General features: G+C 35.1%; 3 protein-coding genes across 3 annotated transcripts; 1 reads left to right on the top strand and 2 right to left on the bottom strand.

Annotated features, from left to right (window-relative positions):
• The first annotated feature begins 9,530 nt into the window (after positions 1–9,530).
• LOC138312912 (uncharacterized) lies at positions 9,531–10,363 on the top strand. The gene is made up of 2 exons (XM_069253626.1): positions 9,531–9,851; positions 9,989–10,363. The coding sequence occupies exons 1-2, from the start codon at positions 9,531–9,533 to the stop codon at positions 10,361–10,363; spliced, it is 696 nt and encodes a 231-aa protein (XP_069109727.1).
• A 138-nt stretch (positions 10,364–10,501) lies between these two features.
• Positions 10,502–15,643, bottom strand: LOC138312911 (uncharacterized). Its single transcript, XM_069253625.1, has 2 exons — positions 13,432–15,643; positions 10,502–10,696 (listed from the first exon to the last, which is right to left on the bottom strand). Exons 1-2 carry the CDS (start codon positions 15,526–15,528, stop codon positions 10,502–10,504), a joined length of 2,292 nt encoding a protein of 763 aa, XP_069109726.1. The 5' UTR covers positions 15,529–15,643.
• Positions 15,644–31,490: 15,847 nt separating this feature from the next.
• Positions 31,491–32,722, bottom strand: LOC138312910 (uncharacterized). Its single transcript, XM_069253624.1, has 2 exons — positions 32,551–32,722; positions 31,491–32,272 (listed from the first exon to the last, which is right to left on the bottom strand). Exons 1-2 carry the CDS (start codon positions 32,720–32,722, stop codon positions 31,491–31,493), a joined length of 954 nt encoding a protein of 317 aa, XP_069109725.1.
• Between the last annotated feature and the right edge of the window lie 20,131 nt (positions 32,723–52,853).

Here is a 52,853-nt window from a genome sequence, read left to right as displayed (position 1 = left end):
TCAACCAACACAGCCATCCATAGGACGACAACTTCCAATTCGTTGAATAAATTAACTGAGCATGAATTGTTTTTTTCACATTAATGGATAAAAAAATTGACGTTTTAAATTAAAGTATTCTAAAATGCTGTATACTTTATGATATATTGAGCATATAACAACATAAATGGTACCAGTATCAGACAGATGTAAAAATGTTAACATGGAATTTGACATTTTTCATATGTGCATATATAACGAATTAATGGAAGTGTTGCTTCTTGAAATAACAGGTATGTAGGTAGCATATATATATTGCTGGAGTTAATGAAGTGATTTCAAGCTATGCGTTATTCAAAATGGTGTCTTTTTTCAGAATTGTTTAATGTGGAAAGATGGTGAACAGGTGAAGGCAGGGTGTTCCGGTCTCGCCATACCTTTTCATTCTTCGTGCTGACATTCTAGCTATTATGGTGAGGAATAATAACAACATTAAATGGACGACTATTAAGGACAAAAACAGAGTTATCAAAGGTTGCTGATGATACAACTTTTCTTTTAGATAATTTGGATAGTTCCCTTAGGTCATCTCTTAATTTACTCGGACAATATGCTAAATATTCGGGTCTTAAACCAAATATTGAAAAAGCCAGTGGATTGCAAGTAAGATCAACTCCCCTGAAAGTGTTTTCTACTCTTACATTTGTATTGGGAAGCTCAACAGATAGAATTGTTAGAAAACTTATTAAACAAAATAAAGAGGAAGACGAAGGGTTTAGCATGATAAATGTAGTAAGAGTACTTCATAAAGTTTCATAAGCTTAGTTTGATTAAGAGGTTGACAAATAATATTTCAACTTTCTTACCTAGTGTAGTGGTTTATAGATGATGGATATTATAAAACAACTCTATTAATTCACCAAAGTAAAAAAAATTGGAAGGACAATTATTAATAATGTATGAATTTAAAACAGATGGTTACTCACCTGGGTGATTTTGAGTTGTGTGAACCATTATGGTATAATTATCTGTTGAATGTTAATAGGAAATGTGTCTTCTATAAAGAATGGTATAACCATAATATATTTTATTTATGGAGAGATTTGTTGTTAGAATGTCGAATTCAAGAAAACAAATCCTGTAATTTTTTTTTACAAAAATACACTCAACTAGCCTTTCTAAGGTGATTATTCACTGTATTTTAGCCATTTCAATAATCCTATCATGTACATGACAAGGTTAAGTTGCATTTTTTAAAACAGCTGATCGGTAGCACAATAAATAAACAATGTTATATGAATTTTGTTTTATTAATTCAACGTCCTATTAACAGCCAGGGTCATTTAAAGGCCCACTACCTTTCCGAAACAGCTTTTAATTTTTAAAATGGAAATGTAAAACGAGATCGATTATTTTATAGAGTCGCATAAGTTATCAACTTACCGGTAATGCTACACTTATCATCGTCTTCTGAACAATTTAATTTAGATAAATAAAATGTTAATTTTCATAACGCGGGTCGTCTTATGTTTCCCGCCGTCGTCCTAAATACCGCGCGGTAGTATGATTATCACTGCAGCAGAAGGCAAAATAGCGGGATGAAACCCAACTGTTATCATATATTACGCAGGATTACTTGCATATGCTTGGCATTGTAACATCATCTTCGGCCATCCCTATTTATTTTCTTATGTTATTTATGATTTTTAGAAACCTTTAAATTTTGCTCCGGAAAGGTAGTGGGCCTTTAAGGACGTGTCAGGTTTGTTGGTGGAGGAAAGCTCAGAGGAAGTTGTATAATTATGCTGTAAACTGATAAAAAAATCCATGAGAAAAAAGGTAAAACATATCTCCAAAAAATCAGAAAAAATCAGGCAAACAAATAAAAACGCAAAATTGACTTTCTATATTAAATCTAATGAGTTAAAATGCTTTAAAACTTATCGGACTAAACATTGATAGTTATGTTCTGAATAGCCGACTGTATTTATTTCAATAGAAATAAAAACATTGCACAAGCTTCCAGAACATGAAAGAAAATCGTTTAAAGATGTGTTTTTGGCAAATGTGACATTCAATGAAGTTCAAAGTCATTAATATACAAACTTGATCATCATGCTACAGACAGAACATACGGAAAATAATTAGTAGTCAACTTATAAGGCGATCTCTCCCATTTGACCTTGAATGAAAGTGGAGCATTTATATTAACACACTTCGCCATTCTGCATACTTTGTGAACATTTCTATTACGTTTTTGCACTTGTTTACATGTTAAGTATTCAAATCCTTTCATTTGTAGTCCTTACTTAACACTTTAGAGAAAGGTGTTACATTAGAAGTTTGTTCCATTTTTATTCTACTAAACATACAAAAAAAATATAAAAAAATTCGTCAACCTGTTTACGAAGTATTGCCACAAGGTTAAAACTGGAAGTGAAGTCATATCGGTCATATTGGAATTGTTTTCATTGGAGTATTTCTTACCAATTCTGAGTTCATTTGTATACAATTTCGGATGCATATTAATAATCAACTATCAAATTAATAGTATTCATAAAAATATAACATTTAAGATATTGTCGAAATTCGAAATGTTCTGAAATCAAACTGACTTGTTAATTTAAGCATTCCAGCCTGTTTTTCCATTGAAAAAAGATGATAATTAGTGGAGCTATTTGTATCTTATTCAAATATGTTCTGCGCGTGTCCCAAGTCAGAACCTGTAAATGCAAGTATGCATATAGCTTATTTTATGCAGCGACACATGCCATTATTATTGATAATTAAAGTTAGTACTTTTCTGTTTTAAGCCATATATACATATGTGCACCCTTTATGTGGCCTCTTATAGTTACCCTGTGTAGAGCCCCAATATAAGGCGCTCTCTCATTGGCTGTTATATTAATACTGATTGCTGATTGGTTGTTATATCAAGCTTCATCTCTGCAAAACATTTTCACAGGCGCCATCATTTTCACCTCATTTTACGATTAATTTTTACAATTTCGGAAAGTTTGAAAACAATATTCAATCTTTCCTGCTTACCCTTTTTGTGGGGCAGTGAATATGCTGACTCTTTTGCAAGTGCAAGATTGTCAGCATTTTCACTTTGTGGCGTAATTCTGACGAATCCCCACAATAGGGAAAATATTTTGTAATAATTTGTAAATTTTGATTTTTTATCTTTATTGTTCTCTATTTGAAAAGAGAACAGCTATGTTTATTGGAATGGTCATTTTTAGAGTCTCCAGTTACAATGTATGTGTTAATTGAATATGGAGTACTAATTATTATGATGTTATGACCATTCCATTATTTTGTATGTGTTAATTGATAACTTTCATGTGATTTTTACACATATAACATGGTTTAGTTTTAATAAACCGTCATCTTATATAAGATGTTATCATCTTTATAAGATGGCCATTTTCAATTCACACATTTGTGTCGAGTTTTATGTGGAGCATGCATAAAAACCACTGTAAAATATCAAGATAGAATCGTACAAAAATAGCACAGCGGTATCATTTCTATATACATACTTATCCAGCATTTATATTTAAAGAACCTCTTCTAAATATCATAATGATATTGAGTGCCAAAATCATTATTTGTTATCTTAATTTTTTCTATGCGTGCTAGTTTTGTTTTGGTTATTTTTTTCCAGATTACCGTTTCTAACTGTCGGTAATTGAATGATGAACTCCATTTATTGTGATTCATTGCACACATTATCCCTCAACAACATGTGATTGGGTCCATATACAAGTCAGAAGTGATATGGATATATGGATATTTATTGAAATTATCCATCACTTCGGGGGACCACACAATTGAAATATGTAAATTAATTCCATTTTCATGAACTAAAATGTCTCATTGTCTTTGGCTTTTAGGAGTAAATGCCTGGATGTTTTATTAATTAGAAGCTACTCACGATTTATAATATCATAGAAAGGCGTGTACTTGAGTTCATTTCCAATAATTTTGTTAATTTTTTTCCTGAAATAAATTGAATTAGTTCAAGGGAAACTCAATTGAATTAAACGGTTTTGTTAATTTCTATTTCTTCCATACAAAACACTCTATAATTCGCAGAAACATGTTTACATAGAGATTGAGATCTCCTTCATTGTCTTTGCTAATGACAGAAGTACCCGTGGTTTATAGTCTTGAGTAACTTCCGAATAATATGGTTTAATGATATTTGAAAAAAAAAACTAAAATAAAAAAAAAACTAAAATTTTCATTTATTAGCATAGATTTAGTTTATTACTTTTTCTTAACAAATTTGTACCCAAAATATCTGAGGAATACTGAAATTTTGTAACAGATAAAAAAACAAGGCACATACAGAAGTACATTTACATTTGTCGACTGCAAAATATTTTCCTTATTTTACCATGCTTCATACTCCGCTCAAGATTTGTGAGACCTAATAATATCATTATGAGTTGTCAAAGCAGGATGGATGGTGTAATTTGTAATCTTTACTTGTCCGATTATGTTCACAGCATGTGCAATATTGAATACATCCGTAAACACGTATCTGAACTTGGTTTTTCTGACATTTATTCTTTTTACAAAATAACAATTTGCTAAAGATAAAATAATCTGTTATTTGAATGAGAAACAACTTAAAATATTATATGATTATACTCTTTAATAAAGAAAGCAGAAAGGCACTATGAAAATGCTGAGTCCAATTGCAGGGTTATCTGACCCCTTTCCAAATTGTAATTATAAAATCAACTTCCCTACATTTGTGTGACATATTATACATGCATGTTTCTTTGCCTTATCTTTTTTCTGGACAAATATCAATAGTATCATATTAAACACCTATCATAGAGCATACTATTTGGCATATGTGTCAATTGAAGAATGGGTTACTTTGTATTAAAGGCAAAATATATTGTATAAAGAAGAAGATGTATAAGATTCAGGGGACCTTCATGTAATTGTAAGATCATTATATGATCTGTATTTTTTTCTTTTTCTTTTCTGTTCCTAACACTTGTTGTGTATTCATAAATATATTTGTGATTTAATGCTAGCTAAGGCAAATGTAAGCCTATTATTGAGATTCATGAGTATCGTCCGTTTTATAATGTTATAAACAAATTCAGCATTGCTTCAGTATACATACAATATCTAGGGGTCACCACCAACCATGACCTAAATTGGAACACACACATTTATACCATAACAAATAAGTCCAACAAAACTTCTTTGGACGCAATATGTTATCATGCATAGTAAAAGTAAAAGCAATGATAAAATATTTGTTTTCTCATATAGATACACGCCGTTTTATATTTGAACAAAGTGTAATGACCATCAAAAGGGTAAGCATTTCAAAAACGCTCTGATGATAGCGATGCAGATAATGGTCACTTGAGCGATTGATCATGTAATGTAAAAAAATGGAAATGCTGAACATCCAGTACATCCATGCGAATAGCTGATTTAACGGAAACTGCCATCATATATGGTAATTATCTGTACATATATATATGTTTATAATGTTTATATTTTTGTTAATGAGTCAAATGCTTATTTACACAAGCTCTATATTAACGCATCGTAATCATACCAATGCCTGCCCAGTCTCATTATTTCTACAGTACCCATTGTATTATAGCTGTATCATATGTCATTGCCACGCTATATACATCATTTTTTTGTATGTATGTATTTGATCTAGGTTAATAAGGCGGCGTGCCCGGCATGTGACAGGGCATGGAGGGTCACTAGGGGCAATATAAAGAACAACCAACACAATGTTTACACTACACATATATGAATAAAAGCATGCACTCTATGAACATGTACACCATGTATGGTGTAGTAGCATAAATTGATATCAAAATTATATTGTTCATTCTCTGTATATATGTTACATACATTCTTTTAACAAGGAGTAAAGATGTAAACCCAAACTCGGGCCCAATGTACAAACTTGAAATTTCACAACTTAATATAAGATTTAAAAAAAATAAAATTGATGTTGTGTAGACAGAATTAAGTGACAGTGATATTATTTGTCTTACTGAGACACATCTTAGTACTACAATTTCTGATTCTGAACTTAAAATATCTGGTTATTCCGAAAATATCTATAGACTGGACAGAAAAACTGGCCCTGGTGGTGGTGTCTTAATATACTACAAAGAGAATATTGTCACTTACAGACGACATGATTTAGAGCATGATGAAGCTGAGATGTTATGGAGAGAAGTTCACATAGAGTCACATACATTTCTTTTAACTTGTCTCTATAGACCTGAATCACCTATTAGATACTGGGACATATTGGATTCTGTCATTGAGAAAGCTATTGATAATAATATCGATATAATAATTACTGGTGACATAAATATTAACATGACCAATTTTCAACCACACTCCCATCTTGGTAGACTGATGTCTAAGTTTGATCCGTCTAACTTAATTAGTGAATATACTCGCATCACTCCAACATCAGCAACTTCATTTGATATTGATTTTACTAATAACAAGAACAATATAAAAAATCCTCCTATATGTAGTGAACATTCATTGATTAATTTCAATATTTCTTTCACAGTTTCTTAAATTCTTAATTATCCAGATGCTGATTTTGATAAAATGAATAGAACACTCTTGGAAAAAAATGGAAAAGCCTTATAAATAGACATGATACGAATGAGTTTAATAACATATTATGTGATACAAGAAAACCCCTAATAACTGAACGTATACCTACTAAATATGTTACAATTAGGCGAAATGATAAAAAAATGGATGAATAATGATATCAGATAACAGTATGACAAAGAAACATAGCACATAGGTAAGCAAAATCACCTAATTCTGCACTCCATTGAGAAAATCATAGAATCAAAACAAAGGAAACCTTAAGTAAGATACGTGAAGCAAAACAATCATATAATCAAAATCTACAAAAAATCCCTTTCTGATAAATCAATTCCCCCTAATAAATGGTGGAAAATTGCACGCTATGTCTTAAATATCAATAATAAAACCACTTCTAAGCCCCATCTTATTAATAGTAACTCAATCATTAAATATCGATTTGATAAAGCTGATTGTTTGAATAAGTATCTTTTATCCATATATTCTACCTCTGAAGATGTAGAACCACTACCTGAAATTACCCACCGATTTCCCCACTCCATTTCTAATATTACTATAACTCAGCAGGATGTTAAAGATCAGTTATTTTTACTGAATGGTAATAAACCTGCTGGACCCGATGACATAATTCCTAAAATAATAAAACAACTACAACCATCATTATTTTTCACTCTCCTTTATAACAAGACAATTGAAACAGGTATAAATTAAATGCAATTTACAAAGGTAAAGGGCAAATTAATGATGTTTCTAACTATTGGTCTATATCTGTCACGTCATGCTTAAGTAAAATGTTGGAAACAAATATTTTTAAATACCTATATAACTACCTCTAAACATATCAAATTTTAGTCAGGTTTTACTCCCAAAGACTCAACTGTAAATCAATTATTGTTCATTTACCATAATTTAGTTAATTGCCTAGATCAAAATAAAGAAATAAGATACATATTCTGTAACATCAGTAAGGTATTTGACCAAGTTTGGAATGATGGTCTGCTTTACAAATTGAAATCATGTGGATTTAAAAGTAATCTTTTAAATTGGTTCAATTTTATTTTATCATCAAGAAAGCAGAGTTACTACTGAAGGGTACTACTCAACTTTTAATCCGGTCCAAGCAGGAGTTCCTCAAGGTTCAGTCCTCGGACCACTACTATTCTTAATTGATATTAATGATATTGTCGATTGTGTCTCACACAAAACAAAACTATTTGCCGATGATACTTCCTTATATGGTATATGTTATAACAATCCGAAAGAATTAGCCCAAAATCTGTCATATGATCTCAATAATATCAAAACATGGACCACAAAATGGGACATCAAATGCTAAACCCTGCTAAAACAGAGTCTGTAATATTTTCTAGGAAAACTGTTTAAAATCATCCTGTTATACATTTTCATGATAATCAAATTACTGAAAACAAAACACATAAACACCTTGGTATTTCACTTAGTGATGATGCTAAATGGAATCTACATATTTCAAACGTATATGATAAAAGCTTTTAAAATACTAAATATGTTAAGAATGCTTAAGAAAATTGATAAGAAATTACTAAATACTATATATATATGTAATATTAGACCAGTAATTGAATGTACACGAGTTCAAAAATATCTAAGACTATTAGAATCAATACAATTAGAGGCTGTAAGATTAATAATAGGCCTACGTAAAGGCACATTTCATGATAAATTATACAAAGAACTAGGTGGGGAACATTAAAATACATAAGATATCAACATAAACTCATTTTAAGGTACCGAATAATGATAAATGAAACACTGGATTATCTAAGAGATATTATTGAACCTTTTATACATGATGAGACACTTTATAGGTTTCCCTTCGCACAAACAGATTATTTGATCCTCCTTTATGTCGCACAGTAAGATATTTTGATTTTTTTTTCAATTATGCTAAATGAAATGAATAAGATAGCTGATGAAATCCATAATATTGCATCATCCTCACAACTAAAGAAAATTCTAATTAAGAATAGCAAAATTTCAACTGACATAACCGATGTGTTAAAATACTTCGGTAATCGGAATGCAAATATTATTTTATGCGAATAAAGAAATAGTGCAAGTAATTTAAATTGCGACCGATTCATGGATCACGTTATAGAATCCCAAATGTTTGAATGTTAACGATCATTTTAAACTGCATATCACAATATCTTAATCTATATCAAAACCATCGTTTGCCGCTGGAACAACATCTGCATCATCATCATCTTAACCGTATGATTTACAGATTTTAACGATACTGAAAATATAACTATATTAACGCACTTGTCTAATGATATAGCTCAATCAGAAATATTTAAAATTTGATTCATTTGTGTAAATAAAACATTGATTATTCTGGTATATGTAGCCTTGTACATGTAGTTCATACTTATAAAATTCATACATTATTGTTTATACAATGTATGTACATGTATCTCTAATCCTTCATCCCTAGAGATCCACCTTGGTACAGGTAGCAACTCACAATGTATTTGTACTATGGGCAGCCTAATGATAATTATCCAACTTTATTTTTGAATTGTCTCAATGTTAATATAATTATCATTCTTCTTTTCGTTTGCTATTTCAAAATCATCAAATATTTAAGTGATGTAACTCCTAAGAAACTAATCATGGATAAACACTTGTAATTACAAAAAAAATAATTGTAACTCCACAAATCAAATATATGTATATTATGTGAGATTGGTTCTTGATTCCGATCAGTGGATGGCTAATCGGTTATACACAAGTGTATTTTATAGCATGTATCTGTTGTGGCGAATAGAACTAATATCGATATATACCGATGTATATATATTTAACTCCAACTCCCGCTCAAATCGTTAACGGAGGAGTTCAAGGTTACCAAAGTACGTCAGGTCATCATGTTGAGGGACAGTGCGGATGACAAGGTCAGAGAAGCGAGGGTCGTTACACAAACAGAAAAAAAGTGGGACGCTAAACAGGCTTTGAAGGAAGCAGAGGCAAGACTTCGGCATGGTGATATCGTAGGGTCCGTAACATCAAGGCGCCTTGGCCTGGGGACCATCACAAGGCCAAGGTGGGGAAGTGCAAACCATCGGACACGTAGAGACATGGCCCCGGCAGAGATTAGATCGATGGATGAGGAGGCTAGGCAGGTGAATGCAGTGAGTATGAGACAGCAGGGCAGCTGGACTCACTGGGAGGGAGTGAGGCAGAGGGAAGTATCCTGGAATGATATTTGGGAGATGGAAGGTCACATACTTAGCTTCCTGCTGAAGTCCACCTACGATTTACTGCCAGGCCCAACCAACCTATTCACCTGGGGAATCAAGGACAACGCTGAGTGTGTACTTTGCAGGAAACCAGCAACCTGGCACATGTCCTCACATCATGCCAGGTGGCACTTTCAGATGGAAGATACACATGGCGCCACGACCAGGTCCTCAAGGAGGTAGCAGCAAGTCTAGACCGTGCAAGGAGGAAAAAGCGGACGATATCGAAAGGGCCAAAGTCTGTCACATTTGTGAAATCTGGAACCCGGGCTACAGGAAGCGTAGATGCTAGTGGGATACTCGCAACAGCAAGAGACTGGGAAATGAGAGCAGACATCCAGCAGAAGATGGATTTCCCAGCAGAGGTGGCTTCAACACCATTTCGCTCCGATGTTGTGTTATGGTCCCGCAGCTCTAAGCAAGTAGTCTTGGTGGAACTAACAAGTACCATGGGAAGATAGGATGGAAGAGGCCAACGAACGGAAGCAGCAGAAATATCAGCAGCTGGTGGAAGAATGCCAACATCAAGGATGGAAGACATGGTGCTTACCGATAGAGGTCGGATGCAGGGGTTTCCCGGCCAATCATTATGGAGAGCCCTACGGATAGCAGCAGTTAGCAGGCAGGCAGAAGTTGCTTCCAGTTGGATCTGGAGGAAGAGGGAGAAGTGGATTGGTCACCAGCAACAGTGCTAGCCACAAGGTGACGAAAGGCAGAAGGACAGACATCGCTGCCCGTGGCGATGAACAGGCAGAAATAAGACAACTACTAGATGTAAAACAATCTCGAATATACTGGAAGAAATGTGTGTAAAGTATGTTTCATATATTCATGTCAGAAATTTTGGTTATTATATTAAAATGAAAATTAACTGTTAATTTATAGAGTTACAATAAATATGATCAAAAATTATATAGTTCCTCATCTAGGAGTTACAGTTCCAGTTTGTATTTGAAGAACAAATGAAGAACAAATGCATCACAGACATTTTGATGACTCAGATTATTTTTTTTATGATAAAAATATATGATTTGGATAATATATATCATTATAAAATATTCTGTCATTGATACTTGAAATGTTTATTTCCATTTCTTGTAATCAGTATATAAATTAAGATTATTATAAAATAAAGATAAGGTGTCTTAGTCAACATTTGAAGATGCTTACTTTTAAAACTCAGCGTCGTTTATATGATAATGAATTACCAGTATTGTGTATATTCATAGAAAAAAGGTCCTTGTGATTTGTGTTACGGTGTTACGGCATGTATCTAAATACATGTCCGTATATATATATTGTTGATCTCTACAGGTATTGATACAAAATTAATACTATTCCCGATTTTGTTACGGTAATATAGGCATGTTCTGTATTTTTGTGTCAAAATCAACTTGTCCAGCAAATTTACACGCTACATAAATGTGTCCCGTATACGTACAGTAGATTGCATGCACTTCAGTTCCTCAATGAAATGGCTATTTATACTACGTTTACTATATATAACCCAAGAAAATTACTTATATAATTTTCATTATCGTCGGAAGATGTATTAGCTGATTTAATTTAATTTTTGAATACAATCAAAGTCATCATAAAAAACGTCAATAGTTTTTAACCGATATATTGGGGGCCATCTTCAGTGTGGACGAGGAAAGTCGCCGATCGATTTCGCACATGTGCTTGTGAAACTGATCAACGTCAAGTTCGTGGGACTGAACGATGGGTGCATCTGTTGATTTATGAAGTCATAGTATTGTTAAAATGGTATGTTAAGAATGGTAAATCTGTGTATATTGGTCAGTATCTTCGTGACTTTTATTGATATATAAGTTTTGCCAGATTGGTGATAAAAATGGTTAAAACTGACCCGGTATCGCGTAAAACCACACATTAAAAGCACTTTTTTAGTTGAAATCTTTGTTTCTGAAAAAAATGTAGACATTGCAGGATAGCATTGGGATAATAGGTTATCAATATTTTGAAGTTCAAGCATTATTGTTCAGTACATTTTAATTAACAAGGGATTCCATACCCGGTCCGAGCACTGAAGGTTACGTCGACAGAAAGACGACGTCATCAATTTAAAATGATCAATGTTTCAGTCGGCATCTTTTTGTTAGGACACAAAATACATGTAGCATTTGATATGTCCAGTTTTAGCAGGTACAATCACTATCTCAATAGCTCCTGAAATAAGGGAGTTATGACGATTTGTTCAACACCGACACGTTATTGGCGTAGTTTGGCGTATTTGGTAGATAAGTAATTAACAGTACCATTGATTCTATTTTAAATGTGAATATTCAGAAGACTTCGAATTTTGAAAAATTCGTTATTCAGATAATATTTACAGATTATCAAGTCCATATAATCATTTTGATACTTGTGGGACATAATATTAAATCTAAGACATTGATGATGGGAATGTTATTGTCATATCATAGCCTGTAAAATCCTTCTTGGGCATATATTGTTGAATTTGTTAAGCACAGAAAAAATGCTTTTAAGTAAATTATTATGAACATACTATGATTTATAAGCTTACACTTGAATTATTACAATATGTCAATTAATACAGCGCAAAAAAGTTTTTAGATAAACCATTTTATTCATTTTTTTGTATTTATACACAAATGCTCTTCACGAATGAGACGATCTAGCTGATCTATTCACTGTCTAGCTAGTCTATATATTAGTGGTAAAAGGCGCAGGTACGTTTGGCTAGGCGATTGGGTGCCGTAGATCGTGAGTTTGAGGCCCGGATAGGGCACGAGTCAATAAATTGTCATGCTTTGTTAAATTGTCTTTCTTTAATATACACATATCCAGCATGGGTAGTGTAGTTATAGATAGCACAACATGTACAGTGACTGATCAGATGTGCGGCGATTAGTCATCCCACCGCTGCCACTAAAAATTGTAGTGTGGGAGAACGGTGATTATGATGCACAAACCAGGGAGACAATCAACTACAATATATACAATTTATTTACATAGACATTTTACATTGATGTACAAATCGATCCATCTTGCTCACACAGATTCATTCATTCTCACTCAATAAGCCTAAATAAATATATATATATACACAAGAACGGTTGCAAATGTTCAAATACTGTCTCTGCACACGATCACTATCCACTATGATGACTCATGCGCGCAGTAATGTGATGTCCATGACAACGACGACGTCACCCAGACGTAAACGACATAAACAGTTGTACAGTTGTTCCCGCGGTCTCGTTCAGGACCCGCGAACATTCTCTCTCTGGCTCTCATGTGTCACCCAGACACTTAACATAGGATGCTGTTCAAAGCCGCAGCTGAAGATATTAGCGTCCTAAAGGCGACTCCCGACCCCTACCAGCACAATTATGAGCATTCAATTTGTAGGCGGTCCAGCGAGTCTCATCAGTCCGTGGAACCAAAATATCATGTGTTGAATTGAATCTCTCCCACGAGACCATTACACATGGGATGGTACGGGGTGGTTGTTAGTTTGCCGGAAAGATAGCAGCCTGCTTACTTCCTTCATCACTGCTGACGTAAATTGCGTGCCCTGGTCTGTCAACATTTCCGATGGGATTCCGACTCTGCTGAATATATCCACCAGTGCTTCCGCTACTCTTTCAGCCTCTATCCCTGGTAGTGGTACAGCCTCTGGATACCTTGTTGCATAGTCCACAACTGTCAAGATATATCGGTTTTTCCTCTCTGTGGGTGGATCCAGTGGTCCAATCAGATCTACTGCAATCCTTTTGAATGGTGTGTCGATAAGTGGCATCGTCCCCAATGGTGCCTTCGGAACTCGCCCTTTTGGAAAGGTCCTCTGGCAGATGTCACAAGACCTGCAGAATCTCGTTACATCCGCCTGAACTCCAGGCCAAAAGAATTCTGTCATCACCCGCTGTATAGTCCGACGGATACCAAGATGTCCAGATAATATCGACTCGTGTGCCATACTGATCACCTTCGTCCTTAGCTTCTCTGGAACGACAACTTGTCTGAACTCCTTTCCACCAGATACCTTGTCACTCTTGAATTTCCTGTACACTACTCCATGCCGCTCATAGTACGACGATGTAATACCAGGTTTCTCAAACACATCCCCCGTTTCCACGAATGTTCTAATCTTCCTCAGTGATGGGTCTTCCTGTTGCAGCCTCTTCAGCTCATCTACGCTCATATCGTCGCTGAGAGGGGGTGGTACCTTCAACGGTCTGTACGGCCTCTCATTGGCTCGTCTCTGGGCCCTCGTCTCTACTGCCTGAATAGCTGGTCTATCAACTTTCCAGTCTGGGTCTGGATCACTTGGTTCTCTTGCACCCTCCACATTACCAATAATGAGATCATACAAAGGCGTTTCTAACGTCCATGCCTCACAGTGTCCAGTGTAGAATGGCGTGTCTATAAACACATACGCTATAGGTGCGTATACCGGAGTCTTATCCACCAAATAACATACTTGGGTCCTTCCCGTCATTTGGCTGGAGTCCACAAGGCTCCTCCTCACAACAATGCCATCACTACCACTGTCCCGTAGTGCTGTAACCAAATGTTCGCCCACATATCCTCTCGTCACCGGCCGCCGTTTCCGTGTCCCCTCACTATCATACGAATCGCTAAGACTCATAACAGTGCCATCACCCTTACCTCGACCTTTTCCTCTGCCCCTCTGTTTCTTCTGAGAGCTTACAGCTGCTATTTGCTTGCCACCACTCTTCTTGTTCTTGCAGTCGTAAGACATGTGACCCTGCTTCCCACAAGCATAACACGTCTTGCTGCTCCCTGTATTCCCAGGTTTGGTCTGACTGTTCTGACTTGTTGGTTGGATCCTGTCAGGTTTACTGCTTCCTGTCTTCCCAGTCATCAATCCTACTGTAGTATTTCTTGCCTCTGCAAATCGGTCTGCAAGCTTAGACATCTCTACAAGGCTTCGAGGAACCCTCTCTTTCAAAAATAATGCTAAGTCCTTGCCACAACAATGTATGAACTGGTCCCTGATCATCAGATCCTTCAACGAAGCAAACTCCTTCCTGGTCTCGGTCATGTTAATCCATCGCAAAAAGTAACTGTCCAGTCTCACAGCAAACTGCGCAAATGTCTCGCCTGTCTCTGGTCTTGCCGATCTGAACTTCTTCCTGAATCCTTCCTCGGTAAGCTCAAACCTCTTCAGTAGTGCTGTCTTTAGCAAATCAAAATCCAAAGCCTGGTCTACTGGCATTCTAGAATCCAAAGCCTGGTCTACTGGCATTCTAGAAAAGACATCTAATGCTCTACCTTTAAGCAACGCACTAAGGTTGGCTCCCCAGTTCTGCTTCTCCCACTTCTGTGCTAAAGCATACCTCTCAAATCTGCTAATATAAGCATCCATATTATCCTTTCCTTCCTCAAACGGTGGTAGTTTGGGACCCTTCATCGCTGTAGACGCTGTTACTGGCTGACTTGTAGTAAATGGTTTTTTCTCTTCAGCCTGTGCTAACTCTATCCTCCTCAAGTGTTCTTTATCAGCAGCCTGCTGCTCTAACATTAGCCTCTCCTTGAGTAATTCTTCCTGCTGAGTTGCCGTTTCCCTCTTCTCTTTCTCAACAGCTAACTCTGCCTGCAATTTGAACTCTTGCATCTTTAACTCATGATCCCTCTGCGCCTGGGCCTCTTGATCTGCTTTCTCCCTCTGCTGCTGCTCTCTTGCCTCCGCCCTATCAGCTCGCTGTAATGCCTGTTGTTCACTAACAAATTTCTGTAAAGCCTCACCTTCATAACTTAACTCCTTACCAAGTGCTACCAGCATGTGCTCCGTTCTTTTCAGTATGAAGAAAGAGTCAGGAAAGTCGTTAGGCAAGAAGTCGGGTCAAACATACTAATATCTATTTGGATATTCATATACTTAACCAAGTGACAATCGATAATCTACCCGTAAGTACAGCATCAACCAATTATCCCACCGCTGCCACCAAAAATTGTAGTGTGGGAGAACGGTGATGATGATGCACAAACCAGGGAGACAATCAACTACAATATATACAATTTATTTACATAGATATTTTACATTGATGTACAAATCGATCCATCTTGCTCACACAGATTCATTCATTCTCGCTCACTAAGCCTAAATAAATATATATATATACACAAGAACGGTTGCAAATGTTCAGATACTGTCTCTGCACACGATCACTATCCACTACGATGACTCATGCGCGCAGTAATGTGATGGCCATGACAACGACGACGTCACCCAGACGTAAACGACGTAAACAGTTGTACAGTTGTTCCCGCGGTCTCGTTCAGGACCCGCGAACACACTCTCTCTGGCTCTCATGTGTCACCCAGACACTTAACATAGGATGCTGTTCAAAGCCGCAGCTGAAGATGTTAGCGTCCTAAAGGCGACTCCGACCCCTACCAGCACAATTAGGGCATTTCATTTGTAGGCGGTCAGGCGAGTCTCATCAGTCCGTGGAACCAAATCTCATGTGTTGAATTGGCTGTCTTATCCACTCAGCAGCCGTATCGTATCCTCACATACGGGTATGTCAATCCCACGTATTGAGACTAGACATCTCCAAAATACAGATGCATATACAACTCTAGATGAAATACTCACGAACATCATACGTCATCCATAACTCTTTCATACTTTGTTAACAAATGAATAATTATATCAATTTACTGACAGTAACACTCATGTCGATATTTTATGTTACCGTAAATTCTGTACATCATAAGAAGCTAAAGACACTAAACCACCTCAAAACTAAGAATAATATACGAAGATTGATGATAACAGTGACATAACAAAATAACAAATACATAGCTTCTAACATTTAACTGATTCCTACTCACTATTTAATTACGTTATAGATACATGAAATTACCTACTATTATAATACACAAGTTAACTATATCCTATACATACTGTCATAATCATAAGAGTACTAATGTCCTTAACGTCACACATAATGAGTTATATTCGTGAACATCACAACAACTATTATATGTAACAATGTACTCATGAGATGTACACGTAAACAAGATACGCATGACTGACGCGCACCCGTACCTGACCTACTTAACCTTACTATATAATGCATGCACACAACTAACTAATATAAGAAATGCAAAACCCGAAAGAATATGGAAATATAAAGTTTAGAACATAAAGATAGAACACCATAGCAAAAACTCACCCCGTTTCTTGGGCTGTGAACGCACACCTGTCTGGTATTAACAACGGCTTGACACGTCTTACCGGTTCGCTGGTCTTAGACTGTGTGTCGCTACTTACCCGGTGCGTCCAATACCCGGAACGGGACGAAAAAAATATCCGGCGGAACGTATTTAAACTTACCGCGAAATATGAATCGTGACACGGTCACGTGACTGGTCAGTCTCTTCAGTAGTTTTCTACAGTATAGATAGACAAGAGTGGCGCCAAGTAATTCTTCATCTTTGTTTTTACGTTTTATGGACTTCTTTAACAACCCATAACATTTACAGTAAGTGTCAGAGCTTTATGTATATTCAGTGGATGTTTTTCAGTGTGTGCAACTATGTAAATTAAGTGTTAATATTGCCTAAATCTATAAGACTTTTGGGACTACGGTCGATCGTAAACAATGGCGGACAAACGGAAGCTATTGTGAACTACAACACAACACAGATTGAGGTGCGTACTTCCAGCCGTCAAACGGTCTACCATCCGATTCTCTCCATCCTATGATCATAATTTAAAGGGTAGGGACATTGATTTAGCGTCGTTGTTAGTCCCAGATTTTGACGTGGCTAAAGAATGCGTTATACACACTGAGGGGGTTCAGTTCAATGTCAAAGTCCCTACTGACCCATGTTTCAGTAGAACATTAACTATTAGTGAGTTTATAACGGCGTTCAACAAATATAAACGCGTGATGTGTGAAAGACACCCTAACAGAAGGGTGGAATTAGACAGATATGAAGAGACAATTATTGAGATTTACAACCTGTATGGCTCAAAGTTCTATGAATATCACAAGAACTTCTCGGCCAGGAGCGCATATGCATTACACCGTTAACTGGGCCCTGAAAGACAATCAGCTTTTAACTATGTTGATGGCAGGAACCAAAACGTCTGCTTGTGCATGTGGGTCAAGCACACACACAATCCCCTTTTGTCCGATCTCGCTCGGTGATTCTATACAAGCTAGATTTCCATCGCAGGGGAATCAGCAAAATCAACTGTCACGTAGTCATCAAGTGTTGACCGATCAACACACTACCACACTTCGAGATGGAGATATGGATCGATACGGCAGATCGAGAGTTGTGGCGGAGGGAATTGAACTATGCAATAATGTTAATAGTGCTACGTGCCGGTACGGCCATGCCTGTAAACTATGTAGGAATGTAGCCCATCCTGCATTGTCTTGCCTACAGAAGAAAAAAATAATACAGACCATGGACCCTCTTCAACCGTGCTAGCTACCACTTCAATCAATGTCCTTAAACTTTCTAATCAACCAGATATTGTTTTAATTACCTCTGCTCGGGTCTGGAATTGGGCTTTGATACTAAGATAAGATTGTGTTCAGTATTACAGACTAAAGAATGTATAAATTTGAAATAGGCTATTCAGGAAGCTTCTACCGTGACAGAAGTAATTCAAAAAGAAATAAGTAAAGGTTTTTTTGCGAGACCTTTCCAGCATCCACCGTTCAACAGATATCGAGTCAGTCCTATAGGACTAGAAACGGGTAATACTCTGGCACAAAACGGCTCTCAGTAGATGTGTCTGTTCTCTTTCTTATGTCAAGATTGAGGATGCTATTAATGTTATTAAAAACATAGGACCCGGGGCAGTGATGTGTAAAACTGATATTTCAGACGCGTTCAAACTGATTCCGATTCATCCGTCACAGTGGCATCTCTTTTGTGTGAAATGGGACAATCAGTATTATTATTACAAACGTCTTGTTTTAGGATGTAGGTCTAGCCCCAAATACAATTTGGGAAATATTTTGCATCTCTTGGATGACTTTATAACTATAAATTCACCAAGGGTCGACGGAGTGCATACCATGGAAGTTTTAAACATTTCGATAGCTCCTCATAAAACAGAAAGTCCTTGCTGTGTAGTAGAATACTTAGGCATTATATTGGACTCCATAAAATGGAAGCTAGATTGCCCACCAATAAGTTGGAGCGTTTAGTAGAGATGTTGAATGTATTCCAGGGACAAAAGACGCTTACAAAGTTAGAACTATTACAGTTATTCAAATTTCGCATCGCGTGTCATACCGGTTGGCAAGTCGTTCATCTCGTACCTTATTTCTCTGTATACAACAGCGAAATCCTTGACACAATGTAAAACTCAATTCTGAATGTCGACAAGATATTCAAATGTGGATTATTGCCTCGCACATTGGAATGGAATCTCTCTCTTCCGCGAATCTAGTATATCGCCAGCGAAAGATATGGAACTTTATACAGATGCCTCTGCAACTTTAGGACTCGGTGGATTCTTTATAGAAAAGTGGTTTTCTTCCGAGTGACCTGTCAAACAAAGAATCGTAGGTAAACAAAAACAAGCAAAAAATAATTCTGTGTCTATAACATTCTGAGAACTTTATCCTATAGTAGCAGCATGTATCCTGTGGAATCATTTCTGGGAGAGGAAACAGGTATTTTTCTGGTGTGACAATATAGCTACTGTTGAAATTATCGATAAAGGTAGATCTAAAGCCATGAACATGATGCCATTAATGCGGAGACTGACTTTATGAGCAGCTCAGAACAATTTTACCATCTTAGCTAAACATATACCTGGTGTTAAAAATGACATTGCTGTTACCTTGTCTCGGTTGCAAAGAGACTCGCCCCTGTTGCGGACAGGACACCACATACATTCCCACACTGGGAGGAAGTGTTTTGGAACTTGACAATGTAGCACATACATTTTGGGACAGCTTGGTGGTACAGAATACAAAAACTGCTTATGGAACCGGGTTCAGAACCTATCTCAGTTTCTTATTGCTGCAAGGTTTTGTGGCTTTCGTATTACCTCATCAAGTTCCGCCAGTCATTGATGAACTACTAGTGTCATTTGTAGCTTACTGTTATAAGAACTTGAAGTTAAGTCATGCCTCTATCAAACTGTACATATGCGGCATTAAGCATATGTGCTTACAGTTTAGTGTAGGTCCTCAGTGTTTATACAGTATTCTTACAGCAGTGCTTAACTTAAAAGAGTTCAAGCAACTAAAACATAACGGTGCATATACAGATTAACTGTTGGAAATTGTGTTTATTAAAGCATTTTTTGGATTCTTTCGTCGTTGGGAATTTACATGTACAAGAAAATTCGATGCTAAACTTAACTTATGTTTATGTGATATTGATGTTCATGAAGATTACATTAACTTGCACTTAAACTCTTCAAAACCTTATCCATTTCCGAAAGGTTTATATAGGTGTTTGTTTAAAACTAAGAATGGTGTAGCACTTCTCGATCACTCTTTATAGGTTACGTGAAAGAGTCCATATCAGCGATAGGGTTTGATTCAGAACTTTACAATGACCATTCGTTTCGCACTGGGGCAGCTACCTCAACAGCCTCCAACAATGTGCAGGATAAAGACTGTAGTACGTTGGTCAAGTGATACTTATTGTAGATATATACGCACACCCAGAGGAACTTTGGAAAAAAAAAATCAAATCTGCCATGGCTAAGACCATTGAATTGTTATTATGTTACACATCTCAATCTAGAAAAGTGTGCAATTATGGTTGACTAAAGTGTAAATAGCTATAGGTTATGTTTTGTTGCATGTGATCTACACCATTATAGTATTAAGCCTCGATCTCAGTCACAACCTGGTTGACAGTGTGTAATATTCAGTTACACGCAATTTTTATATATGTTTAGTGGTAACCGCAGTTGCCAGCTCTTTGTTACATTATCATTTAGTGATATTCGCAGTTCCAAAATGTTTTCCTAGTGTCTAGTGGTAACCACAATTGCCTACCATTTTTTAGTGTCTAGTGGTAACTGCGGTTGCCAACCCCTTTTCTAGTGTCTAATGGTAACCGCTGTTGCCAACCCTTTTTCTAGTGTCAAGTGGTAAACGCAGTTGCCAGCCATTTTCTATTATATATAGTGATAAGAGCAGTTGCCAATCCCTAGTGGTAACCGCAGGTGCTAACCCTTCCTAGTGTCTAGCGGTAACCGCAGGTACCAGCCTTTGTTAGTAACTCTAGTGGTAACCGCAGTTGGCAGCCTATGTTAGTATTCAGTGGTTATACTAAACCGGTTGGCAGCCCTTTAATAGTGCGTAATGGTGGACAGCAGCTGCCAGCTTTCCAAAATAGTGTCTAGTGGTAACCACAGTTGCCAGCATGTTGTTAGTATGTAGTGGTAACCGCAGTTACTAACCCTCTGATAGTGTCTAGTGGTGGACAGCGGCTGCCAGCCTTTCGATAGTGTCTAGTTGTAGTCACCGTTACCAGTCATTTCCTAGGATCTAAGCGGTAACCGCAGTTACCAGCCCCTGATAGTGTATACGTAACCGCAATAGTGGCTAGTGTCTAGTAGGAACCGCAGTTGCCAGTCCTTTGATGGTGTCTAGTGGTAACCGCAGTTGCCAGTCCTTTGATAGGATCTAGTGGTAACCGCAGTTGCCAGTCCTTCAATAATGTCTAGTGGTAACCGCAGTTGCCAGTCCTTTGATAGTGTCTAGTGGTAACCGTAGTTGCCAGTCCTTCAATAGCGTCTAGTGGTACCGCAGTTGCCAGCCCTTTTGAAAGTGTCTAGTGGTAACCGCAGTTGCCAGCCCTTTATAGTGTCTAGTGGTAACCGCAGTTCCAAGTCATTTGCTAGTGTCTAGTAGTAACCGCAATTGCCAGCCCTTAAATAATGTCTAGTGTTAACCGTAGTTGCCAGTCTTTTGATAGTGTCTAGTGGTAACCGCAGTTGCCAGCCTTCCCACAGTGTCTAGTGGTAACCGTATTTGCCATTCAAACCTTTCCTATTTTTTAGTGGTAACCGCAGTTGCCAGCCTTCAATAGTGTGTAGTGGTGATAATAACCGCAGTTGCCAAACGTATCATTAATTTTATTGCAGGAATGTACTGTAACTAATTCTTGTCATATACTTGTTCTATAAATATATTCTTGTCACATAATTTTGTTAAATATGTATCAGCATCATGCACCACCTGCTTTTGTCACTGTTGTAAAATAGGTCGTTTGTTTTTGTATGTAAATACGTTAAAGAAGGTTTTTTATGTAAAGAAATATCAAGTATGTTCGTACCAAACATATATATTTAACAGAGCTATTGAACTCATATATAAATTGTCTTTGGGCTATTTCAGCTTTGGAACATTTGTAATTCGTAAGTCCCCCAAGAATTTGTTTATCTTTTATAATCTTATGCAATTGACTCTCATCAGTACATGGCTGGGCTTACACATTTTCACACTAGCTTCAATCACATTACCATTAATTAAGAATAGAATAGATGAAGTCAAAGCATATCTGTAGGCCAGGTCATTTGTTGGAGAGTCAACACCATAGCTATTATATCCCCTCAGCCCAAATTTTAGTTTTGAATAAATGTTATGTGTTTTGTACGGTTTTCTGCTCATAAAGCATGATACATGATTATACAATAACTATGTTTTTACTCTTGTTTTACTAAATTGTCAATAAAAAGTAAAATAATGATTAGGATGTCTATGCAGAAAAATATAAACTGATTTCTTCTATAAATCAAAATATAGTGTTTTTTTATATTTCAGATAATGTAATATGAATATATTTAGTTATAACAAATCCACAAACGAAAAGAAGAATCAGTTATGTAAGGAAAAAGTCTTCAATGTGAAGAGGAGCGAAGATATCATGGACATAACGGGATAATTTAACGTAATCACATGTCACGTACGTTGTACTTGCAGCATTATATGTGAATAATATGTTTTTAATCACTTCATCTTGTCATATTTTGTTAATTTTCTTACTGTGAACTAGTAGAATTATTGCTCTTCTATTTCAGTAGACATTTTACTGTGAATTGGTAAAATCATTTACTTACATTTAGATAGACTTCTTACCGTGAACTGGTAAAATAATTACTTCTATTAAATTAAACTTCTTGTAGTGAAGAAGTAAAATTATTACTTACATTTAAATAGACTTCTTACCGTGAATTTGTACTATTATAAATTTCATTTACATAGCCTTCTTACTGTGAACTGGTAAATTTGAATTTATCACTTTTATTTAAGTAGACTTCTTATCGTGAACTTGTACAATTATACATTTTATTTACATAGACTTCTTACTGTGAATAGGTAGAATTAAAGACTTCTTACCGTGAACTTGTACAATTATACATTTTATTTACATAGACTTCTTACCATGAACTGGTAAATTGAAAATTATTGTTATTATCTAAGAAGACTTTTTACCGTGAACTGGTAAAATGATTACTGTTATTTCAGTAGACTTCTTGCTGTGAATTGGTAAAAGGATTACTTACATTTACATTTATTTTTTAATTTCTTATCATGAACTGTTGAAATTCTTACTTCTATTTATGTAGACTTCCTACCGTGAACTGGTACACGTATTACTTTTATCTAAATGTAAGTCTTGTTGTGAATATGTAGAATTGTTACTTACATTTAAAAGGACTTCTTATTGTGAATTGGTACAATTATCACTTTTATTTAAGTAGACTCCTTACCGTGAACTGGTACAATTATTGCTTTTATCTAAATAGAAATCTTGTTGTAAATAGGTAGAATTATTACTTATATTTGAAAATACTTCTTAGCATGTATTGGTACAATTTTCATTTGTATTTAAGTAGACTTTTTCCGCTAGCTGGTGAAATTATTACTTTTATTTAAGTAGACTTATTATCGTGAATTAGTTAATTCATTACTTATATTTAAGTAGAATCTTGTTTGTGAATTGTTGAAATTATTAATTTGATTGGGTTGACTTCTTATTGTGAACTGGTAAAATTATTACTTTTATTTCAGTAGACTTCTTGCTGTGAATTGGTAAATTGTTAATTACACTTACGTTGACTTCTTATCATGAACTGGCCAAATTATTACTTCTATTTAAGTAGACGTCTTGCTGTGAATAGGTAAAATTGTTACTTACGTTTAAATAGACTTTTCATCGTGAATTGGTAAAATTATCACTTTTATTTAGGTAGTCTTCCTTCCGCTAACTGGTTTGTTTACTTTTATTTAAGTAGACTTATTGCTGTGAGTTGGTAGAAATATTACTTTTATGTTTACTAAGTTGATTTCTTACCGTGAACTGTTCAAATTCTTACTTCTATTTTAGTAGACTTCTTACCGTTAACTGGTAAAAGTATTAATTACATTTAAATAGACTTCTTACAGTGAATTGGTAAAATTACTTCTTTTATTTCAAAAGACTTCTTACCGTGAACTGATACAGTTATGACTTTTATTTAAGAAGACTTCTTTCTGTAATGCTTCTAATTTGCATTTTGATATCTCAGTAAACTCCAGCCATTTGTGGCAAGATTTGTACCCCATCTTTACTGCTCCTCATTTATGATGTTGATTAGAAATGTAAAGCGAGTATAATTGTATGACAACCAATGTTTTGATACGACAACTACGTCATTAATAAATGACCATTTCAACAACATCAATTTGAGTATGTCGTCTTTGATAGCAGTAAATTAAAAACAGCAAACGAGCGGCAGATTCTGATCAGGGTCAGGCTAACAAAATATACGTTTTACCGTGAACTGGTAAAATTATTACTTATATTTAAGGAGACGTCTTATCTTGATCTAGATAAAATATTACATTTAAATAGAAGGAAGCATTTCGCTTCGAGCGAACCGAGTAAATAATTGATATCCGTTCTGAATGTCATCTATAAATAAATTGATGCATGATAAACAGAATACACGGTGAGTATCTTACAAACATATATTGTCTTGGTGCTCGACATGGAAAGCTGAGATGTCTCCGAAAAGCCTCGTTATCTCGGCTTGCACCATTATAAACCTTGTATTGTAAAATAATTTTAAACCATGAATTCTCTTTATCTCGTTTCTTAAATCTTTAATTTTGACACGAATCAATTTCAAATGAGAGGGCATTCTTTGTATGAAAACATAAAATGTATAAACTATTTAGATGACCTTTTGATATTTTACAAAATGTTCTGCGTCTGCCTTGTATAAGAACATGTAAAAAAAACACAGACTGACTGCAAAATGTCAAGATGAATATCGCACACAGATAGCCAAATTGTATCATTTATGTATGTATAAATTAATCACCATTTATATTTAAAAGAATTGCAATGACATTAAGTTTCAATAGTCATTAGTTTTTATTCATGTTTTCTGTGTGTACTATTTTTGTTATAACGGTTAAATTTACGGGATTACCGCTTCTAGTCGGTTATTGAATGATGAATTACACTTACTGTCCAATCATAATGAGTCATTGTACACCATTATACAGTTCGTTCAACAGCATAACATTCATGCATAAAGCAGGTGCTATACGGATGTATGCATATTTATTAACCCATCACGTATAGGGACCGCACAATCGGAATATGTAAATTAATTTCATTTTCATGAACATAAATCGCCTTCTTGACTTTGGCTTTCGTGAGTAACTGTCTGGATGTTTTATTGATTAGGATCTAGTCATAATTTTACATATAGAATGTCAGTGATGCGTGTACTTGGAGGCCTTAACTTTCACTTTAATTTTTGTTTGGATTTACATATGTTGATGATATTAAGTGGTATGTAAATTACTGATGCTATTATATAACAAACAAACAAAAAACAATAGAAAAAAATCCAAACTTCTCTATGACTTTTAAGGTTCTTTATGTGTTGTTATTAGAAGGAAAAAAAATGAAAATGAAATTGGACGATCTTTGTTATTGTGTGTTATATCACATCACTACTCCGCCTATAACATGCTAAAATATGGAAAGTTTCGAGTACATGTTTTTCTCTGTGCATTAGCACGTAAGAGAACTTCCGATATGTATATAAAAATATGTAAAATGTGGATAGGTGTCAAACAAATAAAGTAAGATATTAAATGTCAAAAGAACTTCCATGTGAATATTTAGTATTATATATAACAACAGCATAACCATGAACAAGTCATTATAAGAAAATTAATGTAACCTGCATTAGTTGTTTAAGAAATAAATGTAATCAAACTTTAAACAAAAAATGTACTATTAAACTTGGCAGAGTGTGGCAACCATAATTATAAAATACAGATTACCTGTCAATTACCCTTGGGCACAATTTCGCATATATCTATAGAGCGGAAGCAGATATATTTTAAGGCAGATAGCTAACAAATCATTACGAAATGTGTTTACTATCAGAATAACTAATTTTAAATAACTTAAGGTGATTCGATACTGTTAGGCCTAAAAATTTCCCCTCGTTTATTTTTTTTAAAAGGTTTTGGAAATATTGTACTCTCAATAACCCTACTTTACCGTCTGTTTTTCTCAAAATACAATTTTACACACATGTTTTCAAAGCTTGGTAATTGACTGAAATATTACAAACAACAACATTTTTTATCTTTAATATGTAAGTTTATATGGCTGTCAATGACCTCAATGTCGTTTCCACTCTTAAAAATACAACAATTGTGAATTTTTCACGCAAATGCGTGTAAATGAGGCCTAAAAAGGGCCAATTTTTGCATTTGAATTAAATACCGAATTTCAAAAATTGTGTCGTTTAATTTTCTTTCTTTTTTGTCCACATAATTAGACAGTTGTTTGTGTTACGATGAAAGAATATAAAAAAATGACCGCGGATTTTTTTTAGTAATTAGCCATTCTATACCCCTACCCCCTAAAAAATGAATTTTTTCAGTTATATTATTAGACCGAAATCGAGCGGTAATATTTTTATAAAGTACATCTTATATATTCAACATTATAAAGTGTAATAGTCTGATAATATAAATTGTTATAACTGTTAATTTTATGTGACGATGCCACCGATTTGATGCTATACAAAGCTAAGAAATGGCACAAATAAGCCATTATTTTGCCTGGATATAATATCTGAAAACGACTATGGAAAATTCCGTGTAAAGATTTCACTTCAATTACCCTTTAGACAATCCATGATTTTATATTGTTTCAGTGGAGAAATATTTTATCAAAATCTATCTTTCCATCGTCAAGATATCTTAGCTTCAATAGTCGTTTGAGGCACATATTCAACTTTAAATTTGAATTTGGAGCCAAAATTGTAGCCAATGAAAAGGGTCTACGTGACAACGATCGAAGTTGATAACTTCAACTCGATCATAAAAAATGTCGATACAATCTATGTCATCATACACATCTGTATGTCTTTGTATGTGTTTTTATTTGGAGATATCTGCATATATAATACATGTAGATATATATCTGTTATCAGAAGTAAACAAAAACAGAATTTTGGATCCTCCAGATTACCTGTACTGTAAGTGTACGCCTAAGAAAAAAATCTCTTATTCTGAATACTTGATCTACGTTCAGCTGATTACTGCAGATAGGGAAATAATTAGTCTATGCCTTCATATACATGTTTAGTTTCTATATCACAGATGTAATACTTTTGTTGACACTAGCTTAAATGTGTTTTTTCGTGAGATAGTATTTGATTAGCTGAATCAGAGTACTTCTATGCATTTTCTGAAAACAGGAAATACATGTATCATCTAAATACAGTAGTTATGTCTTATCGTACATGTTATACAGTAAATAAAGTCTTGTTTCCCGAACGTGTAAGTGCTTATTGAAGGTCATATTAGCTAAACATGATACATGTAGACATCTACAAACGCAATATTCAATAAAATAGACTTGTACAAATTGAACGAAAAGCAGGGGTGGGGCGATGGAGAGATGAAGCTAGTTCTGTACCTGTAGCTGGTTTTAGAGGATTACTCGGCAAAATTGAAAAATCTTGATTTAAATATGCGTCTACCTTAAAACACATAGTAAGTGTCAAATATTCACAGTTTAAGGGAGATGAACAGAAAATGTTTTAATTATTTGTTTGTTATGAAATCTCATTTTATTCAGTACAAGACCGTGTCGGCATCAGTCCGTTTGTATGAGTTATGTAATTTGTTTCGCAAAAGATACATGTAGCTTCATGTTATATTAGCCAAGCCAAATTCAAAGATCTGACAACAATACTTTTTCTAGTGTGTCGAAGCTAGGTCTACACCTACCGTACAAGCTTTAATTTTCACACGGTATATCAAGCTTTCGGCAAACCGAACAATATCGACAAATACGCCGTTTATCGACTGTACTATCCTGATTTTAACGTTAAAAAGGTAAGATATCGTTAGGCGGATAACATATAGATCGCTATTCTTCATAATCCTAGTCACTGAAGTGTTTTCATGTACAGTTCCGAATGCACTTATTGACCCTAGGAGGTCCGAACGAACGGCGCATTCGATCACTGTTCGGAAACGTCCTTAAATGAATATAGTAACTGTTAAAACTGAAATGTTTTGATTTTTGTAAATTATATGATGATAACAGTTCGTAAGCATAAAAATTCAATTATATATACTTATAAATTATATAAGGAGAAAAAAAGAAATGTTTAACCTGAACTAATAATACACAATAATTGTGCTGTATACAAATGACGTTAATGGAGGAAAAGTTTGAATTTGACGTTAAATCGTCTAAAAAACAAACAGATTAAATATCGCCTTCCAATTAAAGCTGATATTAACTGAAAAGCGTATGATATTTAGATGAAAACAAATTAAAGAATAGATGTATAATCTTATTAGCTTAGAAACCAATTAAAACACTATTACATTACCGGAAAGTAAATTTCAATATATCAAAACACATTTATAAATGTCCAAAATTTAGAAAAAATAATCACAGTTCGTATTTTTGTCTTCTGTTTTCGTACAGCTTGGTCTATGTTGGTCGTGGTCAGTAGGGTGTTTGAATTGGCGGTCATTGTGCAGTTGTTCCTCTTGTGTTCTTTGTGTGGCATGTGATCTTGTGTTCGAGTGGCTGTGTCCTTATGATGTGGCTTTGGGTTGTTGTGTTTTTGTGGCACTATAGTGGAGTAGCTCCGTTGATGATTTCCACGGTACGGTCTGTAAAATGGTTTTCCGCAACAATCCAGGTTCAATCATACGTCAACGGCGCTAGTAAAATATAATATTATGTTCTCGTTGGTGTATGGCTGGATGTGCCTTTGTTGTTTCATGACTCGTGAAATTAATGTCGATGTTGTGTTGAAATGAAGAAGGACTCCAATATTATGTCGACGTTTATTTTCTTAGTATCTTACATATGTACATATGCATATAATGTAGATTATATGTCGTGCCAGATATTGTTGGCCAAAAAGGGCCACATACATGTGTGTCCATGTGTATGTCTGACGCCTTCTGTATATTTGTATATCACTGGCCAGCACTTATTTATACTGGTTAGATATTGCATACGTGTACAAGTGACAGGCACATCTATTTTAGACTAACCGGTCTGACAAGTACTAGACTGTTACATTTTTTGGCGGCCTGAAAAACATATACACGACTTTTTACCATTTACATTTCTGAAATATGATTATTCACACTGGTCAATCATATCATCAAATTATGCATTATATATAGCTTACTTTATATTAAATCTTGAAATATTTTTTTTCATATCAAGGCATCGTTATACTACAATAATCGCAATACCGACTTGGGAGTGACCTCACAATAGAAACATCAAGTCAATATGCTTTCTATAAATGACAACATCAAGTCGATATGATAAATATCGCCCTCCACGTGACAGTATACAGTGTATCAGCCAATAAGAGTGGCGGAAAATCAGGGCATATCTTATATATATTTATATATGTATATGCATGTAAAGTACACATTCTGTCCGTAAACTACGATTTACTAACCACTGAAATGTACCGGGCGATATTACCTATGTTGTATAATGAACATACATTTCTTTTTTTTACCCATCCTCATTGCATGTAGCGGTAAAATGAAATATTGATATTTTGCTTGTATGCAAGATAATACAAAATATGGCGATCTCAGATATTATCTTTGGCCATAATCATCTTATTGTTTGTAGCGACCTTTACGTCGATTTAATCCCACTGTTGATTATATAAAAAAAATATTTACATTCACTTGTTATTTCTGCTATATAAACTCACCAAGAGAAATTGAAATCTATAGGGGTATGATTGACACCAAAACGTGATAATTATGACGTCACTAATGTTAATAAACATGTAGATTTTTTTGGCAACAGCTGAATGAGCTGGTAAGTCAAACATGGTGTCTGTTTTAGCATTCCCTGACACCAGATCAGCTTGGAACACATTGTCTGTCGTGGTATCAACTTTGCTGGAAGAAAATTAATTCTAACAGAATTTCTGCATCGTCCAAACGAAAAGGTCATTTTCATCTGATGTAGCAAGGACGGCAAACTATTCATTGCCAGATAGATGGCTCTGATTTGGCTGTTAAAATTGGCTAACGGGGATAGGATAGGATATTATATCTATTTCGAACTTTAGATAGGGTTACTCTTCTGTTTTAGAAGGTCTTCACTTAGTAAGATCATATTCGATTTTCTGAGATATGTCTGGTGTTTTTAGTATTCAAAACACAAAATTCATTCAAATTACAGATGATAAATGACCATTGCGCAAAGTTGATGGTATTTATGTATTAATCTTATAAAATATACCGTGTTCTGATTATACTCATGTTAAAATGTTAACAAAATCATCAAAAACATAACATGTTACACATCAACAACTACTATTTTTATTTTACTTGATTCATTGTAGATAAAACGGTTATGTTCTTTTAAACGGTTATGTTCAAAGAACATAACCACATTGTGTGATAACCCGCTTGATGTTTGGGATTCTGCTGTAATAGAGCTATTCCTATTGGAGATAGAAGTGGAACCTTAAATTTGATTATGATAAAGAGAAATGGGAAAACATTTAAAATCTATCCTTCACCGTGACAAAAAATTGGAAACTACAGTGGTTGCAAGTGAGAATTATACATGATATTCTATTGACTAATACTTTTCTTTATAAGATTAATAATTTCCACTCTAGTTTCCATAAAACGCTTAATATGAATACACTTATAAATGTTATAAAATATCACTACAGACGTTAGGCACAATGTTCAGTCACTTTTATGTAACGTCATTGAATGTAACCTTTGTAGTATCGATGCTCCTTACCACCATCATTTTCCCTCCTGACGTTTCTGCCAGCAATCTAGATCTGTGGTAGATCACCTTCACTGCATCACCTAAAGACAATACTCCACTGCTGTAAGCCGCGGCCACCTCACCGACAGACTGGCCAACGATGGCATGAAGACTTATACCCAAGTGTTTCCATACGTCCGACAGTCCAAGTTGGCAGGCACATATTCCTATATGACTGAGAAAGGGGTCATCCATATCAGCACCGTCTCTGATTTTGTCAGTTATCGACCATCCAGTCAGTGGTACCAACTATGTACCAATGCTTCTTAGTGTTTCGGCGAAAAGCGGGAACTTTTCTACAAGATCCATTCCCATTTTTGTCCAAGCCGTTCCAACCCCACAGAAGATGTATATGATTCTATAGGTGTTCCCTGGGGACATTGTACTATTTGATAGTGTATCTATAGTATCTTCAAAAGTTTTAATCAGGTCAGGTATGCTCGTCTCCATGAACATTTTTCGATATCTATAGTGATCCCGCTTGCATGAAGAGGTGTAAGCCCATCGGATCATATCGCATGTCTCGTCAGTTAGACTTGTGGCGATGTGTTTTATCGATTTGATCAAACTTCTGTGAGTTTTAGCGGAAACAGGAATGCAAAATTTCAAATGACCGTCATTGTTGTTTCGTGGACACACATCGGTTGTATCCCCAACCCATTGTCTTATAAAAGCATGGCTATTAGTTCCACCAAATCCAAAGCAGTTGATGCATGCAGCTCTGGTCCGATTTGGTAGAGCAGACCAAGGGCAAACTGATACAGGCACGTCAAGTTTTATAGCTTCCAAAATCGATTTTTTTCGTTTCGCGGAAGAGAATGAAGGGATGGTACTATTTGTCCGTGCCTCATCATGAGAAGGGTCTTGATAAGACTTGCAGCTCCAGCTCCGGATTCCAGATGACCGATGTTGGTTATTTACAGAGCCAATAAATCGTTGTTGTTTCACGTCATTATTCTGTATTGGAAAGTCTTTAAAGAATGTACCGAGACTGTTGACCTCGACGGGGTCACCTATGGGAGTTCCGGTTCCTGTACAAAGGATACATTTTACAGATTACTCACAAATATTTGTTATCTAGTCAATAAGTACAAATTAATTGTTTAGTATTTTTCCTTAATTGAACTTTGTATATAAAATAACAATGGATATATCTCGGACGAGTTTGAAAATAGGCCTTATCTGATTGTAACTAACGGAGTTATTGTCCTTTGCAATAATAATTATGGAACCTTGTGAACACGATAAGTTATTACGATACATCATATCGGTATTAAGAATCAATGGAACTATTGACAAAAATGCTTACCGTGTGCCTCAGTGTACTGTACATCACTGGGGTTGATTTGGTAGCTATGGAGATAGATGTCTCGGAGGAGCTGGCGCTGTTGGACCTCGGACGGCGCGGTTATTGGTTTTGTGGTTCGGCCATCTTGGTTACAGTCTGTTCGGATCGTCGCCCATATACGTCTGCCATTCATTATTGCCTGTATAATGATGTTTCGTAATGATTTTAATACGATTGGTCTTCTGATAATGTGTGTTTAATAATTTATTGCTACAGTTTTTGAACCAAGCAAATTAATTTCGACATATATACGTCAATTATTGAAAGACTGTAAGTCAGTCATTTGCTATCTGCCTTGGTTTTCTATTATTCTTTTAGATGAATATTTGTAATAATGGACATTGTCGTAAAGTTTTAAAGTCATTGAGTCAGTCTGCTAAATAAATATATATAGTATCACCCAATAATTTAAAATAGATAGACAAACAGGTCAAGTTAATTTTAAAGGATATCATGTCCATGGAAAAGGGTAACAATTCCACAATGGTAGGTGATTATAAGTTATGGAGATAAGCCGAAAACTGTACAGTATGTGGGAGAGAGAACTTATCGAGGCCCGTCAAGGCCGATATCTGTTCTCTCTCCCACATTTTGTACAGTTTGAGGATTATCTTTAATTTAAACCATAGCAAGTCTGTGTGTTAATAAAGTACACTTTCATTTCTAATATACATTTTTTTTTAATTTGAACAAACTTGGTAGCCCTTCATCAAAGTATGCTGCAGGCCCAATATGAGTATCCTGGGACTTTCAGTTCTTGAGAAGAAGTTGTTTAAATATTTTAGCCTATTTGACCCCTGTGACCTTGAATGAAGGTCGAAGTGATTCATTTGAACAAACTTGGTAGCCCTTCATTTCAGCATGCTGCAGGCCCAATATGAGTATACTGGGCCTTTCCGTTCTTAAGAAGACGTTGTTTAGAGATTTTAGCCTATTTGACCCCTGTGACCTTGAATGAAGGTCAAAGTCATTCATTTGAACAAACTTGGTAGCCCTTCATCCCAGCATGTTGCAGGCCCAATATGAGAACCCTGAGCGTTTCGGTTCTTGAAAAGAAGTCGTGTAAAGTTTTTAGCCTATTTGACCCCTGTAACCTTGAATGAAAGTCAAGGTCATTTATTTGAACAAACTTGGTAGCCCTTTATCCCACACTGTGTTCTAGTGCAACAAGTAACGATATTCAGTATGAAAACAGTTGTTATTATGATACTAGTAAAGGTATGAAGGTTAAGTGGAATGATGAATATACAAAAAGTGTTCGTCGGGTATTGGAATGTAATCGTACGGAATTATTAAATACATGTACATATTATGACACTGGTCAAGAAGGCATTGATCAATGTGTTGATAAATTTACCTAAACAATGAATGAATTACTATTGCCGTTTACAGCCGTCACGTATACATGTGCCCCCAGATTAGATAAGAAGAGCAAAACGGAACATAAGCCATGGTTTAATGAAAATTGTAAAAAGTTATATAATGAATACAAGCAATGTTTGTCCTTTTTTAACTCTGATAAATCTAGAGAAAACCGTAATAAACTTGTACAAAAAACGCATATACAAGACGTTAGAATGTAAATTCAAACGTGAATATAAAGCACAGCAAGGCAATATGTTAAATTACATGAGAAAACATAACCCGAAGGATTTTTACAGAGAATTCAGGAAAAGAAATAAGAGTGTTAAATGTAACCTGGACGAACATGCTTTTTACGAATACTTTCATGAATTATCTTCCACTGCACCTCAAGAGAATGAAATGGTAACTGACTTTTTACACAAGATTATGATACATGTAACAATATTTCTAATTCAGGTTTTAAATGAATTAGATGCCGATATTACTGAGAAAAAAAATATTTAAAGCTATTAATAATTTAAGCACATCTAAAGCATGTGGTCAGGATCTACTAATTAATGAGTATTTTATTAAGAGTAAAGATGTTCTTTTGCCTTGTCTGGTTGTATTGTTTAATAATATTTTAAGTCTGGTAACTATCCAACATCCTGGTCAATAGGTAACATTATTCTTGTTTTCAAGAAGGGAAATAAGGATGACACTAATAATTATAGAGGCATTACTTTAATAAGTTGTTTGGGGAAACTTTTCACCTCAATTTTGAACAATAGACTAGTTGATTTTGATTATGAATATTCAAAAGTAAGTGATGCACAGTTTGGTTTTAAAAAACATATGTCAACAGTTGATGCTATATTTGTCATACAATCTTTAATAAGCAAAACATTAAAAAACAGAAACAGATTGTACTGCTGTTTCATTGATTTTAGGAAAGCATTTGATTTTGTAAATCGGCAGAATTTATGGTTTAAATCAATCAAAGAGGGCGTGGAAGGGAAAATGTTATTTATAATACGTTCATTATACAATGATGTCAAATGTTGTGTTAAGTATATTAATAAAATGTCTGATTTTTTTAGTGCAATCATTTTATTATTAAATGCGAAAGTTTTAAAGATATAAGAAGTATGTGTATCAAGAGATATTATTTTCAAAACCCTAGTATGTTTAAATTTGTGCAATTAATGAAAACAGATAATATAAAAGATCTGTCAAATTTAGCCAAATTTATCAAATTGAGCAGCAAAAAGAGAGAAAGTTTAGCATGAATAATGGCATACTGTATTAATACTAACGTACATGTACTATCAATGCCGTGGTTGATGGTTTTTTTTGAATGATTTAATTAATGTGTTAATAATATAGAATGTAATGTTACATTAATATGTGAAAATACTATTAATGTAATTTGAGTAACGTAAATGTAATATTATGCGAACAAGATCATGTATAAGTAATGTAACGTAAGAATGAGATAGCATGAAATAATGTAAGATGAGTAACGTAAGTGTAGATGTAATGTAAGAACATTATTGGATATAAATCGAGTAACGATCAAATGTAGAATAGGATTATAAATGAATGTATTGTGAGTAAAGAAGAGATATAATATGAGAACAATAAAAAAGCAAGTTTTTCTGTAAGTAATGTATAAATGTAATATGAGAGTGTTAAAACGTGTTGAGTGACAATAGCGTATTAATGGTATAGGTTAATACTGAATGAAAATAGAATATGAAAGATAGAAAATAAATGTGACGAATGTAAATATATCGTAATGTGAGATATATCTCTACACTACATACGTGTACGCTGCGAGTGTGTTGTGTGTCTGTACATATTGTATTGTTTTTCCTGTCTGCACTGTATATATATATATATGCACTGTACTGATAAACCAATTGGTTTAAAGTAATAAAGAACTGAACTGAATCCCAGCATGCTGCAAGCCCAATATATGAGTATCCTGGGCCTTTTGGTGCTTGAGAATAAGTCATTTGAAGATTTTAGTCTATTTGACTCCTGTGACCTTAAATGAAGGTCAAGGTCATTTGTGTGTGTAAACAGATGATACATATCAAATGCATCAACAATATTTTCAAGTTTTAGAAGAAAATACGATGATACCATGGCTGGGAAAGGACATGAAAAATAAAAAGTTATTGCATGCGAACGCAACTCTATTGAAAGTACATCTTTCACGAACAAAATTTATCAAAACTAAATGTTATAGGTAACAACATTAATGCAAACCCTTGAAATACATTTCAAAATTCCAAAGGTCTCAGGGGCCTGTGCTATAAAATAAATTAAAGTTGTCCAGTAGATGTGTATGGCAAATTTATCTTTTGATTCAAAACGGTATCAACATAATATTTTATGTCGTCCAACTGTATTATTTTCCCAAGAGTAGTGTTAGTTACATATTATGATTTGAAGTATGTAGGCGAAATGTAGCAAATAAAATTTCGACTACATTTTTAAAACAGAAAATGTCCAAATTTTGAGTGCTATTTTCGGCCATCTCAATTATTAACAAATGTGAATCACCCACTTCCAGTTTGAGTGCACCAAAATATTCCAAAAAAAGTTTGCACCTTACCTAAAGTAAATAGTATGAAAATTTGAGAAAAATCATAGACCGGTAATTTTTTAAAGGTTCTTGTGAAGCACTCATAATGCAATGGTAGCATCCTAATAGGGTGCTGATTCAAAATTGTACAAATGAAAGGGCTGATCCCCCGGGGGTCTGAAGGGCGTGGTCAAAAAGGGTCAATTTGGCTATTTCCATATAAACGACATCTTCTCTGAAACTAAGCACCCATAATGCAATGGTAGCATCATATAGGATGGGGATTCAAAATTGTACAAATGATGGGGCTAACTCCCCATGGGCAAAGGGGTGGGGTCAAAAGGGGTCAATTTGGCTGTTACCATATTAACAACTTCTCTGCAACTTAGCATGGGATAGCACATATAATGCAATGTTATCATCCTCATGCGGTGGGGATTCAAAATTGTAAAAATGATATGGCTGACGCCCTGGGGCTTTATGCGCGGGGCCAAAAATGTTAATTAGGCTACTATTTCCATATACTTCCTCTCTGAAACTATGTATTGGATTGCATATTCGTATGGTATCTATATCATCATTATATGGTTGGGATTCAAAATTAAACAATCATCGAGTCAATTTGTCTTTGTTATTTTTGAATCACTAATTACTACATTACAGAGTTATTAAAAAAACAACAGGAGAGCGATACAGGCCCTCTGGGTCTCTTGTTTCTTATTTGTATTAACGATATTTTAACCGAACTAATTTCACTATGTCGTCTCTTTGCAGACGACATCTCGTTATCATATTCTTCAAAACATTTAGATGATATTACACGTGTTGTAAATACTGATTTTAAAGCACTAGAAAACTGATCAAATGAATGGCTTATGTCCTTCAACCACAAAAAGACAGAAATCATGTTAGTATCTCTTTCAAATCTCCCTTTCTTAAGTAGCGATGCTTAAGGTCTGAACACATAGATGGAATTATTTAAAAGGTTTCGAAATTTATAGCAACACTTCGTAAATTGAAATTTTTACTAAGCAGAAAAAAAAATAGGAAAAAAATTTATCTAATATATATAGGACCTCTCTTAGAGTATGCATGTGAAGTTCAGGGTAATGGTGGTGTTGCCAATTCCAAAAATCATGAAAATTTACAACTTGATGTCGCCCGTATTATTACAGGACTGCCAATATATACCAAAACAGAGTTTATTCATAAAGAAGTTGGATGACTCCCAGTATACAAAATACATTTTTTCTATCTTTGTTGTGGTCTTTAGCCTAGATGACTACGTAGCTAGTTCGTCCCTTGAACATTTATTTTCGAGATTCTTGACGCATCAGTTTGATAAAGATCAGCAGAATCTGACCCTAAAGGGAACTTGCCAGATTCTTTATCAAACGGAGTGATAGTATGTCTCTGTATTTTTAGGTCATCTGACCCGAAGGGTCAGGATGACCTTTAGTCGTCATGTTTCGTCCGTCGCCGTCTGCCGTGCGTTAACTTTTCACACTTTTTCTCAAGTTTAACTGGTGCGATTTGGCTGAAACTTGCATGAAATGATCCGACATGGTCCCAACAAAGTGTTGTTATTTTTCGAGTCGATCCGAAATCCAAGATGGCCGCCACAGCCGCCATCTTGAAAACACATTTTGAACTTCTTCCTAAGTTCTACCGGTGCGATTTGACTGAAACTAGCAGGAAATAATTCTGACATCGTCCGACAAAGTGTTGTTATTTTTCGGGTCAATCCAAAATCTAAGATGGCCGCCATCTCGAAAACCCATTTTGAACTTCATTTCAAGTTTTACCGGTATTATTTGGCTGAAATTTGCATGAAATGATCCTGACATGGTCCCAACAAAATGTTGTTTTATTTGGGGTCAATCCGAAATCTAAGATGGCCGCCACAGCCGCCATCTTGAAAATACCTTTTGAACTTCTCAAATTCTACCGGTGCGATTTGGCTGAAACTTTCATGAAATGATCCTGACATGGTCCCAACAGAGTGCTTTTATTTTTTAGAGTCGATTTGAAATCCAATATGGCCGCCACAGCCGCCATCATGAAAATACATTTTGATCATTCTCTCAAGTTCTATCGGTGCTATTTGGCTGAAACTTGCATGAAATGATCCTGACATGGTCCCGACAAAGTCTTGTTATTTTTCGGGTTGATCCGAAATCAACGATGACCGCACAGCCGCTATCTTGAGAACACATTTTGAACTTATTCTCAAGTTCTACTGGTGCATTTTGGCTGAAACTACTTTCATGAAATTATACTGACATGATCTGGTTGATTTCTGGTTGATCCCAAATCGAAGATGGCTACCATGACACTATATCTAATTAATTTCCTATATGATTATGGCCAAGGTAGTCAGATGACCGTTAAGGCCCTTGGGCCTCTTGTTAATCTATGTGTAGCACTGACATAACTCTTGTAAGTATTCAGTTATGGTACCAGTCATCAATTACCATTGCTGTCTAAAGAGAGTTATTTCAACAACCAGGAATATGCATGGAGGTAATTTAATATTACAACGCTGCATATACAAGTTCATATATGCGCATATCTTTTCACAGTCCACTTTTTAAATCGTGTCAGTGTCCCTGTCATAACAAATCCATGTCATTATTGCAAATAGAAAATGAAGGACAATAAACTCTCTGCTTGGGTTTTTAATTGAGCTCATTATCATATTACGACAGTTATGTGGTAAAACACGTATCAGGTCGTCCTTGCATGGCCCTAGACGTAAATATGACGTTATTGATATCAAGCCGTCAGAATTATTGGATCGCCTCGCTCGAACGGCATGCCTCATTCGTTAAAATGGAAAAGTTCTGAGACATTGACGAAAACAAAACCAGTTATACGGTATTATATATATATCAATATGATGAATATGTTTTTGTCTATCTCATTTTATTAGCTTATAGTTTTGATTTTATTCCTATTGATTTTGGTGGGGTACTTTCTTCAGTAGGATTTTAATTCTGGATAACTTCTATCCCAATCGTCCTTCGTCAATTTTCAGAAATTACACCAGTATACAGCTCTCTGTACGAGGAAGGGCTTGTCATGATCATGTTTCAGACTCAAGCACCTGTGTACAATTGATCCAAGCGCTAGTTAATCTTTATCTCCTTGCTGTTAGGTTACTTCCCCTATATATTAGTTGTGCTTATTGAGCACAATAATAACTCAAGCATAAGCATATCATATAAATTGATAGGACACGACCACGCTGTTGTTGTCTTCACAAAACACGTAGTCATGGTTGGACTTTGCGCCCAGCAGGCAGAGCGTTCGTATTGTACCTGCTGCCGATATTGCATGAGAAATTATCTTTTCTAATATTTCTTCTAGTGTGTCCCTTGATAGCACAGTTAAGCTTTCGCCCCTGTGAAGAAGGTTATGAGTTATAACCCCTTCACGAGGCATACCATAGTTCGATGGAAATATTAAAGAGACAATTCACTCAGGCTAATTCTTTTACATAACCAAGAAGCAAAATATGGCATGAATGTATTGTTCTACATTTCTTATGAAACATATAACACAAAATATTGACAAATTCCTCGTCATTATTTAGTATTTTAATTGATACCGTTGTAATTACAAATCGTTGATCAATAAGATTAAGCAGGAACAATATGTTCGGCATACAAGATGTTCGACCACCATGTGTAATGGCGGACAGCGAGCAAGTTTGAACATTTCACACGCATTTCACCACCATGGGCTTTCCTGGCATATAACAGTAAAACCGACTGATCTAATTTCCATTAGAACTGGGTTTTTCCGATATATGTACACATTCTAATGTTCTCTTAGACTGAATTGTCCCTTTAACGTGTGGATATACTATGGTCACATCATTTAATAGGAGACAACATTTAAGGCTTTGGTTTGATTTATAAGAATAACGCCCTATTAACAGCAAGAATATTTACGTAAAGAGAGAAATACTGCATTGTTAGGCAAAAGCTTTTTAGTATATTTCGCAACATAGTGTACTGATCATCAGTGTCATGTCTCTTTATTTCTGTTTTACTTCTAAATCCCAATGAACTGTCATTGTCGGCTTGACGTAAACTGTGACAATACTTATAAATTTAAACTTTTGATACATGCTATAAACATTGCCACTGAATAAATTAGTACAATTTTAATATGTCCATATATACCTAATTTTATGATTCGAACATCTGTACTATATACATGTAATGATGACAATATAATGATACAATCGGATTTGAAAGAACCATAAGGTGCCATATCCAAGTTTACCAAGGTAAGCGGTAAGCATAAGAGATATATTTAGATTTTTTCATTTCAACAAAATTTTATTTCAAATAAATTGAAATGGGATCAAACAACAGGCAGTGCCTATGTAAGTTCTCTCCCTGGTAACAAAATGTATAGATACAAATGACATAAAAGAGTATTTAAAAGCATTTGAAAGTATATGTTTCAGAAGTCATGACAGTATATTAATATTATTATTTATGTGGCTAATAAGCCGATGGTCATCCACCAATGGGATTAAGAAATTCTACCATGGCTGCTGCATTCATATATATGATTTAAAAATATAAATTGTTGCAGAATATTGAGATAAAATTTGGTCTAAATTTATACTTGTCATGACACATGCATTAATACTAACAATTACCTCAACGGATATGTAGCTAAGATTAATGTAGCAATCATGTGTTCTAAATAGTATGATAATTGTATAAGAATACGTAAAATTTACAACTAATAAATGATGAATGATAAATGCCCAACGGAACAGATGCGGTAGGGTTCCGATAGGCATTCATTAATTGATAATATATCTACACCAAGATAAATGTTTGGACACATTATTATATACAATATTAATAATGTATACATGTGTGTTACCTTTGCATGAAAAACTTCCGTGTACATAATGTGAAGAGGCGGATTGAGGATGGATTAGTTTCGGATGATCAACATCAGATAAGAGCTTAGATTGTCGTATTAGATAGCAATGAAAATTTTTCAAACATTTAATTGAGTCAGAGTATTGATTAAAAGCTAAAAGAAAGGGATATTTATGTGTACACCGGTAAGACTAGAAAAGTTTTGTCCTTTTTTATAATATAAATGTATATGAAATTTGTAGACACAACTACTTAAGAATCATTTTTCCTGTAATAGTAAAATTCAATAATGTTATAAAATTCATTTGCATAACTTAGGTTGAAAATAATTACAGTAATAGTCTAAATATTTATTGAATTAAAGTACGTCTAATTATGATATAGTATAATAATCAAATTCATGTATAAGGTACATGTTTAAAGTCAGAAGTCTTGAGACAGCTCCATGTCCTTGCAAATCACGTTCACATACACAGGCTGTATCTGTAGAACAATTTAACTGGTGTTCTGCTGTGTTTTGCTGGGTCTGGTGGGGGTCTTTGGAGGAGGGTCCGGGTAGGCTCTAAGGTCAGAAAAAGTAGTAACAGTAGATTTTTGGCCATCGTTTCCTCTTACAACTATCCTACCAGCCTGGGTCCAAGTGCCAGAAATCAATTTTTGCTTTTTCAAGTATCTTGCCTTAGCAAAAACATCCATTCTCGTTTTTGTAAGGGCTTCATTTAGGAAGAAGGGGATTTTGCCATTTTCAATCCTGAGCTTTCGATTATTAAAAAGGTCAAATCTTTTTTCATAAACAAGGGCTCGTACTCTATAAGAGATGCAGAAGCGAACAATTATATCCCGGGGGTAATTTCAGTTAGGCTTCCCCACCCTGTGGGAGCGGCTGATATCTGACGACTCAACCATGACACCCAGAATCTCATTGCATGATTTTATTATCAATTGGTCGGTATCCTCATCCTTAGATTCAGGAATGCCTTGAATTTTAGGCTGTTGTTCAAGTTCGTCAACAACCGTGTGGTAATGACCCCGGAACTAGGTACCCCATGAAGCGAGAGTAAGAAAATCAGAATTTGAATAGAGCTAAGGTGATGCATATGAGGCATTATCTTAAGTCTTTAATAGTTATGCTTTTTGTTTTCACCATCCCATCACTGAAAGATATATAATAGTAACTATAAGCGTACAACTCCTTTTATATAAAGTGACTATGTGCCGTACACCTCCCGAGATAAGCATTTGCTATGCGCCGTACACCTCCTTCGCTATGTGCCGTACACCATTACGATTTGGACTAGTCTTTTTACATAAATGAGATGGACTGAGAAGTTTTTTCTTGTGAATCTACCCTTGTATATCATAATAGAGTAATGTAGCACTAAAATATGTATTTATGGTCGATGGAAAGTTCTTTTCCAGCATCTGTTCGAACGGCAGTTTTTTGTGACACTTCTCGAAAACCATTTATATATCAATGTGTGGCTGATATATTCGGAATCACGTGTACCAAGCGAGCGCCAGTATCCAAAAACATCTCAAAATGACAGGCAAAATTTAACAGTCCCAACAGTGACTGAAGTTCTGAAAGGGTGATTTTTTCTCATTCAAAATGTTGTTTATTTGTGATTTTAACTTGGCTAACTTGTCGGCCAGAAGTCTCAAAATCATGTTAATAATATCAAATTCTACCCCTAAGAATGTTAACCTGTACAGGGGCCCTACTGTTTTGTCATCAATTTTTGGACATACTTTGTATTAAATTTTACAGTTCTAATAATGTATATCTGCACTAATGACAAGAAGTCAGTTGAAAGTATTTGGCTATTTGATTCATGTAACCTTTAAGTAAAGTTTATTTATTATTGTTAAATATCGAAATCAAAACAAAGTCATATAATTGGTAAATATATATACATGTTATAATGATAATAATAATCACTGTATTAATATCCACATGCAAGGTATATCTTTCTCTTCATGATTTTTTTAATGGCTGTTAAATAGTTGCACTTCTCCAGTAATATTTTGAAAAATATTAAACAATGACTTAATATATCAATCTTAAATCATGATTTCTCAGATGTAAACGGAATAAATTAATAAAATAAACTACTTTTTTCATTTCATTTTAAGAAATTATTATTTACCTTTCACTGACTATCGTTAAAATACAAATCATAAATATCTTTCATCTAGTAGAATTGATGGGAAAAAATAATATTATTTCATGTAAGCCTACATTGTGTTTTATATTTCATTTTATTCCATCTTTTAATTTATTTTTTTTATGTCCAAAAGATAAATACATATATCTTTTCTGTTTTACATTGATTTATTGTACTCTATTTAACTTTTTTTTATTGGTCATTTGTACTTAGAGTTACCTCCCTCATAATACTGCATGCGTTTTACGGAGATGATTTTCTTGCAGAGCACTCGATTTTTCTTGATAAGAAATAATGTTTAAATACATAAATATATGTATATAATTAAACGTAAGTTGACCATTTCTATATTATTATCATTCATTGTAATGAAAATTTTTATCAATAAAACATGTATCTGCTTGACCAAGGACGCCGTACAATTCCTTGGCTTGACTGGGTACACTGTCAAAAGATCGTGGTCATTTCCTCTCAAAATTCGTTCTTTAAGGCCTATGGAAGCTATGATATCTATTTACAATAAGCTAGGTGACTATCGTGTATCACATTAAGTCATATATATGATTTGGTTTTGTAATCGCTTCAAGGATACATACTGCGGAAGTTAGGATTATGTTTACTTCATCTCGCACTTCAGCTGAAGAAATATATAAACAACCTGATAAAACAGTGACCGTAATGTAAGCTACCGTGATGTAAATTTTGACTATAACTGTTACAACATAACTGTTAGAAATTTAATTTTGGAAAAAAAATTGCAGTTTTTCCTCAGTCATGGTTGCAAAAACTGCTGCCACGCATGTGTCAAGTAGAATGAATACCGGCGATATAAAAAACACATTTAGGGTACTGATGAAGTGAATCGGATTGATTTTGCTAATAATCAAGTTTATTATTTACAATCGGATTCAAATTCTATAAGCAAATACAATACTAGATCTAGCACTACGTATAACGCTTGTACTAGACACTGGCCGGTTCACTGTTATAAGTAACTAGTCAAATAATTATATAATACCGTATTTTCCGGAGTATAAGTTGCTACTTTTCCCCCTTAAATTCGGGATCGCTACCTATACACCAGTGAGACTTATCTGTGGACGAAAACCCAAATCTGACGATGTTTTTGCATTATTACGTCATGATCCACACGTGAAAACCGTAAGTTTTACTTGCCTGTTTAGTGAAGTTATACATCGAAAAAAATCGCCGTAAAAGTGTTTAAAAGATAAAATATGTACTGAAAATATAATAACGATGAAAATAATTACGTACCAGATACATGTTCAATCGTACAATTGTTTAATTCACGGAAAATCGGCCAACTGAAGCGTGGTTGTTTACTATCACAACACAATGGCGGACTGAACTCGCTATTGATTTTCTGCGGGTTTGTTATCGAGATAATTATATTAAAACGTCAAAAATTATCAAATATCAAATAAAAGGTTTAATATATATTATTTAAATATTATGTTTGGACAAGAAATGTTCGCAGACACCAAGAAAAAGGTCTTCTGAATGACTACTAACTTGCACACGTGTTACACAGTTATCTGTCAACAGGTGTATTTCCCGGAATCCTGTCGTCGTGATTTCAATGAAATAATCAGCAATCGAGTTATACACGTAAATAACATGTAATATAGAACATTATACCAATTTTATAAGCATCCCACTATCGTATATAAACATCTTTTAATCGATCTCTGCGGTGGCAAACAGCAATCGAGTTATACACGTAAATAACATGTAATATGAACAATACAATTTTATAAGCCCACTATCGTATAAAACATATAATCATCGGGCAACAGCAATCGAGTATATAAACAATAACATGTTATAGAACATTATACCAATTTTAATAAGCATCCCACTATCGTATAAAACATCTTATTAATCGGATCTCTGCGGAGGCAAACACCACGAGGTCATATCCCGAAGTTGCAAAAATAAGGCATACGGTAATGCATTATACGATTACGCCTTCACTCTAAACGAAGTCAAAATTTAGGTACGATGCTAATCTTGAATAATACATTAAACTATTACACAACCGATATGTTTTGATACACAACCTATATCAAAATAGTGATACAGTACAATAATATTTCATATTGAAGACTGTATTTAAAACCTGCCTACTGAACATACGAACGAGAGTAAGCGTGTACACAAAAATAGGCTTACGTAATGGCAAGCGTAAACAACAAAAGACACATGATCAAATCCATTTTTATTCAAGATATTTACATCATTGTGAGTGTTATTTTGTTATTTATTTTCCATTAAAGTTTACAGACCAGTTGTAGTTATTCTAATCAATCGATAATCATTTACCGTATACATGTACATTAGTGTACGTTATACATGTACTTCATCAGAAGATCGATCGTATGTACTCAAACGTGGGTAACATTACTATTGGGGAATAATAAATTGATAATCCTGTTGATACACAAAAACTAGATAAACTAAATCAAATAAGTATGTTGTAGCAAATGTAAAGCATGCGAGAGAAAGGCAATCCCTGACAGTTTCTTGACCTCTATGCAATACACACAAACGTTACAATACACAGTGTAAAAAGTTATCTCCCGTAGTTACGGAGATTGCCGATAGGATTACCAAGGTTATAGTGTTCCGTTTTAATGAGATCCACGGTTAACTGCATAATGGAAGGTCGTATACACACCTCCATAAAAAGGCAGAGAACGTGCGGCCTAAAATACACTTAATCACTATCTAAATTCTAACATTCCACCAACCTCCTTTCCACATCGGTGCGTTATCATGTTCGAGTCGCTTTCCTCATCTGATAGCCTGGCTTCACACTGACCACCCGATCACTTTTATCATCTACGGGCTGTAAGATCGCTGACTAGTGGCTACAGAACCCAAAACTACCCCGACCACAACAGATACTATGTCCACCACCTGTGGTGCAATTTGCCTGTTATTCCTAACTCCTCGTACTTTAAGCTCATCATTTAAATTATCTTAGTTTCCCTTACATTTAACTAATTATATTACCAGCCCATTTTGTTACATTGGTCGTTAAACAAGTTTCAATCAAGCACTCAGAATAGCACTCGCACAGTTATCGAAAGATTCATTGTTTGATTCGCCACAATGACGCTTCTTTATTTTTCATTTTGAATAACAATAAACATTCTTTGTCGTGTTTGAGACAGATCACTTAAGCACTTTCTGAGAAACAGTGGTAACAAGCTTCAACTATCAAAATTCAAGATGGCGGCCTGTCGGCCATCTTGTTCATCAATCAGTCCCAAAATGCAATATGCACAACTACACCCCTAGGGGAACCTGCACATGCAATTTGAGACAGATCCCTTCAGTACTTTCTGAGAAATAGTGGTAACAAGCTTCAACTATCAAAATCAAAGATGGCGGCCTGTCAGCCATCTTGTTCACCGATCGGTCCGAAAATGCGATATGCACAACTAGACACCTAGGGGAACCAGCACATGCAATGTGACACAGATCCCTTAAGTACTTTCTGAGAAATAGCGGTAACAAACTTCAATTGTCAAAATCCAAGATGGCCTTGTTGACCGATCGGTCCCAAATGCAATATGCATAACAAGGGACGTAGGAGACCATGCACATGATATTTGAGACAGCTCCCATCAGTACTCTTTTGAGAAATAGCAGTAACAAATTTTAATTTTCAAAATCCAAGATGGCGGCCTGTCGGCCATCTTGTTGATCGATTGGTCCCAAAATGCAATATGCACAGCTCAAGCCTTAGGGAAATCTACATGTGAAATTTGAGAAGAAAACCCTTCTGTACTTACTGTGAAATAGCGGTAACAAACTTTAATTATCAAAACCCAAGATGGCTGCCTGGCGGCCATTTTGTTAACCGATTGGTCCTAAATGCAATATGCACAACCAGACCTCTAGGCAAACCTACATGTGAAATTTAAGAGAGATCCCTTCTGTACGTTCTGAGAAATAGTGGTAACAAACTTTAACTATCAAAATCCAAGATGGCTGCCTGGCGCCCATTTTGTTGACCGATGTGGCCCCAAAATGCAATATGCACAATTACGGCCCTAGGGGAACATACATATGAAATTTGAGAAAGATCCATTTAGTATGAGAAATAGCGGTAACAAGAATTGTTAACGGACGGACCACGGACGAAAAGTGATTTGGATAGCCCACCATCTGATGATCGTGGGGTAAAAAAAATTAGATGAAAAAAAATATTTTATGTATACAATAAAACGTAAACGACTCTGTAACATCTTTTTTTGTCTGATATGAATTGCAAATGATGCGTCAAATCAACCGTAACAGGGAAAGAGTCAATATGGATAAAACACTTTTAATATTCACAAAACTAGATGAAAAGTTATCATGAATGAAATAGACATTTTCGGTTTGGCCTGGGAGCTCCATATCCATAATACGTTATGTTACCTTACATTTTACCTGTAGCGAATTAGCTATACGAGGTCACGGTCGTGACAGACAGAAAGTGACATCTCTTCATTATGAAATGGGGGCCAAGGAGGTAGTACCTAGTCATAAATATTGACGTCTTTCTATATCAATCTATATTAAAATACAAATCCTTATAATCACTATGTTAGATATGAGGATCTGAGAAAATCTCAATAGGGGGTCATGTCCAGGTGAGCTTTGGAAATGACCAATAGAATTGCTGTCTGCAGAAGTTTGTCGTGACTTTCACAGGACGAAAAAGTTCCGTGGTATCAAGGATATTCAAATATGACCCTTATGAGATGTTGTCAGATTCTCTATTTAACGGAGTGTATATAAGGATATGCGTTTTAATCAGATTGCCGGGGGCACCCAGTACAATTCTGACCCCCTTCTTGCATAGACGTAATTTCTGCTCTTGCTTAGCGCTCAGCATACAGGGGGAAGGATGTCTGTGTGCCATCTTGTTTACTGATCGGTCCAAAAATGCATTCACAAATACAGCAAATGCATAGCCTATATGGAGCCTATACAGAATGAAATTTGAGATTAAGGAATTCACTACTTTGCGAGAAATGCTGATAATAAAACTTAAACTTTCAAAATACAAGATGACGGCCATCTTGTTGACCGATCGGTCCCCAAATGCAATATGCCCAACTACGGGGAACCTACAAATAAAATTTCAAGAGGATCCCTTCAGTACTTTCTGAGAAATTTCAATTGATGAAGGGTATTCATTTTAAACACATCAGCGAGTTGAGACCGGTTTTGAAATTTTAGTCAATATATTTCCGTTATGGCCCCTCCCACAGCCTCCTGCGAGTGACGGCTATACAATTGTGTTTACCTCAGAAGGTTTGGAAAAATTTTCATTGAATTTGCTTCAGCAGTCAAAAATGGTAAAATTGTTTACTGGCATTTGAAGGACGACGCTGGACCAAAAATTAGAAAGACTAGTTTACAGGTGACCTTAATTTGTGTAAATTAGAAAGACTAGTTTCAGTCATTTTTTTATTGCCTTTGTTCTGACCATTAATTTGTAGATTTCAAAAAGTCCAAGCTTACGATGTAGAAGATAAACGGTGCACAGCATGGCGTCAACATTTTGCCATAAACGGAATGTTTCGTTCGCTTTTGAGAAATACCTTAACACTGATATGAATGTGTCTACCATCGTTATAACTGTTAAGGGGGATTAAAACAGCATTCCTTGAATTATTAAATGTGTATCCAAGAAAAGAATGATGTACTGTATTTCGTCGCATCTGAGCAGAAAATCATTGCTAGTTACAAGTCATGTATGGTAATATTGATGGTCACGATACAAGTCCATAAAATGTATCACATCACTTAAAAACATGAAAGGGACTACTGTAGCGCTGGCTTGGTCGATGTGTGTGGGTATAGATAAATATCAAGTTATAGTAAAGTGTGTCTTATCTGATATATGGAATTCATGTTTATTGCTTTTGTTTTCCCTTTTTCCATCGCTCCATAGGACAACGTAGAAACTGAAAGGTAATACACAAATAGAACTATATTTTAACAACGTTATTAGCAAAGTACATGTACATATATTTGATATCGATTTACTATACTAACTTGCTTTAATGATATACTGCCGTTTATGGCTAAGGTAGTACAGCTATACAATTTTAGAAATACTTTTATATAAGTACAAACCTCAAAAGTGTGAACGAACTGAGATAAGCGTTTAAAATTTGTTACACATACAGAGTTAAATTAGTAAATACAAAGCTATTCATGAATTATTGTGAAATATGTAAATATAAACTAATGTTCCAAGAAGTAGAAGTGAAAACAGAAGTAATTCCGAGCAACAGTTGAGAGAAAATTATTATACTACATGATCTTATGTAACTGAGACCAGAATTAAACACGTTGTAATATTGGCCAGAATTAAACACTATCTCAATAAATCTCCCTGCCATGGGGTGTGAAATACTAAAACATACTCAATTTTAGTTCACAAGTGTATAACAACAGTTAACTATTATGTGTTCAAATGTAAAAAATATGTCTAAAGGCAAACATTTTTGCAAGGAACGAGCTTCCCCAAAAACTAAAAAGAAATAACATTAACACACATATTAGCTAGAATGTTGAATGACAGTTGGATTATAAAGTATCAATATGGAGCAGGAGGCTGAATAAGTAACTCTTTTTGCAGTCAATATAAATCAATATGCACCCTTCAATTTTTCAGACCGCTTCACAACCAGCAGGAACATATTTCATTACAGTAAGATACATAAACTTTAATGTCGTGATTTGTGTTCCGCACGTTCAAACTTATCTATAGTGCACATGGCCTTTTCTTGTTTCCAGATCCGCATAATTTTACAGACGAGCATGCGTGGGACAACTAATATAGAAAAAGGCATTCCACTATCAAATTTCCGGAATACCTGAAATTTTAGCTGCAAATGTAAAAATAATTGACGAGTGCAATTTTTACAAAATAAAAAAACATTTCTCAACTTCTGATTAAATAGGCCAAGTAGGAAAAACAACAGTGAGAATGTATAAATGAGTTGGATAAGACTGCCAATGACAAGGTCACGTTGCTTAATCTAAAAACTTAACATTGATTCTGCGTGCTTGGTGTGTAGTTTTATTAAGATAAGTTTATGCTCCTTAACATTAGTCATCTTAAGAAATGGTGAGGATGTCACAAATGACAGATGCACCGTCTGCTTTGCTAAACATGCTTTCAAAAGTGTGGTACTTTACAGTAGGGGTTTAAAAAAGATGATATGATGTGTTATTGCCAGACTTTTAATAACTTTTGCATAACTAAATATAAACGACTATATCAAACTCTCATTTATTTATTTATTTCATTAATAGAAACTCCTTAATTTTTCGATAATTGCTGCAAAACCATGTTTAAGCCTGTATATAGTGTCCAGTGATAATGAGGCTGAGAAAGTGAGAATTGATTCGTTAAACTGTGATTTAAATTAAGAACGTTCTATTAACAGCAGTGGTGAGCCACCAAAAGTTTAAAATGGTATGTGTTGCGTGTCTACATGAAGTTTGTATAGTGCGAGTTATGGCGAGGGTAGCGGAATTACGACTGGATTCGTTTGTTCCAGTATAATGGAATTGTTGCCCTTTTTATGGTGTGCTCTATCATTGAAGCCATGGCGCGTGAAACCAAGCAAACACACCCGATCCATGGCTCTACATTTATTTTCGTGAATCATGAACAGGAATCGGGCAAAGGAATTGTATTCGCGCCCAAATGGTTATTCTTTAAATGCTGGGCGCTTAACTAGAAGCTGAAATAGGTGACCACTATCTGTATAGATTTTGATTATATGAATACATGTTTATTATGAAACCATGATGCCCAGAACTAGGCCTGTATTGCTCCATCCTGGTATATTGATAGGTTTAATGGCCAAGCTATTGTATAAACTGTATTACGATCTGAAAAACTGAGATCAATATTTCAGACTTTTTATGTAAGAATGTTTTGAAGATTTATTTGTAATGTAAACCTATAAACACAATAGCATAAATTGTACATATTTTGTCTGAATCCAGGGGGGTTCAGAACAGAGCATCAAATTTTATACAACCCTCTCGTTCCTTGATCCTCCAAGGTAATCGAAGATCCAAAATGTTGGTTACATTCCATGTATTGTGTCTCTATGAACAACAGTAGCAATTTAGATAATTTACCTCTAAGCTTCCCCTGTATGTCCTTATAGCGGGTCAGAGCCACGGAGATTATACTGGTTACTTGTTACCCCTTCCCCAAGATCTGCTCTTTCTAGGGCCCTAAATTTAGTAACGTCTCTCATGTAGAAACATTACGAACTGATTAGCGATTTTAAGGATTTACTTCTTATTTCCCTATAGGAGGTTCCTCCCCTCCTGCCTGCGACGGGGTTAGAGCTAACAAAATTTATACAAACTTGTTTCATAATCTTCAACTGATGTTTTTGGCGTACTTGTTGTTACCATGTTGAAGTAAAGCAGTATCATGTATGTTTGTTTGAGTAGTGATTTTGATAGGATTTGTTAACCTCTTAATGAAACGCCTATAATAGTAAATTAACATCCTGCCGATGGGGTCAGATTATGCCATTATCGCGTTTTATGAGCAAAACTACTTGTATATCCCAATAGTACATGGTATTGTTGCTTCTGGTTTCCAAATTGGGGTTGAATATCCATGCAGAAACTCTATGGTCATAAAATTAGCGTTTTTAAAAATAAAATCTTATTTACTTTGTTGGGCCTCGACCCTCCTGTCCCCTGGAGGGTTAGAGCCCTACTTTATTCAGTGAACTTTATTTGCCTTGCTTGTAATCAACCTCATAGGATCATAAGATTCAAATTAGGTGATAGTATCGTAAAAATAGTGTTTGGTTTGTGTGTTTAAATATCGCGATTATTGCAGACAGCTTGGGCACACACTTGTTCATCGGTGATTAGGGGTGGTACTAAATTTTCTTATATTTAGAGGAGTGAATTAATCCCAATTGTTTCGTTGTAGTTATATTCCTTTTTCGTTTTGGAGAGTCCTTCGGTCACAGCTACTATGTGAGTGGCCTTGGGGCACCCTATCAGTCGATACTGTGGACCTGTCTGTTATCACTGTGCATACTAACTGATTGCACGTCTCCAGAAGGACACCAAGCAACACGTATAACTATATGACAAGTAGCGATTTTAAAGGATTTACTTATTTCCCTATTGGGTCCCGCCACTCCTGCCCCGGGGTGGGTCAGAGCC

Source organism: Argopecten irradians, unplaced genomic scaffold (assembly GCF_041381155.1).
Source record: "Argopecten irradians isolate NY unplaced genomic scaffold, Ai_NY scaffold_0519, whole genome shotgun sequence".
Lineage (NCBI taxonomy): Eukaryota > Metazoa > Mollusca > Bivalvia > Pectinida > Pectinidae > Argopecten > Argopecten irradians.
This window is presented reverse-complemented; position numbering and strand designations above follow the sequence as displayed.

Coding starts and splice junctions, on each gene's coding strand:
- LOC138312910 (XM_069253624.1), bottom strand. CDS start 32,722: ATGAATGGCAGACGTATATGGGCGACGATCCGAACAGACTGTAACCAA. Junction 32,273..32,550: donor ACAGTACACTGAGGCACACG/GTAAGCATTTTT, acceptor TCCTTTGTACAG/GAACCGGAACTCCCATAGGT.
- LOC138312912 (XM_069253626.1), top strand. CDS start 9,531: ATGTTGAGGGACAGTGCGGATGACAAGGTCAGAGAAGCGAGGGTCGTT. Junction 9,852..9,988: donor AGGGAGTGAGGCAGAGGGAA/GTATCCTGGAAT, acceptor TGTACTTTGCAG/GAAACCAGCAACCTGGCACA.
- LOC138312911 (XM_069253625.1), bottom strand. CDS start 15,528: ATGCAAGAGTTCAAATTGCAGGCAGAGTTAGCTGTTGAGAAAGAGAAG. Junction 10,697..13,431: donor CGTCAGCAGTGATGAAGGAA/GTAAGCAGGCTG, acceptor CATTTCTTCCAG/TATATTCGAGATTGTTTTAC.